The 53,287-nt window shown below is 37.0% G+C and overlaps 9 non-coding genes across 9 annotated transcripts; 1 reads left to right on the forward strand and 8 right to left on the reverse strand.

The window, feature by feature from the left end:
• Positions 1-499: 499 nt before the first annotated feature.
• On the reverse strand, positions 500-606 carry LOC145997887 (U6 spliceosomal RNA). Its single transcript, XR_014443273.1, has one exon. It is a non-coding gene; the product is annotated as a U6 spliceosomal RNA (small nuclear RNA).
• Positions 607-3,703: 3,097 nt separating this feature from the next.
• LOC145997899 (U6 spliceosomal RNA) lies at positions 3,704-3,810 on the reverse strand. Its single transcript, XR_014443285.1, has one exon. It is a non-coding gene; the product is annotated as a U6 spliceosomal RNA (small nuclear RNA).
• A 3,098-nt stretch (positions 3,811-6,908) lies between these two features.
• On the reverse strand, positions 6,909-7,015 carry LOC145997888 (U6 spliceosomal RNA). Its single transcript, XR_014443274.1, has one exon. It is a non-coding gene; the product is annotated as a U6 spliceosomal RNA (small nuclear RNA).
• Positions 7,016-10,391: 3,376 nt separating this feature from the next.
• Positions 10,392-10,498, reverse strand: LOC145997889 (U6 spliceosomal RNA). Its single transcript, XR_014443275.1, has one exon. It is a non-coding gene; the product is annotated as a U6 spliceosomal RNA (small nuclear RNA).
• Positions 10,499-13,595: 3,097 nt separating this feature from the next.
• LOC145997890 (U6 spliceosomal RNA) lies at positions 13,596-13,702 on the reverse strand. The gene has a single exon (XR_014443276.1). It is a non-coding gene; the product is annotated as a U6 spliceosomal RNA (small nuclear RNA).
• Positions 13,703-16,797: 3,095 nt separating this feature from the next.
• On the reverse strand, positions 16,798-16,904 carry LOC145997892 (U6 spliceosomal RNA). Its single transcript, XR_014443278.1, has one exon. It is a non-coding gene; the product is annotated as a U6 spliceosomal RNA (small nuclear RNA).
• Positions 16,905-19,999: 3,095 nt separating this feature from the next.
• LOC145997893 (U6 spliceosomal RNA) lies at positions 20,000-20,106 on the reverse strand. The gene has a single exon (XR_014443279.1). It is a non-coding gene; the product is annotated as a U6 spliceosomal RNA (small nuclear RNA).
• A 3,096-nt stretch (positions 20,107-23,202) lies between these two features.
• LOC145997895 (U6 spliceosomal RNA) lies at positions 23,203-23,309 on the reverse strand. Its single transcript, XR_014443281.1, has one exon. It is a non-coding gene; the product is annotated as a U6 spliceosomal RNA (small nuclear RNA).
• A 23,495-nt stretch (positions 23,310-46,804) lies between these two features.
• On the forward strand, positions 46,805-46,877 carry TRNAT-CGU (transfer RNA threonine (anticodon CGU)). Its single transcript has one exon. It is a non-coding gene; the product is annotated as a tRNA-Thr (tRNA).
• The last annotated feature ends 6,410 nt before the right edge of the window (positions 46,878-53,287 follow it).

Consider the following 53,287-nt stretch of genomic DNA (forward strand, 5'->3'; position numbering starts at 1 on the left):
GTAACGTAAACCTTTTGCAGAATGTCAATGGAGACACAATGTCTTTTCAGCTTGACATGTGTCTTAATTTCGTGCAAAAACTGCACCTAGGAAGCAAACAAACGGAACTTTTTGTGCACGACCTCGTGAACAGTGGACCTTGGAATTCCAAGCTGCCTGGTCCACTGTATTGATTTCCATAAGCTACGCCTGCTTTTTCCGACACCGAAGCAATTTTTGTTTGAGCGACAGAACACGTGGAGGGAGATTGAATCCTGGCTAGACATTCTCAATGCAACAAATAGAACCCATGGAGAGCTATAATGAGCTGTATGTGCTTCCAATAAAACTCTTTGAGTTTGCCTTCAAAATGTATGTTTTTGTTTCTAGCTACACCTTACCGTATTAAAATAACACACACACTTTTAAAAACTGTCAATCTCATTCCGGACACCCTCTTTGGGGAAGTGGGGTTCCGAAGGAAGTTTTTCAATTAATATTTCAATACCTGGGTGTGGAAAAAAATGTGGAACGCTTCACGATTTTGCGTGTCATCCTTGCGCAGGGGCCATGCTAATCTTCTCTGTATCGTTCCAATTTTAGTATATGTACCGCCGAAGCGAGTACGTCGAACTCATCACTGAGTTTCATATATATAGTCAGGATACATATCAAAGTATCTACTGCGAGAGTTAGAAATACAATTACACATTACTGCGAGAATAAACATCATACTACTGGAATATCATATCAAAGAAATGTACAACTTAATTTAAAACCCTTTAGCTAGTGTCATCTATTCTCATATCGATAAATAAATTGATTGTGCTTCACAAAATGTGACCGACATCAATTTCGTAGTTTTCACGTAAGCGTGAAAATGAAATTCCACAAAATAGAAATGTAATGCGTGTGTTAAAATTTACTGTGGAATCCAGGACGTATTCGGCGGGGGTTCAGGTACTAAATTTGCGAATCAAAATATACTTGTCCAAAGCATTTGTTGTGTAATCATGTTTTATTTATTTCTGCCGAAGATTCCATTGCGATCATATCATACGGCTTTGAAGGAATTTATGCACGCTACTAATTATGATAATATTCTTAAAATATTAATCAAAAACTTTCCGGCATGGGTTTACAATACCGGACCACTCTCAAATTTCTATAAAATTTCGCCTACTTACTAATTTCGGTGTCCTGATGACGTATATGTAGTTCATATTTGGCGGTCACTTGTTACAATTGTACATTTACGTGTAAAACTTGTAAAATAACCTTGCGATTTACCACGGTCATTGTCCATACACAGCAATTCGGAACCATCTTTCTTTCGCAATTTATTAATGGTCTTCCTTTACGCACAACAATCTTGCTACCTTGAATATTGAAGTTAGACGAGGAATTCCTACGAGGTTAGGTTAGGCCTTTTAGGTTAGGTTCCATTATCATAAATACAAAGAAAAATTAATATTTTGGCTTGTCTTGCCTAACATGAAAAAGCTTTCTCCCGTGACGTCAGAACACTATGTTGCTAAAGTGTTGTGCGATAAGTAACACCCATTCGGGGAAAATGGCGTGTTCCGTGGAGCTACTGTTCTTATGGTAGGGTTACGTTACGTTAAGAAATCTTAGTTTCTTCGTTTTTGTTTTTTTCTTACTCGACCGCCAATTATTACATGCAGATACGTGATTAGGAGTTCACAATTAGTGAGCAGGCGAAATTTCATAGAAATTAGAGAGTGGTCTGGTATTGTAAACTCGTTCCAACTTTTCTTCTCGTCAACTGGATTCCGCATAGTTTTTTGATATTTAATAATTATTCAATTCTTTATCGATTTCACATTACTTTCCTTGCCAGGAAAGTTGTCGTCCGGGTCAATCGGAAACAAAAGAACATCAAGAAAGTGCTCGAAACCGTATCAAACATAACAGTGCAGAATTCAAGTAAATATGGTCCTTTCTCCTCCGAAAATAGAAATTGTAGCACAAATGGAGCAAAAATTAGCACATGTGAGGAAGACAAGAGAAACAGCTTTCTGCTCTGTAAGGGCGAATTGAAATGTCGCCGCCTCCGGCAAGGCCTAGTAGCTAGGATACCTGGCTCTCACCCAGGAGGCCCGGGTTCGATTCTCGGTGCAGGAATAAAACTAGCTTCTGCACGTAATAGATGTATGTAAGTTTTAATTTTGTAAATTAGGAAAATTTAGAACACCGTCTTTCGTTTTCAAGATAACATTTTTTACAATTATGAAAGAAGATATCATTGTTTTGAGTTATGTCCTAGAATCTGACTACTTGAAGTTTTAACCTGATTCTTGCATTTTACACTTCATTTATCCATCTCGTGCAATTTTTATTTTTGCTCTTGTGTTGGAATACGAATTAACGAAACTTTGTTTCTAATATCGGCTTTCACAATATAGTCTCTTTTCCCTTCTTTATTTCGATGTTTGAAATTGTTGATAAAAAATTAGGGGGATGGAGGGGAGGCGACTGACCGGTTTGACCATCTAGCGAAGCTCATGGACCTGCCCGATTCCCAGTTTGTGCTATCTCCTCAGTTTTAGCAAAAATAAAATAAAAAATTATGTCAAAATTGCAAAAATATATTAAAAGCAGATCACAAAAGGAATTTAGTTTCCTGAAAACTTAATCCTCCGGCACGTCACTGATGAATAGACACAGATATGAAATTTTCGATGTCTTAAAATTCATCTACAGTCTACACTTTAAAATGAAGAAAACACATCACCTGATAAGTATTTTGTATGTTTCGATGTAACATATACCTGAATTTCAAAAATGTATAATTCAAATATCTCTTCAGGTGACTTATTACTAACACGTATTTTTTTTCAACTTTACACACAGTCGCGTATCTAAAAATATAGGGTGTCCGGAATGGGATTGACAGTTTTTAAAAGTGCGTTTGTTTAATACGGTAACGAGTAGCTAGAAACAAAAACATACATTTTGAAGGCAAACTTAAAGAGTTTTATTGTAAGCAATTACAGTTCATTATAACTCAGTATAGCTCCCCATGAGCTCCGTTTGTAGCATGGACAATGTTTACCCTGTATTCGATCACCCTCCACGTGTCTTGTAGCATCTGAGGGGTTACAGAGGCAGGAGGTTTCCGAATACTGTCCAACAGTTCTTGTAGTTCATTTATCTTTTGGCCAGAATACACCTATGTAACCCCAAAGTAAGAAGTCTAGAGGGGTAACGTAAATCTTTTGCAGAATGTCAATGGAGAATCAATGTCTTTTCAGCTTGACATGTGGCTTAATTTCGTGCAAAAACTGCACCTAGGAAGCAAGCAAACGGAAATTTTTGTGCACGACCTCGTGAACAGTGGACCTTGGAATTCCAAGCTGCCTGGTCCAGCGGAATTGATTTCCATAAGCTACGCCTGCTTTTTCCTGCACCGAAGCAATTTTTGTTTGAGCGACAGAACACGTGGGGGGAGATTGAATACTGGCTAGACATTCTCAATGCAACAAACAGAGCCCATGGAGAGCTATAATGAGCTGTATGTGCTTCCAATAAAACTCTTTGAGTTTGCCTTCAAAATGTATGTTTTTGTTTCTAGCTACACCTTACCGTATTAAAATAACACACACACTTTTAAAAACTGTCAATCTCATTCCGGACACCCTCTTTGGGGAAGTGGGGTTCCGAAGGTAGTTTTTCAATTAATATTTCAATACCTGGGTGTGGAAAAAATGTGGAACGCTTCACGATTTTGCGTGTCATTCTTGCGCAGGGGCCATGCTAATCTTCTCTGTATCGTTCCAATTTTAGTATATGTACCGCCGAAGCGAGTACGTCGAACTCATCACGGAGTCTCATATATATAGTCAGGATACATATCAAAGTATCTACTGCGAGAGTTAGAAATACAATTACACATTACTGCGAGAATAAACATCATACTACTGGAATATCATATCAAAGAAATGTACAACTTAATTTAAAACCCTTTAGCTAGTGTCATCTATTCTCATATCGATAAATAAATTGATTGTGCTTCACAAAATGTGACCGACATCAATTTCGTAGTTTTCACGTAAGCGTGAAAATGAAATTCCACAAAATAGAAATGTAATGTGTGTGTTAAAATTTACTGTGGAATCCAGGACGTATTCGGCGGGGGTCCAGGTACTAAATTTGCGAATCAAAATATACTTGTCCAAAGCATTTGTTGTGTAATCATGTTTTATTTATTTCTGCCGAAGATTCCATTGCGATCATATCATACGGCTTTGAAGGAATTTATGCACGCTACTAATTATGATAATATTCTTAAAATATTAATCAAAAACTTTCCGGCATGGGTTTACAATACCGGACCACTCTCAAATTTCTATAAAATTTCGCCTACTTACTAATTTCGGTGTCCTGATGACGTATATGTAGTTCATATTTGGCGGTCACTTGTTACAATTGTACATTTACGTGTAAAACTTGTAAAATAACCTTGCGATTTACCACGGTCATTGTCCATACACAGCAATTCGGAACCATCTTTCTTTCGCAATTTATTAATGGTCTTCCTTTACGCACAAAAATCTTGCTACCTTGAATATTGAAGATAGACGAGGAATTCCTACGAGGTTAGGTTAGGCCTTTTAGGTTAGGTTCCATTATCATAAATACAAAGAAAAATTAATATTTTGGCTTGTCTTGCCTAACATGAAAAAGCTTTCTCCCGTGACGTCAGAACACTATGTTGCTAAAGTGTTGTGCGATAAGTAACACCCATTCGGGGAAAATGGCGTGTTCCGTGGAGCTACTGTTCTTATGGTAGGGTTACGTTACGTTAAGAAATCTTAGTTTCTTCGTTTTTGTTTTTTTCTTACTCGACCGCCAATTATTACATGCAGATACGTGATTAGGAGTTCACAATTAGTGAGCAGGCGAAATTTCATAGAAATTAGAGAGTGGTCTGGTATTGTAAACTCGTTCCAACTTTTCTTCTCGTCAACTGGATTCCGCATAGTTTTTTGATATTTAATAATTATTCAATTCTTTATCGATTTCACATTACTTTCCTTGCCAGGAAAGTTGTCGTCCGGGTCAATCGGAAACAAAAGAACATCAAGAAAGTGCTCGAAACCGTATCAAACATAACAGTGCAGAATTCAAGTAAATATGGTCCTTTCTCCTCCGAAAATAGAAACTGTAGCACAAATGGAGCAAAAATTAGCACATGTGAGGAAGACAAGAGAAACAGCTTTCTGCTCTGTAAGGGCGAATTGAAATGTCGCCGCCTCCGGCAAGGCCTAGTAGCTAGGATACCTGGCTCTCACCCAGGAGGCCCGGGTTCGATTCTCGGTGCAGGAATAAGACTAGCTTCTGCACGTAATAGATGTATGTAAGTTTTAATTTTGTAAATTAGGAAAATTTAGAACACCGTCTTTCGTTTTCAAGATAACATTTTTTACAATTATGAAAGAAGATATCATTGTTTTGAGTTATGTCCTAGAATCTGACTACTTGAAGTTTTAACCTGATTCTTGCATTTTACACTTCATTTATCCATCTCGTGCAATTTTTATTTTTGCTCTTGTGTTGGAATACGAATTAACGGAACTTTGTTTCTAATATCGGGTTTCACAATATAGTCTCTTTTTCCCTTCTTTATTTCGATGTTTGAAATTGTTGATAAAAAATTAGGGGGATGGAGGGGAGGCGACTGACCGGTTTGACCATCTAGCGAAGCTCATGGACCTGCCGGATTCCCAGTTTGTGCTATCTCCTCAGTTTTAGCAAAAATAAAATAAAAAATTATGTCAAAATTGCAAAAATATATTAAAAGCAGATCACAAAAGGAATTTAGTTTCCTGAAAACTTAATCCTCCGGCACGTCACTGATGAATAGACACAGATATGAAATTTTCGATGTCTTAAAAGTCATTTACAGTCTACACTTCAAAATGAAGAAAACACATCATCTGGTAAGTATTTTGTATGTTTCGATGTAACATAAACCTGAATTTCAAAAATGTATAATTCAAATATCTCTTCAGGTGACTTATTACTAACACGTATATTTTTTCACCTTTACACACAGTCGCGTATCTAAAAATATAGGGTGTCCGGAATGGGATTGACAGTTTTTAAAAGTGCGTTTGTTTAATACGGTAACGAGAAGCTAGAAACAAAAACATACATTTTGAAGGCAAACTTAAAGAGTTTTATTGTAAGCAATTACAGTTCATTATAGCTCAGTATAGCTCCCCATGAGCTCCGTTTGTAGCATGGACAATGTTTACCCTGTATTCGATCACCCTCCACGTGTCTTGTAGCATCTGAGGGGTTACAGAGGCAGGAGGTTTCCGAATACTGTCCAACAGTTCTTGTAGTTCATTTATCTTTTGGCCAGAATACACCTATGTAACCCCAAAGTAAGAAGTCTAGAGGGGTAACGTAAATCTTTTGCAGAATGTCAATGGAGAATCAATGTCTTTTCAGCTTGACATGTGGCTTAATTTCGTGCAAAAACTGCACCTAGGAAGCAAGCAAACGGAAATTTTTGTGCACGACGTCGTGAACAGTGGACCTTGGAATTCCAAGCTGCCTGGTCCAGCGGAATTGATTTCCATAAGCTACGCCTGCTTTTTCCTGCACCGAAGCAATTTTTGTTTGAGCGACAGAACACGTGGGGGGAGATTGAATACTGGCTAGACATTCTCAATGCAACAAACAGAGCCCATGGAGAGCTATAATGAGCTGTATGTGCTTCCAATAAAACTCTTTGAGTTTGCCTTCAAAATGTATGTTTTTGTTTCTAGCTACACCTTACCGTATTAAAATAACACACACACTTTTAAAAACTGTCAATCTCATTCCGGACACCCTCTTTGGGGAAGTGGGGTTCCGAAGGAAGTTTTTCAATTAATATTTCAATACCTGGGTGTGGAAAAAATGTGGAACGCTTCACGATTTTGCGTGTCATCCTTGCGCAGGGGCCATGCTAATCTTCTCTGTATCGTTCCAATTTTAGTATATGTACCGCCGAAGCGAGTACGTCGAACTCATCACGGAGTTTCATATATATAGTCAGGATACATATCAAAGTATCTACTGCGAGAGTTAGAAATACAATTACACATTACTGCGAGAATAAACATCATACTACTGGAATATCATATCAAAGAAATGTACAACTTAATTTAAAACCCTTTAGCTAGTGTCATCTATTCTCATATCGATAAATAAATTGATTGTGCTTCACAAAATGTGACCGACATCAATTTCGTAGTTTTCACGTAAGCGTGAAAATGAAATTCTACAAAATAGAAATGTAATGTGTGTGTTAAAATTTACTGTGGAATCCAGGACGTATTCGGCGGGGGTCCAGGTACTAAATTTGCGAAACAAAATACACTTGTCCAAAGCATTTGTTGTGTAATCATGTTTTATTTATTTCTGCCGAAGATTCCATTGCGATCATATCATACGGCTTTGAAGGAACTTATGCACGCTACTAATTATGATAATATTCTTAAAATATTAATCAAAAACTTTCCGGCATGGGTTTACAATACCGGACCACTCTCAAATTTCTATAAAATTTCGCCTACTTACTAATTTCGGTGTCCTGATGACGTATATGTAGTTCATATTTGGCGGTCACTTGTTACAATTGTACATTTACGTGTAAAACTTGTAAAATAACCTTGCGATTTACCACGGTCATTGTCCATACACAGCAATTCGGAACCATCTTTCTTTCGCAATTTATTAATGGTCTTTCTTTACGCACAACAATCTTGATACCTTGAATATTGATGTTAGACGAGGAATTCCTACGAGGTTAGGTTAGGCCTTTTAGGTTATGTTCCATTATCATAAATACAAAGAAAAATTAATATTTTGGCTTGTCTTGCCTAACATGAAAAAGCTTTCTCCCGTGACGTCAGAACACTATGTTGCTAAAGTGTTGTGCGATAAGTAACACCCATTCGGGGAAAATGGCGTGTTCCGTGGAGCTACTGTTCTTATGGTAGGGTTACGTTACGTTAAGAAATCTTAGTTTCTTCGGTTTTGTTTTTTTCTTACTCGACCGCCAATTATTACATGCAGATTCGTGATTAGGAGTTCACAATTAGTGAGCAGGCGAAATTTCATAGAAATTAGAGAGTGGTCCGGTATTTTAAACTCGTTCCAACTTTTCTTCTCGTCAACTGGATTCCGCATCGTTTTTTGATATTTAATAATTATTCAATTCTTTATCGATTTCACATTACTTTCCTTGCCAGGAAAGTTGTCGTCCGGGTCAATCGGAAACAAAAGAACATCAAGAAAGTGCTCGAAACCGTATCAAACATACCAGTGCAGAATTCAAGTAAATATGGTCCTTTCTCCTCCGAAAATAGAAATTGTAGCACAAATGGAGCAAAAATTAGCACATGTGAGGAAGACAAGAGAAACAGCTTTCTGCTCTGTAAGGGCGAATTGAAATGTCGCCGCCTCCGGCAAGGCCTAGTAGCTAGGATACCTGGCTCTCACCCAGGAGGCCCGGGTTCGATTCTCGGTGCAGGAATAAGACTAGCTTCTGCACGTAATAGATGTATGTAAGTTTGAATTTTGTAAATTAAGAAAATTTAGAACACCGTCTTTAGTTTTCAAGATAACATTTTTTACATATTACGAAAGAAGATATCATTGTTTTGAGTTATGTCCTAGAATCTGACTACTTGAAGTTTTAACCTGATTCTTGCATTTTACACTTCATTTATCCATCTCGTGCAATTTTTATTTTTGCTCTTGTGTTGGAATACGAATTAACGAAACTTTGTTTCTAATATCGGCTTTCACAATATAGTCTCTTTTCCCTTCTTTATTTCGATGTTTGAAATTGTTGATAAAAAATTAGGGGGATGGAGGGGAGGCGACTGACCGGTTTGACCATCTAGCGAAGCTCATGGACCTGCCCGATTCCCACTTTGTGCTATCTCCTCAGTTTTAGCAAAAATAAAATAAAAAATTATGTCAAAATTGCAAAAATATATTAAAAGCAGATCACAAAAGGAATTTAGTTTCCTGAAAACTTAATCCTCCGGCACGTCACTGATGAATAGACACAGATATGAAATTTTCGATGTCTTAAAAGTCATCTACAGTCTACACTTTAAAATGAAGAAAACACATCATCTGATATTTATTTTGTATTTTTCGATGTAACATACACCTGAATTTCAAAAATGTATAATTCAAATATCTCTTCAGGTGACTTATTACTAACACGTATATTTTTTCACCTTTACACACAGTCGCGTATCTAAAAATATAGGGTGTCCGGAATGGGATTGAAAGTTTTTAAAAGTGCGTTTGTTTAATACGGTAACGAGTAGCTAGAAACAAAAACATACATTTTGAAGGCAAACTTAAAGAGTTTTATTGTAAGCAATTACAGTTCATTATAGCTCAGTATAGCTCCCCATGAGTTATAACACCATTAAGCCTTGTTTCCATTATTATGAAAAAATATAAATATGCTGACCAAGGCAGTAATATATTTTTTTATTAAAAACATAAACTAAACGTAACGTTTCAACCTTCTAGCAAGATCTTCATCAGACTCTGTATCAAGTACAAAAGTTGTTTTTTGTACTTGATACAGAGTCTGATGAAGACCTTGCTAGAAGGTTGAAACGTTACGTTTAGTTTATGTTTTTAATAAAAAAAAAAATTACTGCCTTGGTCAGCATATTTATATTTCTCCCCATGAGCTCCGTTTGTTGCATGGACAATGTTTACCTTGTATTCGATCACCCTCCACGTGTCTTGTAGCATCTGAGGGGTTACAGAGGCAGGAGCTTTCCGAATACTGTCCTACAGTTCTTGTAGTTCATTTATCTTATGGCCAGAATACACCTATGTAAACCCAAAGTAAGAAATCTAGAGGGGTAACGTAAATCTTTTGCAGAATGTCAATGGAGAATCAATGTCTCTTCAGCTTGACATGTGGCTTAATTTCGTGCAAAAACTACACCTAGGAAGCAAACAAACGGAAATTTTTGTGCACGTGAACAGTGGACCTTGGAATTCCAAGCTGCCTGGTCCACTGTATTGATTTCCATAAGCTACGCCTGCTTTTTCCGACACCGAAGCAATTTTTGTTTGAGCGACAGAACACGTGGAGGGAGATTGAATACTGGCTAGACATTCTCAATGCAACAAACAGAGCCCATGGAGAGCTATAATGAGCTGTATGTGCTTCCAATAAAACTCTTTGAGTTTGCCTTCAAAATGTATGTTTTTGTTTCTAGCTACACCTTACCGTGTTAAAATAACACACACACTTTTAAAAACTGTCAATCTCATTCCGGACACCCTCTTTGGGGAAGTGGGGTTCCGAAGGAAGTTTTTCAATTAATATTTCAATACCTGGGTGTGGAAAAAATGTGGAACGCTTCACGATTTTGCGTGTCATCCTTGCGCAGGGGCCATGCTAATCTTCTCTGTATCGTTCCAATTTTAGTATATGTACCGCCGAAGCGAGTACGTCGAACTCATCACGGATTTTCATATATATAGTCAGGATACATATCAAAGTATCTACTGCGAGAGTTAGAAATACAATTACACATTACTGCGAGAATAAACATCATACTACTGGAATATCATATCAAAGAAATGTACAACTTAATTTAAAACCCTTTAGCTAGTGTCATCTATTCTCATATCGATAAATAAATTGATTGTGCTTCACAAAATGTGACCGACATCAATTTCGTAGTTTTCACGTAAGCGTGAAAATGAAATTCCACAAAATAGAAATGTAATGTGTGTGTTAAAATTTACTGTGGAATCCAGGACGTATTCGGCGGGGGTCCAGGTACTAAATTTGCGAATCAAAATATACTTGTCCAAAGCATTTGTTGTGTAATCATGTTTTATTTATTTCTGCCGAAGATTCCATTGCGATCACATCATACGGCTTTGAAGGAATTTATGCACGCTACTAATTATGATAATATTCTTAAAATATTAATCAAAAACTTTCCGGCATGGGTTTACAATACCGGACCACTCTCAAATTTCTATAAAATTTCGCCTACTTACTAATTTCGGTGTCCTGATGACGTATATGTAGTTCATATTTGGCGGTCACTTGTTACAATTGTACATTTACGTGTAAAACTTGTAAAATAACCTTGCGATTTACCACGGTCATTGTCCATACACAGCAATTCGGAACCATCTTTCTTTCGCAATTTATTAATGGTCTTCCTTTACGCACAACAATCTTGCTACCTCGAATATTGATGTTAGACGAGGAATTCCTACGAGGTTAGGTTAGGCCTTTTAGGTTAGGTTCCATTATCATAAATACAAAGAAAAATTAATATTTTGGCTTGTCTTGCCTAACATGAAAAAGCTTTCTCCCGTGACGTCAGAACACTATGTTGCTAAAGTGTTGTGCGATAAGTAACACCCATTCGGGGAAAATGGCGTGTTCCGTGGAGCTACTGTTCTTATGGTAGGGTTACGTTACGTTAAGAAATCTTAGTTTCTTCGTTTTTGTTTTTTTCTTACTCGACCGCCAATTATTACAAGCAGATTCGTGATTAGGAGTTCACAATTAGTGAGCAGGCGAAATTTCATAGAAATTAGAGAGTGGTCCGGTATTGTAAACTCGTTCCAACTTTTCTTCTCGTCAACTGGATTTCGCATCGTTTTTTGATATTTAATAATTATTCAATTCTTTATCGATTTCACATTACTTTCCTTGCCAGGAAAGTTGTCGTCCGGGTCAATCGGAAACCAAAGAACATCAAGAAAGTGCTCGAAACCGTATCAAACATACCAGTGCAGAATTCAAGTAAATATGGTCCTTTCTCCTCCGAAAATGGTAATTGTAGCACAAATGGAGCAAAAATTAGCACATGTGAGGAAGACAAGAGAAACAGCTTTCTGCTCTGTAAGGGCGAATTGAAATATCGCCGCCTCCGGCAAGGCCTAGTAGCTAGGATACCTGGCTCTCAACCAGGAGGCCCGGGTTCGATTCTCGGTGCAGGAATAAAACTAGCTTCTGCACGTAATAGATGTATGTAAGTTTGAATTTTGTAAATTAAGAAAATTTAGAACACCGTCTTTCGTTTTCAAGATAACATTTTTACAATTATGAAAGAAGATATCATTGTTTTGAGTTATGTCCTAGAATCTGACTACTTGAAGTTTTAACCTGATTCTTGCATTTTACACTTCATTTATCCATCTCGTGCAATTTTTATTTTTGCTCTTGTGTTGGAATACGAATTAACGGAACTTTATTTCTAATATCGGCTTTCACAATATAGTCTCTTTTCCCTTCTTTATTTCGATGTTTGAAATTGTTGATAAAAATTTAGGGGGATGGAGGGGAGGCGACTGACCGGTTTGACCATCTAGCGAAGCTCATGGACCTGCCCGATTCTCACTTTGTGCTATCTCCTCAGTTTTAGCAAAAATAAAATAAAAAATTATGTCAAAATTGCAAAAATATATTAAAAGCAGATCACAAAAGGAATTTAGTTTCCTGAAAACTTAATCCTCCGGCACCTCACTGATGAATAGACACAGATATGAAATTTTCGATGTCTTAAAAGTCATCTACAGTCTACACTTTAAAATGAAGAAAACACATCATCTGATAAGTATTTTGTATGTTTCGATGTAACATACACCTGAATTTCAAAAATGTATAATTCAAATATCTCTTCAGGTGACTTATTACTAACACGTATATTTTTTCACCTTTACACACAGTCGCGTATCTAAAAAATATAGGATGTCCGGAATGGGATTGACAGTTTTTAAAAGTGCGTTTGTTTAATACGGTAACGAGTAGCTAGAAACAAAAACATACATTTTGAAGGCAAACTTAAAGAGTTTTATTGTAAGCAATTACAGTTCATTATAGCTCAGTATAGATCCCCATGAGCTCCGTTTGTTGCATGGACAATGTTTACCCTGTATTCGATCACCCTCCACGTGTCTTGTAGCATCTGAGGGGTTACAGAGGCAGGAATTTTCCGAATACTGTCCAACAGTTCTTGTAGTTAATTTATCTTTTGGCCAGAATACACCTATGTAACCCCAAAGTAAGAAGTCTAGAGGGGTAACGTAAATCTTTTGCAGAATGTCAATGGAGAATCAATGTCTTTTCAGCTTGACATGTGGCTTAATTTCGTGCAAAAACTGCACCTAGGAAGCAAACAAACGGAACTTTATGTGCACGACCTCGTGAACAGTGGACCTTGGAATTCCAAGCTGCCTGGTCCAACGGAATTGATTTCCATAAGCTACGCCTGCTTTTTCCTGCACCGAAGCAATTTTTGTTTGAGCGACAGAACACGTGGGGGGAGATTGAATACTGGCTAGACATTCTCAATGCAACAAACAGAGCCCATGGAGAGCTATAATGAGCTGTATGTGCTTCCAATAAAACTCTTTGAGTTTGCCTTCAAAATGTATGTTTTTGTTTCTAGCTACACCTTACCGTATTAAAATAACACACACACTTTTAAAAACTGTCAATCTCATTCCGGACACCCTCTTTGGGGAAGTGGGGTTCCGAAGGAAGTTTTTCAATTAATATTTCAATACCTGGGTGTGGAAAAAATGTGGAACGCTTCACGATTTTGCGTGTCATCCTTGCGCAGGGGCCATGCTAATCTTCTCTGTATCGTTCCAATTTTAGTATATGTACCGCCGAAGCGAGTACGTCGAACTCATCACGGAGTTTCATATATATAGTCAGGATACATATCAAAGTATCTACTGCGAGAGTTAGAAATACAATTACACATTACTGCGAGAATAAACATCATACTACTGGAATATCATATCAAAGAAATGTACAACTTAATTTAAAACCCTTTAGCTAGTGTCATCTATTCTCATATCGATAAATAAATTGATTGTGCTTCACAAAATGTGACCGACATCAATTTCGTAGTTTTCACGTAAGCGTGAAAATGAAATTCCACAAAATAGAAATGTAATGTGTGTGTTAAAATTTACTGTGGAATCCAGGACGTATTCGGCGGGGGTCCAGGTACTAAATTTGCGAATCAAAATATACTTGTCCAAAGCATTTGTTGTGTAATCATGTTTTATTTATTTCTGCCGAAGATTCCATTGCGATCATATCATACGGCTTTGAAGGAATTTATGCACGCTACTAATTATGATAATATTCTTAAAATATTAATCAAAAACTTTCCGGCATGGGTTTACAATACCGGACCACTCTCAAATTTCTATAAAATTTCGCCTACTTACTAATTTCGGTGTCCTGATGACGTATATGTAGTTCATATTTGGCGGTCACTTGTTACAATTGTACATTTACGTGTAAAACTTGTAAAATAACCTTGCGATTTACCACGGTCATTGTCCATACACAGCAATTCGGAACCATCTTTCTTTCGCAATTTATTAATGGTCTTCCTTTACGCACAACAATCTTGCTACCTTGAATATTGATGTTAGACGAGGAATTCCTACGAGGTTAGGTTGGGCCTTTTAGGTTAGGTTCCATTATCATAAATACAAAGAAAAATTAATATTTTGGCTTGTCTTGCCTAACATGAAAAAGCTTTCTCCCGTGACGTCAGAACACTATGTTGCTAAAGTGTTGTGCGATAAGTAACACCCATTCGGGGAAAATGGCGTGTTCCGTGGAGCTACTTTTCTTATGGTAGGGTTACGTTACGTTAAGTAATCTTAGTTTCTTCGTTTTTGTTTTTTTCTTACTCGACCGCCAATTATTACATGCAGATTCGTGATTAGGAGTTCACAATTAGTGAGCAGGCGAAATTTCATAGAAATTAGAGAGTGGTCCGGTATTGTAAACTCGTCCAACTTTTCTTCTCGTCAACTGGATTTCGCATCGTTTTTTGATATTTAATAATTATTCAATTCTTTATCGATTTCACATTACTTTCCTTGCCAGGAAAGTTGTCGTCCGGGTCAATCGGAATCAAAATAACATCATGAAAGTGCTCGAAACCGTATCAAACATACCAGTGCAGAATTCAAGTAAATATGGTCCTTTCTCCTCCGAAAATAGTAATTGTAGCACAAATGGAGCAAAAATTAGCACATGTGAGGAAGACAAGAGAAACAGCTTTCTGCTCTGTAAGGGCGAATTGAAATATCGCCGCCTCCGGCAAGGCCTAGTAGCTAGGATACCTGGCTCTCACCCAGGAGGCCCGGGTTCGATTCTCGGTGCAGGAATAAAACTAGCTTCTGCACGTAATAGATGTATGTAAGTTTGAATTTTGTAAATTAAGAAAATTTAGAACACCGTCTTTCGTTTTCAAGATAACATTTTTACGATTATGAAAGAAGATATCATTGTTTTGAGTTATGTCCTAGAATCTGACTACTTGAAGTTTTAACCTGATTCTTGCATTTTACACTTCATTTATCCATCTCGTGCAATTTTTATTTTTGCTCTTGTGTTGGAATACGAATTAACGGAACTTTATTTCTAATATCGGCTTTCACAATATAGTCTCTTTTCCCTTCTTTATTTCGATGTTTGAAATTATTGATAAAAATTTAGGGGGATGGAGGGGAGGCGACTGACCGGTTTGACCATCTAGCGAAGCTCATGGACCTGCCCGATTCCCACTTTGTGCTATCTGCTCAGTTTTAGCAAAAATAAAATAAAAAATTATGTCAAAATTGCAAAAATATATTAAAAGCAGATCACAAAAGGAATTCAGTTTCCTGAAAACTTAATCCTCCGGCACGTCACTGATGAATAGACACAGATATGAAATTTTCGATGTCTTAAAAGTCATCTACAGTCTACACTTTAAAATGAAGAAAACACATCATCTGATAAGTATTTTGTATGTTTCGATGTAACATACACCTGAATTTCAAAAATGTATAATTCAAATATCTCTTCAGGTGACTTATTACTAACACGTATATTTTTTCACCTTTACACACAGTCGCGTATCTAAAAATATAGGATGTCCGGAATGGGATTGACAGTTTTTAAAAGTGCGTTTGTTTAATACGGTAACGAGTAGCTAGAAACAAAAACATACATTTTGAAGGCAAACTTAAAGAGTTTTATTGTAAGCAATTACAGTTCATTATAGCTCAGTATAGATCCCCATGAGCTCCGTTTGTTGCATGGACAATGTTTACCCTGTATTCGATCACCCTCCACGTGTCTTGTAGCATCTGAGGGGTTACAGAGGCAGGAATTTTCCGAATACTGTCCTACAGTTCTTGTAGTTAATTTATCTTTTGGCCAGAATACACCTATGTAACCCCAAAGTAAGAAGTCTAGAGGGGTAACGTAAATCTTTTGCAGAATGTCAATGGAGAATCAATGTCTTTTCAGCTTGACATGTGGCTTAATTTCGTGCAAAAACTGCACCTAGGAAGCAAACAAACGGAACTTTATGTGCACGACCTCGTGAACAGTGGACCTTGGAATTCCAAGCTGCCTGGTCCAACGGAATTGATTTCCATAAGCTACGCCTGCTTTTTCCTGCACCGAAGCAATTTTTGTTTGAGCGACAGAACACGTGGGGGGAGATTGAATACTGGCTAGACATTCTCAATGCAACAAACAGAGCCCATGGAGAGCTATAATGAGCTGTATGTGCTTCCAATAAAACTCTTTGAGTTTGCCTTCAAAATGTATGTTTTTGTTTCTAGCTACACCTTACCGTATTAAAATAACACACACACTTTTAAAAACTGTCAATCTCATTCCGGACACCCTCTTTGGGGAAGTGGGGTTCCGAAGGAAGTTTTTCAATTAATATTTCAATACCTGGGTGTGGAAAAAATGTGGAACGCTTCACGATTTTGCGTGTCATCCTTGCGCAGGGGCCATGCTAATCTTCTCTGTATCGTTCCAATTTTAGTATATGTACCGCCGAAGCGAGTACGTCGAACTCATCACGGAGTTTCATATATATAGTCAGGATACATATCAAAGTATCTACTGCGAGAGTTAGAAATACAATTACACATTACTGCGAGAATAAACATCATACTACTGGAATATCATATCAAAGAAATGTACAACTTAATTTAAAACCCTTTAGCTAGTGTCATCTATTCTCATATCGATAAATAAATTGATTGTGCTTCACAAAATGTGACCGACATCAATTTCGTAGTTTTCACGTAAGCGTGAAAATGAAATTCCACAAAATAGAAATGTAATGTGTGTGTTAAAATTTACTGTGGAATCCAGGACGTATTCGGCGGGGGTCCAGGTACTAAATTTGCGAATCAAAATATACTTGTCCAAAGCATATGTTGTGTAATCATGTTTTATTTATTTCTGCCGAAGATTCCATTGCGATCATATCATACGGCTTTGAAGGAATTTATGCACGCTACTAATTATGATAATATTCTTAAAATATTAATCAAAAACTTTCCGGCATGGGTTTACAATACCGGACCACTCTCAAATTTCTATAAAATTTCGCCTACTTACTAATTTCGGTGTCCTGATGACGTATATGTAGTTCATATTTGGCGGTCACTTGTTACAATTGTACATTTACGTGTAAAACTTGTAAAATAACCTTGCGATTTACCACGGTCATTGTCCATACACAGCAATTCGGAACCATCTTTCTTTCGCAATTTATTAATGGTCTTCCTTTACGCACAACAATCTTGCTACCTTGAATATTGATGTTAGACGAGGAATTCCTACGAGGTTAGGTTGGGCCTTTTAGGTTAGGTTCCATTATCATAAATACAAAGAAAAATTAATATTTTGGCTTGTCTTGCCTAACATGAAAAAGCTTTCTCCCGTGACGTCAGAACACTATGTTGCTAAAGTGTTGTGCGATAAGTAACACCCATTCGGGGAAAATGGCGTGTTCCGTGGAGCTACTTTTCTTATGGTAGGGTTACGTTACGTTAAGTAATCTTAGTTTCTTCGGTTTTGTTTTTTTCTTACTCGACCGCCAATTATTACATGCAGATTCGTGATTAGGAGTTCACAATTAGTGAGCAGGCGAAATTTCATAGAATTAGAGAGTGGTCCGGTATTGTAAACTCGTTCCAACTTTTCTTCTCGTCAACTGGATTTCGCATCGTTTTTTGATATTTAATAATTATTCAATTCTTTATCGATTTCACATTACTTTCCTTGCCAGGAAAGTTGTCGTCCGGGTCAATCGGAATCAAAATAACATCAAGAAAGTGCTCGAAACCGTATCAAACATACCAGTGCAGAATTCAAGTAAATATGGTCCTTTCTCCTCCGAAAATAGTAATTGTAGCACAAATGGAGCAAAAATTAGCACATGTGAGGAAGACAAGAGAAACAGCTTTCTGCTCTGTAAGGGCGAATTGAAATATCGCCGCCTCCGGCAAGGCCTAGTAGCTAGGATACCTGGCTCTCACCCAGGAGGCCCGGGTTCGATTCTCGGTGCAGGAATAAAACTAGCTTCTGCACGTAATAGATGTATGTAAGTTTGAATTTTGTAAATTAAGAAAATTTAGAACACCGTCTTTCGTTTTCAAGATAACATTTTTACAATTATGAAAGAAGATATCATTGTTTTGAGTTATGTCCTAGAATCTGACTACTTGAAGTTTTAACCTGATTCTTGCATTTTACACTTCATTTATCCATCTCGTGCAATTTTTATTTTTGCTCTTGTGTTGGAATACGAATTAACGGAACTTTATTTCTAATATCGGCTTTCACAATATAGTCTCTTTTCCCTTCTTTATTTCGATGTTTGAAATTATTGATAAAAATTTAGGGGGATGGAGGGGAGGCGACTGACCGGTTTGACCATCTAGCGAAGCTCATGGACCTGCCCGATTCCCACTTTGTGCTATCTGCTCAGTTTTAGCAAAAATAAAATAAAAAATTATGTCAAAATTGCAAAAATATATTAAAAGCAGATCACAAAAGGAATTCAGTTTCCTGAAAACTTAATCCTCCGGCACGTCACTGATGAATAGACACAGATATGAAATTTTCGATGTCTTAAAAGTCATCTACAGTCTACACTTTAAAATGAAGAAAACACATCATCTGATAAGTATTTTGTATGTTTCGATGTAACATACACCTGAATTTCAAAAATGTATAATTCAAATATCTCTTCAGGTGACTTATTACTAACACGTATATTTTTTCACCTTTACACACAGTCGCGTATCTAAAAATATAGGATGTCCGGAATGGGATTGACAGTTTTTAAAAGTGCGTTTGTTTAATACGGTAACGAGTAGCTAGAAACAAAAACATACATTTTGAAGGCAAACTTAAAGAGTTTTATTGTAAGCAATTACAGTTCATTATAGCTCAGTATAGCTCCCCATGAGCTCCGTTTGTTGCATGGACAATGTTTACCCTGTATTCGATCACCCTCCACGTGTCTTGTAGCATCTGAGGGGTTACAGAGGCAGGAATTTTCCGAATACTGTCCAACAGTTCTTGTAGTTAATTTATCTTTTGGCCAGAATACACCTATGTAACCCCAAAGTAAGAAGTCTAGAGGGGTAACGTAAATCTTTTGCAGAATGTCAATGGAGAATCAATGTCTTTTCAGCTTGACATGTGGCTTAATTTCGTGCAAAAACTGCACCTAGGAAGCAAACAAACGGAACTTTATGTGCACGACCTCGTGAACAGTGGACCTTGGAATTCCAAGCTGCCTGGTCCAACGGAATTGATTTCCATAAGCTACGCCTGCTTTTTCCTGCACCGAAGCAATTTTTGTTTGAGCGACAGAACACGTGGGGGGAGATTGAATACTGGCTAGACATTCTCAATGCAACAAACAGAGCCCATGGAGAGCTATAATGAGCTGTATGTGCTTCCAATAAAACTCTTTGAGTTTGCCTTCAAAATGTATGTTTTTGTTTCTAGCTACACCTTACCGTATTAAAATAACACACACACTTTTAAAAACTGTCAATCTCATTCCGGACACCCTCTTTGGGGAAGTGGGGTTCCGAAGGAAGTTTTTCAATTAATATTTCAATACCTGGGTGTGGAAAAAATGTGGAACGCTTCACGATTTTGCGTGTCATCCTTGCGCAGGGGCCATGCTAATCTTCTCTGTATCGTTCCAATTTTAGTATATGTACCGCCGAAGCGAGTACGTCGAACTCATCACGGAGTTTCATATATATAGTCAGGATACATATCAAAGTATCTACTGCGAGAGTTAGAAATACAATTACACATTACTGCGAGAATAAACATCATACTACTGGAATATCATATCAAAGAAATGTACAACTTAATTTAAAACCCTTTAGCTAGTGTCATCTATTCTCATATCGATAAATAAATTGATTGTGCTTCACAAAATGTGACCGACATCAATTTCGTAGTTTTCACGTAAGCGTGAAAATGAAATTCCACAAAATAGAAATGTAATGTGTGTGTTAAAATTTACTGTGGAATCCAGGACGTATTCGGCGGGGGTCCAGGTACTAAATTTGCGAATCAAAATATACTTGTCCAAAGCATATGTTGTGTAATCATGTTTTATTTATTTCTGCCGAAGATTCCATTGCGATCATATCATACGGCTTTGAAGGAATTTATGCACGCTACTAATTATGATAATATTCTTAAAATATTAATCAAAAACTTTCCGGCATGGGTTTACAATACCGGACCACTCTCAAATTTCTATAAAATTTCGCCTACTTACTAATTTCGGTGTCCTGATGACGTATATGTAGTTCATATTTGGCGGTCACTTGTTACAATTGTACATTTACGTGTAAAACTTGTAAAATAACCTTGCGATTTACCACGGTCATTGTCCATACACAGCAATTCGGAACCATCTTTCTTTCGCAATTTATTAATGGTCTTCCTTTACGCACAACAATCTTGCTACCTTGAATATTGATGTTAGACGAGGAATTCCTACGAGGTTAGGTTGGGCCTTTTAGGTTAGGTTCCATTATCATAAATACAAAGAAAAATTAATATTTTGGCTTGTCTTGCCTAACATGAAAAAGCTTTCTCCCGTGACGTCAGAACACTATGTTGCTAAAGTGTTGTGCGATAAGTAACACCCATTCGGGGAAAATGGCGTGTTCCGTGGAGCTACTTTTCTTATGGTAGGGTTACGTTACGTTAAGTAATCTTAGTTTCTTCGTTTTTGTTTTTTTCTTACTCGACCGCCAATTATTACATGCAGATTCGTGATTAGGAGTTCACAATTAGTGAGCAGGCGAAATTTCATAGAAATTAGAGAGTGGTCCGGTATTGTAAACTCGTTCCAACTTTTCTTCTCGTCAACTGGATTTCGCATCGTTTTTTGATATTTAATAATTATTCAATTCTTTATCGATTTCACATTACTTTCCTTGCCAGGAAAGTTGTCGTCCGGGTCAATCGGAATCAAAATAACATCAAGAAAGTGCTCGAAACCGTATCAAACATACCAGTGCAGAATTCAAGTAAATATGGTCCTTTCTCCTCCGAAAATAGTAATTGTAGCACAAATGGAGCAAAAATTAGCACATGTGAGGAAGACAAGAGAAACAGCTTTCTGCTCTGTAAGGGCGAATTGAAATATCGCCGCCTCCGGCAAGGCCTAGTAGCTAGGATACCTGGCTCTCACCCAGGAGGCCCGGGTTCGATTCTCGGTGCAGGAATAAAACTAGCTTCTGCACGTAATAGATGTATGTAAGTTTGAATTTTGTAAATTAAGAAAATTTAGAACACCGTCTTTCGTTTTCAAGATAACATTTTTACAATTATGAAAGAAGATATCATTGTTTTGAGTTATGTCCTAGAATCTGACTACTTGAAGTTTTAACCTGATTCTTGCATTTTACACTTCATTTATCCATCTCGTGCAATTTTTATTTTTGCTCTTGTGTTGGAATACGAATTAACGGAACTTTATTTCTAATATCGGCTTTCACAATATAGTCTCTTTTCCCTTCTTTATTTCGATGTTTGAAATTGTTGATAAAAATTTAGGGGGATGGAGGGGAGGCGACTGACCGGTTTGACCATCTAGCGAAGCTCATGGACCTGCCCGATTCCCACTTTGTGCTATCTCCTCAGTTTTAGCAAAAATAAAATAAAAAATTATGTCAAAATTGCAAAAATATATTAAAAGCAGATCACAAAAGGAATTCAGTTTCCTGAAAACTTAATCCTCCGGCACGTCACTGATGAATAGACACAGATATGAAATTTTCGATGTCTTAAAAGTCATCTACAGTCTACACTTTAAAATGAAGAAAACACATCATCTGATAAGTATTTTGTATGTTTCGATGTAACATACACCTGAATTTCAAAAATGTATAATTCAAATATCTCTTCAGGTGACTTATTACTAACACGTATATTTTTTCACCTTTACACACAGTCGCGTATCTAAAAATATAGGATGTCCGGAATGGGATTGACAGTTTTTAAAAGTGCGTTTGTTTAATACGGTAACGAGTAGCTAGAAACAAAAACATACATTTTGAAGGCAAACTTAAAGAGTTTTATTGTAAGCAATTACAGTTCATTATAGCTCAGTATAGATCCCCATGAGCTCCGTTTGTTGCATGGACAATGTTTACCCTGTATTCCATCACCATCCACGTGTCTTGTAGCATCTGAAGTTTTACAGAGGCAGGAGTTTTCCGAATACTGTCCAACAGTTCTTGTAGTTAATTTATCTTTTGGCCAGAATACACCTATGTAACCCCAAAGTAAGAAGTCTAGAGGGGTAACGTAAATCTTTTGCAGAATGTCAATGGAGACTCAATGTCTTTTCAGCTTGACATGTGGCTTAATTTCGTGCAAAAACTGCACCTAGGAAGCAAACAAACGGAACTTTTTGTGCACGACCTCGTGAACAGTGGACCTTGGAATTCCAAGCTGCCTGGTCCAGCGGAATTGATTTCCATAAGCTACGCCTGCTTTTTCCTGCACCGAAGCAATTTTTGTTTGAGCGACAGAACACGTGGGGGGAGATTGAATACTGGCTAGACATTCTCAATGCAACAAACAGAGCCCATGGAGAGCTATAATGAGCTGTATGTGCTTCCAATAAAACTCTTTGAGTTTGCCTTCAAAATGTATGTTTTTGTTTCTAGCTACACCTTACCGTATTAAAATAACACACACACATTTAAAAACTGTCAATCTCATTCCGGACACCCTCTTTGGGGAAGTGGGGTTCCGAAGGAAGTTTTTCAATTAATATTTCAATACCTGGGTGTGGAAAAAATGTGGAACGCTTCACGATTTTGCGTGTCATCCTTGCGCAGGGGCCATGCTAATCTTCTCTGTATCGTTCCAATTTTAGTACATGTACCGCCGAAGCGAGTACGTCGAACTCATCACGGAGTTTCATATATATAGTCAGGATACATATCAAAGTATCTACTGCGAGAGTTAGAAATACAATTACACATTACTGCGAGAATAAACATCATACTACTGGAATATCATATCAAAGAAATGTACAACTTAATTTAAAACCCTTTAGCTAGTGTCATCTATTCTCATATCGATAAATAAATTGATTGTGCTTCACAAAATGTGACCGACATCAATTTCGTAGTTTTCACGTAAGCGTGAAAATGAAATTCCACAAAATAGAAATGTAATGTGTGTGTTAAAATTTACTGTGGAATCCAGGACGTATTCGGCGGGGGTCCAGGTACTAAATTTGCGAATCAAAATATACTTGTCCAAAGCATTTGTTGTGTAATCATGTTTTATTTATTTCTGCCGAAGATTCCATTGCGATCATATCATACGGCTTTGAAGGAATTTATGCACGCTACTAATTATGATAATATTCTTAAAATATTAATCAAAAACTTTTCTTCTCGTCAACTGGATAACGCATCTTTTTTGATATTTATTAGTTATTTAATTCTTTATCGATTTGACATTTCTCTCCTTGCCAGGACAGTCGTCGTCCGGGTTAATCGGAAATTGAAGAACATCAAGAAAGTGCTCGAAACCGTATCAAACATAGCAGTGCAGAATTCAAGTAAATATGGTCCTTTCTCCTCCGAAATTAGTTATTTTAACACAAATGGAGCAAAAATTAGCACATGTCAGGAAGGGAAGAGAAACACTGTTCAAGTTTCTGTGTGCACGATGTGTTATCAACTAGCAAAATATTACCTGTTCTGAAGTAACAGATTTAATGTAACAATAGAGTTCTAAGAGTTAAGAGTACAAAATTTGAATACTTAAGTGTAACTTTAATATGTGAATTTATTTTTACAAAATGAATGTACAATTGATGTTATACCTTTCTGATGATAAATATTTGAATAATAAGATTTGTTTTAAAAAAATCATGAAGTTCAAATATTATTATTATTATTTTTTGGTACGTAGCATATAAATATCATCCTAAAAAAGAACATGTTGGTGAAACTTTGATGTCTGTCTAAGATTATCTACGCTGGGAATAGTAATTCTACAACAGCCAATTTCTCTGACAGTGATGCGATATGTAAAGTTTACATTTCAACTAATTTTTCCACTTTTATTTATTTATTACACAATTGCAACTTACCCAAGAAACCTGGAAAATCCTTTTTTTAACTTGCCAGAATTTGGGATTGAAAATAAATGTCACTCTTTCTTGAACTAACTTCTTGATGGAAGATATTCTACACCAGGGGTTCCCAAACTTTTTCGTCTCAAGATTTTTCCGCGGCACTCAAGTCATTATGTATGCCTATCTAACACTTGCGACGCTTAGGTAGTGCGGTTAGGTTGCTTGCCTGAAGTTAAAAAAGCAAACACACACGAGGTGTGGCAATAAAGTTTCCGGACTCATGCTGTAACTCTTTAATTAAAAAAAATCAGACAATCGAAATTTTGTACCCTTCAATGTATTCCCCTCCTCGATCCCTACTCCGCTTCACGCGGATCTTCCACTGTTAGAAGCAGTGTTGCAGGTCATTTTCTGATATGCTGTTCAAGAGTTGTGTCGCTTTGGCTTTCACCGCATCCACAGACTCGAACTGGGTTCCTTTTAGTGCGGACTTGACTTTCGGGAAGAGAAAAAAATCACATGGGGCTATGTCCAGCGAGTACGGTGGATATTCCACCACTTGAATGTTGTGTTTTACCAGAATCTTCTTCACAGATAGCTCGTTGGGAATTGCCACTGTGTCCTGATGAAGAACCAATAAGCCATTCTTCCACATGCTTGATCTCCTTCTTCTCACCCGTTCACGAAGGGCACCCAAAAGATTATTAAAATACAACTGATTGACAGTTTGACCTTCAGGCACCCAATCAACGGCTAATTTTATCAACCTTCTCGATACTGACTTGAGTTTTCGAAGAGCAAGGGCCATCTGATCGTGGATCGTCACCAACGCCTTCTCTACCCTCTTTAAACTACTCGAAAACTCGTGTGCGAAATAAACACTGATGGCCACAAATTTCTTTCAACTAATTGTAAGTTTCTGTGGTGGATTTCCTAAGTTTTGTAGCATTAACACGTTGTTCCACTTTCGACCTTAACATGATTCCGACGGTGCTCAGATGCACGGTCCGCTTCTATCAAATGCTACAACCAGAGTGCTCCACGCATATGCGTAAAAGTTTGTGTGCTGGCAGGGGATAGTCCACAGGTCAGTATCCTAACCAGCTGCTTGTTATCGACGTGACCTGAAATGAATTTGAAAATTAATCCGGAAACTTTATTGTCTCCTCGTATTTCAAATTCAGAATCATTTTACATGTAAAAAGTACTAAATGAGCAAATATTTGGAATAAGTGTCATTTCAGTGAAGATATTGGAACATTTTGCGATGCCCCTGTAAGCCAGCCAAGGTGCGGCAGGGTCCTGCAGTGCACACTTTGGGAACCACTGTTCTACACAATAGTACTAACGAACTAATTCTCTAGCCTTCTTAAAGCTCATGGCTGCAGCAACACAGGCCTTCCATCTGTCCCTATCCTGAGCAAGATCTATATACTCTTTTCCATCCCTACCGATTTCCCTTAGGTCTATCTCAACATTTACCCTCCATCTTCGTCTTGGCCTTCCTACAGGTCTTTTACCATCAGCTTTCCCGACAAGAATCTTGTAAACTATTCTTTCCTCTCCCATTCGTGCCACATGGCCTGCCCACCTAAGTCTTCTTGATTTAATCATTCTAATAATATCTGGACATGAATACAAATTATGTAATTCTAAATTATGTAACCTTCTCCACTCACCTGTCTCCTCATCCCTTTTAGGTCCAAAGATTTTCCTAAGGATCTTATTATCAAATACTCTCAATTTATGTTTTTCTTTCAATGTAAGGGACCAAGTTTCGCATCCATATAAAAATACAGGCAAAATTACTGTTTTGTATATTTTAACTTTGTATCTTAGATATTAAACGAGAAGACAAAAGTTTATGAAGAGAAAAGTAACATGCATTACCTGAATTAAGCCTGCATTTTATTTCTTCTATAATATAATTTTCATTTGTTAGTATTATTCCTAAGTACTTGAATTTGGAAACTGGTTCAAACGACTTGTTATCAATAATTAGATTTTGATTATTACCTAACTCTTGGTTTTGTCCTGTAAGCATATATTTAGTTTTCTTTTTGCTAACTTCCAAACCTATCTCTTTAGCAGTTTTAAAAAATATTTTAGCATTATTCTTAATTGTATTTATTATCATCCCCTAATAGGTCTACATCATCTGCATATGCTAACAACTGAGTCACACCGCTTAATTTTAGTCCTTCGTTAGTTTCTTTTACCTTCCTAACAGCATATTCTAAGGCAAAATTAAAGAGCAATGGAGATACTGCATCTCCTTGTTTTAACCCATCATGAATTGTAAATTTGTCAGACACATTAATACACACACGAATTTTACTTTCTGTTTCACTGGTGCATATTTTTATCATACCAACAAGCTTCTTAGGTATTCCAAACTCTACTAATATATTATATAATTTATCTTTTTTGACCGAATCATACGCTTTTTTTAAATCAATGAATAGCTGATGGACACTTTGATTATATTCCCACTTTTTCTCAAGTGTCTGTCTGATGTATAAAAATTGATTTGTAGTTGATCTGTTACGTTTAAATCCACATTGATAATCACCTATAATTTCATTAGCATATGAGGTTGGTCTTGTTAAAATAATGTTAGATAATATTTTATATGTAATGGAGAGTAGAGAAATTCCATGGTAATTATTGAAGTTAATTTTATCACCGTTTTTAAACACACGAACAATTATGGTTTCTTTCCACTGTTGAGGGATTTCTTCTTCATTCCATATTAAACAAATTAATTTATGAATTTGAGATATTAACGAATTTCCACCATATTTAATTAACTCAGCTGGTATTAAATCAATGCCAGGTGCTTTGTTATTCTTTAGCCTTTTAATAGCATCTTTAACTTCAGTCAAGTTAGGTTCTGGAACTAAAGGTTCTGCTGTGTGAACTTCATTTACTTCTGATTTATCTATTACATCAACATTTAAGAGGTCATTAAAGTAGTTCTTCCATCTATTAAAAATATCACTTGGATCAGCCAAGAAATCACCGTCTTCATCTTTTATCAAGTTTACTTTAGGTTGCCACCCCTTTCTAAATTAATTTACACCTTTATATAAATCTCTGATATATATATTTTTTGCTGTTTGTTTCTATTTCACTAATTTTGCTTTTCAAGTAATACCTTTTTTTTCCTTCAAAACGTGCGGTTAACTTCTTGCTTTATTCTATTATAATTGCTTAGATTTGTATCATCAGAGTTATTTAACCACCTAAGACTAGCCTGATTTCTTATTTCTATTAGATTATGACATTCGTTATCAAACCATGGCTTACTTTTTCTTGGTTTATCGTATCCTATACTTTCTTTAGCTGCTGCTTCCATTCCATTACGTATTTGCTCCCAATTCTTATTTACATTTGTTTCATTTATATTTTCATCATTTAAATCCTGCAAAACATCAAATCTATTTGACAGTTTAATTTGGTAATCTTTCTTAATTCTTTCATCAGCAAATTTTCCTGTATTAAATATTAGAACTTTTAGATTTTGTTGCTTATGATTTATCACTGCGAGTCTTTTTCTTAATTTAGCAATTACTAAATAATGGTCACTGGCACAGTCAGCACCTCTGTGTGAACTAACGTCAATTATACTAGTATGCCTTCACTTATCAATGAAAATATGATCTATCTGGTTATAAGTTTTACCATCTGGAGAAGACCAGGTATATTTATAGATATCTTTATGTTTAAAATTGGTACTTTTCACAATTAAATTATTTGAGGTTGCAAAAGTAATTAATCTTATACCATTATCATTACTTAATGCATGAAGACTTTCTTTACCAATTGTGGGTTTAAATGTCTCTTCCTTACCAATCTGTGCATTACAGTCACCTAACAGAATTTTCATATCATACTGAGAACATTTATTAAAGACCTGTTCTAACTGCATAAAAAATCATCTTAAATGTTACTTAAATACTTACACAATAGTACTCATATTGTTTTCAATTCTCCGTTTACATTGAACTATGTTGAAATAAACTTTATTTTCTTGAAATTGAATTGGAGTTTGAAACTTAAAATTTGGTTATTAACATGTTTAAGCATCACCAAATGGTTATGAAATTTATTTTTAAAATTTCCTCGAAAACCTGGAAAAATGGGGCTTTTCTTGTTTCCAAAAATATTAGTGGGAACCCTGAATTAGTAGGTTATATTCCTGAAAGATAAATATCTAAAAAGTATATTTGCAGCAGTAGGCAGAGCCACAAGAAAAGAACCAAAGATAAAAGTATTACACAAACTTTTGTATATGTGTGTGTGTAACACACTTGCAGGTTGCATACATATGTATCCATAATATTTTGTAACGATCTTGAGAATAACTAATGGAATTAAATCTTGGCTCACATCATATGCCAACATCATAATATTGTAAAAGACACTCGCCTATTCGTACCGTGAGTACCTTTTATAATACTACCATAGATTTAGCAGGAGGCTTGAACATCTCATGCGCTCTTGTGGAGGCTAACAAACACTCCCATGTGAAGAGGATTTCTCACCCTCCACTGGCACCCAAGGGCAAGCAAGCAGCAAAGCAGGAGTGTGAAAGCCGCTTGTGTTGAGAGGTAAAAAAAAAATACTGTGGGGAAAGGTGCCCTCTTTTTCATGAAACCACCACCTGTTTCTTGTCCCATGATTATTTATTATTACTGTATTATTATTATTGAACTATAATTTTAGTGTTACTGAAATCTATTCTATGGCCCTCGTTGATGGAATGTTTGACTAGTCCCAACTTCTCCGGATGGAAATTCTTGATCTACTTTGGTGTTCTCTGCAGCAGTGTTCAATTTTCCTGCCCATTTGTCTGATGTATGCTTTACCACATTTGCAGACAATATGGTAAACACCAGGCGTTTTAAGACCTAAACTTTCCTTGGGGTTGAAAGTAGGCTGCTGATCTTTGGCTGTGGTTTGTAAATGTTTTTTATGTCATGTTTAGCAATAATGCGACTGATAATTCTGGAGAGGTTTCCAGTATATGGTAGGATGGGTATCTTCTGGTCCTCTGCTTTGTCTGGGTTTCTTGGAGTGCCTGCATTCCCTGGTGTGTCCAGATTTCCTGATGCATCCGTGTTTTCTGCTGTGCTGTCTTCTTGGACAGTACTCGTTTTAATGTTTTGTTGGTGTGTTCCTAGTATCCGTTCTACCTGAAACACATGCAAACATGCTGTTTCTGTTCCAATGGATGCTCTGCGTCTCTGATGGAGATGGCCTGGTGGAACAAGGTGGAGAGAGTACTGTAGCTTGTTAAAACGGGGTGAAAATGAGATAGGTCGTTGAGAGTCAGTTTCCAGTATACACTGTGTCCCAAAGATCTGTCTGGCTTGTGTTTGATGAGAATGTCCAACAATGGAAGGCTGTTATTCTTCTTGGTCTCCATGGTGAACTTGATGTTTGGGTGCTGCTTGTTTAGGTTGTAACGTTTCAGAATATTACATATTCGCAAACTTTACACAAGGAAAAATCGAACTCTAATAATGTTTCAAGAAGGTCAATTTTCGGCCTTCAGATGGCGTCCCCACCTGATAGCTCTCTTTGTGCTGCCTCTAGTAGCAACCTTTCGTACTAGTCGGCTTGCAGTAAAACCGGCAAACATTCTGCCACACTTCATCGGCAGGAATCGAGGAGTATACGACACGTTTGCAGCTTCTCCAACTCTTCCTCGTTCAGCGGAGTGACGTGCCTTGCCATTGTCCGGACGACTTAAACAAAAAGAAGGCGGCCATTTGCCTTCCACGTGCAATGGGACATTGCTGAATGGGAAGGGACCATAAAGTCGAGCATAGTGTTTTGGTTTATAACATAAAACTTTACACGAGGTACGTAATTCTCTGCTATGGCATTAGGAATGCAAATAAATTGAGTGTCGGGCAATTGCTGCACATATATCCTGTTCTCGCTGCATTAACGTGGCTGTCCATTTTTGGCTATCCTTTGCCTAACGAACAAATTGAATCAATAATAGTTTCTGCCTAAATCAAATCGCGTAAATAGTACAAAGTGAACTAAAATCTAAATCACGTTTATGATCCTTTATGCAATACATATTCTCGTTAGAAGCTAGATGCACGTGGTTAAACAATTGCTAGCACGAGGAGGTGAAATTAACGGACACGCTGGTCGTGTTCAAGAATCAAATAGTGCCGCGATTGCGCGATAATTGAACCCTTACTTTGTGACAAATCGGGCAACTTGAAAATAACTGATAATTTTTGAGGAAATCTTTGACTAGAATTTTTGTAGAATCGTTGACCCCCCCCGTTACCCCCTAACAGTAGCATTACAAACGCTAGAATCAGTATAAAGAATTATTGTACATTTAAATGTTTCTTGCCAAACAAAAGGCAGACGGTATGTAGATGTGTCGTATAGTGAAGAGCATAGAAAGTTTTCATGGTTTACGTAGTAGTAACAGTTAACGTCGTTGTTAAATATATATTTTTTTCTGATCTGGGATTTTGGTACAATTTATTTATGAATGTTTGCGTATGAATACACGCTGGACGTGTGGCTAATTAAAGGGCTTGTTTGACGCATGGAGCGTTTGCCGCATTCTGTATACATAGACTTAATTGTTAATCTTCGCATGTCTTACGATATATTCTGTTGATGATTATGCAATAAATTGCACGTTGATTGATAAAATTGACATTTTTGAAGTAACATCTTTTTGCAATCCTTGCCTTGTCAACCATATGTAGATTGTAAGAAACATACACTGAATAGTGAACAGCTTGTGTTTCTTGAACTAAAAGGGTGACAACCTAAATGTCACGTGGACGACCACTTGGGTTAATCGTGACGGTTTGACGGTGGATGGTGACCTAAAACAGTGCAAAAACTAGTGTGATTAATTTATAAGTTTTTTTTAAAAAAATTATACACAGTGGGCAGCAAGTTTAAATCTAAAGTTGTCGTTGTATATTGCAGCGGTGCTTCTACAGAGGAAAAACGTTAATTTAACTAGCTAAACAATGATCGCGATGGAGAAAGCATAAAAGTGCCATTCATTGCCGGACCCTTTGATATACATATGAAAGTGTGATTATTTTACAGGGCCTTTGCCTCGTGCTTCTCGCTGACTTTGCCCGTAAACTCCCGCTCTATTAAGAGAGAAGTACGACGCAAATTAATAATAATTTGTAATCTCTAGACGGGTTCTTATTTACTTCTAGTTGCAGTTGCCAGTAGCATGCTTCCAATTTAAATATTGTTGGCAACCGCAACCGACCCCAGTATAGCGTTACAAGGTGATCCAGGAACGACTGAAGAGTTTCTTTACCATGCGGCCAGATGATGAAGGTCTCGTTGATGTATCTGTAGAAAGTGGCAGGTTTCAATGGAGCAGTGGTTCGTGCTCAAAGTTTTCCATGAAGAAATTGGATATGACAGTCGAGAGAGGAACCCATTGCCTGTTTATAGTATTGCTCCCTTAGCTGAAGTACGTCAACGTTGGTCTATGTTTGAATAGACTGATGATTTCCAATGTGAAGTGGCATTCTAATAATTCCAGGAAATCTTGAAGTGGCGCTTTGGTGAAGAGGGCTCCCTGGTGATATTCTGATGTGCTGCACCTTCTTGAATTCTGTGGAGTTTTTTCAGATGGTGTTCACATTTCCCTATAAGTGGTTGCAACTGGGCTGTCAGGAATTTGACGAGTCTGTATGTTAGGCATCCAAAGTAATGATTGGTCTTTTCAGATGGGGTGACCACTACCACCACTCCTACTCTGGCCAATTCTGCACATAAACATGGCCCTTGACCAAGAAGGTGTTTGAGTTTAGTGCGATGAGTCACGCCCATCTTTGAGTAGGATGTATGAGATAAGTATTACAAAGCCATTACCATGTTTCTTCTCTTTGTTTTATGCAATGGAAGCTTCAAGAATTAAAGGAAATTGGAAAAAAGGTGATAGCAACATCTGCACCAGTGTAGGTAAAAATCCATTCTTTAAAAATGCTCAAGATGCAAGAGAAAATGGAATTAAAATGGTCATGACAATTTTCCATCAATACTTGTACATCCCTTCAAATGATGACAATCCGCGTACTGTTTCTTTTGTTGTTACATGTACACAGTTGGTTGAGCATCTGGCTACCATGCAGAAGACCCAGGTTTGAATCCCAGGCACGTAATTTGGACCAAGAAGCTTTCCAGTCATATCCCAGTTTCTGAATGGCTTTGAGGCCCATCCAGCCTCGTGTAAATGGGTACCTGGGGGGCAACCCAAGGGCGTAAAGACTGTTGGGCATGATGCTGATCACATTATCCCAACTATGCCCGAGATCAATAATATGTGGAGGTTAATACCTCTACACCACCCTATATGCCTTCATGGCATCAGTGCGCATGTACAGAGGTACACTGTACATTTACCTTCACCTTCCTATTTTTTGCTTTATTCTATGTGTTTTTATGGAAAGAATTGTACTTGTACCTGTCTTAACATTTCCTTACCATCCTCAGATGTCTCAAATATTGCTGAAATAAGGAAAAGTCTAGATTGAAGGAAGAACTTTAAGGGCATGCGATACAGTCTCCACGGGACTCTTCCCAAGCTCTTCCGTCCTTGGCAGTGTGCCTACTTAGCTCTCTTGGAGCCAGATGTGGCTATTTTGTGCACTCGTTCGGCTGTGAACTGGGACACTCACCCCCATGCCCAACTATGATGACATCACTGGTTCCGGCCCACATAGACCAACTTTTGTCATAATTATACATTTTGCACGTGACGTGATATTGTTATATTGGCTGCGTCACCCCACTCCCTCTTATCTCCCCAGCTACTTCTTTATAGCGCTGTGTTTAATGTGAAATTGACATAATATTGTTAGCAGGGAATTCTTTCTTTCGATTTCATACGATCATCGGTGGATTATTCAGATGGGCGATGCCGCCGGATCTAGATGTTGAAAACTAAGAATAAATTGTCATCAATTTTGAGTTAACGATAATAGCAGTGCCCCCACCCCTTTGACAACTAGCATTACTCTAGGAGGCACTTTATCCAGCCTTCGGAAATCTAGCTCCATGAAAGTCAGTTTTAACTCCATTTAAGGTGAATTTTTAGTTCTTTTATACACATCAGGTTTGGAGACACTACCAGGAGGCAAGGAGAAAAGCATTTATCATTGGAGTGTGATTTGATTCGTTCTCTTAGGCATATAAAACATCCCATGGAATAGAAAAAGATATCAACGGGAAGAGGACAGTTTGAAGATGCATTTCACCAGCGGAAAAGTCGAAACTTCCATTTGATTAGCCCTAACTTGATGTCTAAGTTGATTCCCATAAGGAATACATGGGATTCCGAAAATTTTTATTCATCATATTTTTCAAACATACTGTGCAGCTTAATAATCAACATAAAAAACGCTTCCACTTGCAACATGGAGAGAAATTCATACTCTTGGATTAGTGGCGTGCCCAAGTGAAGGGGGTTGCTGAGGGTTTTGGCCCAGTACTCCAAAAAAAGAGAAGAACGTAAAAGGTAGGAAAAGTAGTCAAAATAAGGGCTGACTACCACAAAAAGTGTACTTAACCTCTCCCTTTCGAAAATCCTGGGCACGCCACTGTCTTGGACACACCCAGGTTTTTTTTAGTAGCAGTGTCCATTCTGGCGATTTTGAAATAAATGCACAATTGGTGCCTAACTGTACCTCCTCACCTTAACAAGTAATCCCTTTTTACATATGCCTGCACGACTCTTGTTTGAAAGTGTTATGGTGACTGTTCTAATCCAATCCTCAACGATATATAATCAGGGTGCGAAATCCTGGGGGATTCCCCCCCCCCCAACCAACAATCTTGTCCTTAAAAATTTAAGGGGGGAGAGTTTTTGTTATAACAAACAAAAGATAAGCAATTACTTTTAAGTTTAAATATACTTTACTAAGAATAATATCGAAAACGCACACAAATTAGTGTAGTTGTGAGTATTGAATGCATTCTCTCTCAAGATATCATTAACAAATCTACATCAATACGCACAATAGAAGTAAAACAAGAATTCAGGAAAATAATAACTATGAAATCTAATTAATTTATATTAACATAAAGCAAAAATTAAGTAAAAACTTAACATAATGAAACCACTTGAACAATTTCAAAACTTATTAACATCTTTACCAGTTAGTAAAGGCATTAGATACTTGCTTTGCAATATCTGGTATGTATAAAAGTAACATATTAATTTACTTTATTTAATTAATAATAATAATAATATATTTTCATTGAGTAATTTATTTTTACTTTTAATAACACTACAAATATGTATATCGTATTATGTACACATATGTTTGTGGGGGAGGGAGTTTGTAGTTGAAGAACTTTCTCCTAACCACCAGTTTTCAATGATTTCGCACACAATTTATTATATTTCAAAAGTTTTAAAACATCTACAATATTTTCTTCAAAAAAGTTGCTAATCACTAGAAATGATTAATTATCACTGTTTACGGAACTTGGATCGATTGACTGAATTAGGTTATTTTACGTCCCTTCAACTTTTGGCTAATCGCGAATATGGGGGGTGAATGTTGATAAGATGGAAGACACAACATTAGCTGGCTGGGAGTGCAGACGCCAGAGCGTTGATAGTCTGCAAATGGAGTCCAGGGTATATTACGTGGAAGAGAAGTTGACGTACAGATGTCTTCAGAAAGGGTTGGTTATTCCTTACATCCCGTGAGTTAAGTTGAAAACTTGCTGTTGTAACTTCTGTCACCACTCACCATTTGCAGAGTCCTACCATTGTTGGCACAGATAAAGAGAAATCCCCGGAAAATACAATATCCATAACGTCTCTTTCTTACTTATCTCTCTGTCTCTTTCCCCCTCTCGTTCTATGCAGTAGCATCCCCCTCCCCCAGAAGTAAAATTTTGGGATGCCCCTTACTGAAAGAAATTATGAGACTACTATAGTCTTCCACACAGAAAATAATACTGGTCACACATAATTCATATAGGGTAGGTACCGTATGCGACAGAAGATACATGTAGAGTACACGATTTATTATCAGGCACTGAGTGCAAGGGAAAACTTGACTCCTGGGCCCCACCTGCTACCGCATTTTGGGGGCCCTTTGAAATGCATTACAGTTAGAAGAGAAGTAAACTATCTTGTTATACTGTAGCTAAAAATCGAGAATAACATTAACACATGAGAGGTGTGTACAATGTGGGAAATATATCTTAGCTGTTATTTGAATATAAAAGAAGATTTCAAAACCCCCAGGTCTTGTGCGAGGGGCTGCTTCGCCATTAGTTTTTTTCTCTTTCTCTTTGCCCATTCTCTTTTTATCTCTCTTTGTCTTTCCCCCTCTTTCTCTTTTGCCTGTGACAAGATGAGCATTTTGATGTGTGTGAATGAGAAAAATTGTTTTTTATCTTTTTAGTGTGTTAATTACTGAAATATTTAGAAGTGAAAATGTAATGGAATTCGTATGTTATAGTAGTAATTGTATTTTGTTTGTTTTATTGTAGTAGATTTTGCGGGTTAAGTGGTAGAGCAGCCACAGGCTGAACTTCGCCCATGAATAAAGAAATTCTAAAATTCTAAAGAAATTCTAAATTCTAAATTCTAAATTTTCTCAATCTTCCTCTCTCTTTTATAACTTTCTCCTGTCTCCCTCCCCTCTCTCTCTGCTTATCTCTATCTTGTGTTCCTTTCTTCCTAATTCCATCTCTGTCTCTTTTCTCTATCTATTTCTTCTGTTCTTCCAGAGTTGGTTACCCTCCGCAGGGCGACCCTCGCAGACCTCATCCTCACGCTCTGAAGACATGTGAGGGTGAGGCTCAGGGAGAGACTGAGAGTGAGGGAAGTTGAACGACGGCACTCTTTCCCTCATCTCTCATTCTCTTCCTCTTTTTATCTCTCTGTCTCTTCTCCTCTCTCTGTCTCCGTCTATCTGTTTCTTTCCCTTATCTCTCCGATGACGTAGTAATAACGTCGTCGCTTTCGGTTTCGAAACCCGCTGAGAGTTCATAGTGATTCGGATTCCACTTTAAACTATAGGTACAGTCCCGATTAGCCATTCTGTGCATAAAGTGGACTTAGAAAACATAAACAAACAGCGTTTGAAGAAACCGTAGGTTCATCCAGGATGACAGCTATTCTATTGTTGCGTAACGTGCCGCATTGTTGACAGTGCCCGTTGTTGCGATTGCCAATCAACTGCTCGCACTGGATACGGAAAACAAGCACGATGGCTGCAAACGACAATCAAGAGCAACCTTACAACCCCCTCCCCGAGGGTGAAGAGTGAAGACGCCAACCCCTTCTTTATCTTTTTCGCGGAGGTGAGGAAGGAGAATCCCGGGATATCTGCGAAGGTCACCTCGAAGGCGGCCAGCCGTCGCTGGAAGAAAACGAACGAGGGCCAGAAGAGGCCTTACCTGGAACTGGCCAATGAGGTGCGAGCAGAGCGCGCCAAGAAAGAAAACCCCTTAGAGTAAATGGAATTTAAAACATTATGAGAATACCATATCTTAACTATGGAACACACACAATTTTTCAAAAAAATCTTTCGTGTCCAGTCGTCAGAGATTTCTTAAGTACTGAATTGAATTGAATTGAAATGTATTTATTTAAGTGTTGTTAACAGTTTAGACTTTATGCAACACTGTGGTTTAACACACATGCATAAAACTATTTTACAAAATAAGGTTAGAATACATAAAAGAGGGTTGCAATAATATACATTCAATACATACATCAGAATTTAAAAATAATATAGTATATAAGAGACACAATTATTCTTAAAATAGCTTACATTTTTGTCGAATTTAATTTCCATAGATTGGGACATTCACCTGTGCTAACCATACTAATTTGTCCATCCAAGTGTTGGATTTAAAAACTGTAGTTGCAATTACATTATGATGTCTTCTGATGTTATAATTAGGCACTTTCACGCATAATTTTTCCAGATTTGTTTAACTATCATTACACCTGCTAAAATATTGTCTAAAAACTGATGACAGAATATATTCCTTCTACTTTCAAGGTAACGTAATTTAAGTTTTTTTTTACTTAGATTACTGTATTCATAATAGACATGATACATTTTAAAATTATTATACATAAAACTACAAAACGTGCGTTGAACATTTTCAATTAGCGATGTATCACTTTTGAAATTTAACGGATGCCATATTTGACAAGCATATTCTAAGGACGGCCTAACCATGATGGAATACATGAAGATGAAAAGTTCCAAATTACCGCTTGCTTTCCACTTTCGTATCAGGTTTCCCATAATAGATCTTGCTTTGTTCACAATCATATTTATGTGTGGCTTAAATGTAAGCTTAGTATCATATAAAACACCTAGGTTTTTGATATTGTCTACATTCTGTACTGGTACATTGTTAACCTTGTAATTATAGACTGTATATTGCGTTTTCCTGGTATACATTACAAATTTAGTTTTATTTACATTTAGTTGCAATTGATTGTTGCAGTCTCGTGTATTAAAGAAGGATACCATTTTGCAATTGATCAACCTCACCGAGCCGAGACATCAGCAGGCTGTTTTCCACTTGGCAGTGCTGATATTTTACATGTATTAAAAGTTCACAAGAGACTTGTACAGTCTTGGACAATGCTGGGTTGAAGAAGCACTGAAGCAAGCCCTCGGTGTCTGACCACCAAGCGCCTTGTGAGTAGACAACCCAAACAGCATTGCAATTCTGCGGCTTGTATACCAGTCACGGGTATACATCACTGTAAATTGAGTAGTGATGCCTAAGAGAAATACGAGATGAAGATTGTTGGAAGTAATGTCTCGTGTTCTCGACATGGAATAATTCTCGGTCCAAGTTACGTTCCATTATTTAATGTTGTTTGGTAACGAACCTGACGGACTGGGTTTATATTTTCACCCCTTGCAATACACTAAGTTCTATATTTTACAGTTATATTAATGTTTTGAACGAAAATAATACCTAGAACAACATCCAACACACGTTCACACCACTCTTGTCACACACATGCACGTGAAAACGCACACACAAAGCTAAGTTTTAACTTCCAAGTGAATGTCCAAATGACAGTAAACGGAGAAGCATGATGTGCGAAGCATGTGATATTTCACAGAATGAATGCGTCTATTTTTGACACACGTGGTTTCTATTAATAGAGAATGAGACAATTATCAGAAATAAAGATGCATTTACTTTTTCATGTGCTGAGGAAGGAAACAGACTGACTGGAAAAAAGAAAATGTAGTGCTATTGATAGTGTGTTGGTTAGCGTGCAGAGCTTTCATCAGCGAGGCCTGGGTTCGATCCCCACCATGGGCAATTTTTTTTATTGTTTTCTTGCAGTGAACAAGTTTATTATTTTGTTTTCTAGGCATTTTAACGAAAGGATACACATCAAATTTAATATTTTAATCTGTCCTTTCATTCTTCTAATACGTTCTCTATCACAAGGGATATAGAGATTCTCTATCTTGGCCAAGGATAGTTTCTCAATAGTTCCGTAGCTACGATTCTCCAGTCCCTTCCACCCATTTATTTATTTACTTTCTTCATATCTACTCACGAAATACTATGAATGTAGCGAAAACACACAGATATAGTTAGAACAAGAAACACACCTCGCATCGAAGGTTCCAGGTTTGAGTTCTGGATTTATTGCGAGGGTGGATTATAACTGTGTGTTTATTTTTCATCTTCGTCTAAAAAACATTCCTCACTATTCCAGTGATTAACTTAGGGAGAGACCAAAGCTACTCAAATAGCAAAAGTACAGAAAACGCATGCCACACCTGGCTACGCATGTTATACCTTGGGAATTAGCAATCTGAAAATAAACTTTCGTTTTGGTGGACTACTTGCAAAATCGTTTCGTTTGGAGTGTTGGCTAGCGTGTTGGCTAGCCTGTCGGGCCCACCAGAAGGTAACTTTTTGGCTAATTTCAGCCAACCTTATTTATAAAAATTGAGTTTTCTTCAAAACCTTTTGAATTACATGCCACTTCGTATGTTAGTAATCTGCAAGCAGAAAAATGAACATTTCTTGTTCCGAAGCGACTATGTATTTGTGTATACGTTGAAAAAAACATATTTATTTATTAGCGGAAAGCATGCAGCCACGTTATAATTGAGATCCCTTCCTAGTTGTCAGTGCTAATATGGCAGTAGCTACATTCTGTCAACACACCGACTTTAACGTTCCCCGTAAAATTATTTCCTTTCCACGTTTCAAAATCGTGAGTGCTGTCTAAAGTAAATACTTTGATACTTGCATTTGCATGTTCGAATCCAAAGTAATACGATTTTCTTTCCCAGCAAATGACATTGAAACTATTAATAACTGTTTTGGCAATGTGATATTGATATCATATATTGAAAGATTAAAAATGGAGAATTTCTCATAAACCAACTTATAAATACCACTGTTGTGAAGCGTGAGATGCACGATCAGAAAGCCTGAATGTTGCATTGAAAACTGCAGAGAACAATGACTGACTTATGAACAGCGAAAAGGGATTTTAGATATTACTATAAATAAACAAGGGAGAAGAACACAGGTTGATTTGATGAACTAATTTGTAAACTAAAAGTTTTAATTAAAGAAATAAAATACGTTCACGATTTAATATGTTCAATTTCAGGCACATTACACCAACTGAAAGAGTATTTTCAAAATTAATAATATTTGGATAACCGACAAATCCGAACTTGACGTTGAGCCCGTAACGCACTTGATAATTACAGAAATATACGTAATTTTACTTGAGCATGCCCTTAATTTTGTGTCTTGATTGTGGAAATAATGTGTTGCAACGAGCAGTAGTATGTTTTAGAGAGTGTTTATAATCTCTTGTGTACTGCATAAGAATATTGAAGTCATTCTTAGTTTCCTAATCAAATAAAAATTATTTATTGTAATCTTTAACAAGGAAAGCTTTTGTTTCTTTGCAGCTGTTAATGATAGAAATTCAATTGCAAACAAGTTACCAAATTAACAAATATTTATCTTACATATTTGTGCTATGTGCCCGTATGCTTTATACAGGATGAGGAAGGAAGCAGATTGTTGTTGGGTAACCTGTCCTGCTTTTGTCAGAAAACCTGATCAGCATACTGAACCAAGCCGTCACACGAGATACGACTTCAATAATAAGATCAGTTTCTATGGCCAACTTACTCCAAAAAGGGTAATAAAATTGTCAGTTTGAGGAGACTGAGAAATAATTGCCTCCCATATTACATTATACTCTGTATGCCTAGTGTGGTTTGCCTGTCCCTAAAGAATAAGCAGAAGACAAACCTCTGTCGATTGTAACGCGTGTAAAGTCTGTTCCAGCTTACAAATCACATGCAATACCTTCGCTCGCTTCAGTGTGCTGCACAAGGTCATGTTCTACTGATAAGCAGACACCACGTGACTCCACGGCCAACCGACAGCACCCCAGAGAACCTTCTGTAACTTTGCGAGGTTCCTTCGCATCCCTGATGAAGCGCATGCGTGTAGTCCAGGCACATTTTGCATAATTGGGTAACTAGCAGTGAGTTTGGATTCTGGATATTTTTTGAACTCTGAGAAAAGTAATGATGTGCAGAAAAAAACATTTTTTCTGTATATTTCGATTGTGTGCTCAAATGTTGCAGTAAACATATCTCCGTGACACACAACAACAATTACATTAGCCAGTCACTCCCGAGAAAAAAGCCCTTCAATGTTTAGAAACTTAGCAAGCGTTACTCACGAGACAAATATATTGTCCGTCTGTCAGAAAGCCCGGTGGTGTGGTGGTAGCGTGTTAGTTTGACACGCAGAAGGTACTTGGTTCGATCCCGTTTGATTGCCTCCACTTTTTTTCTCAACTCAAGCAACTAATTATTTCATTTTATTTATTGCATACATTCTTATTTTATTTGCTGTGCGAATTGTTGAATTTCGAATTGAATTTTGTTTTCCAAACTTTTACGATAATTACTTGCGAATAGAATTATATTTATTCCTGGTTCATTTTCTCGAAAGAAATGTATACTTTTCACCAGGTATAACATTTTTTGAATAAAACACGTGGACAATTTAATATGTAAATGTTTGTAAAATGATGAGAAAAGTGGAAAACTATCTTAAAAAAATATTTCCATAAATAAAATTGAAAACGGTAAAAATAGAGATTTCCACCCAAAAATAAAGTAAAAATATATTTCACCTTTATTTCAATAAATTATTAAATAAAATGCAAACATTTGTTGCTCGAGTTATTAAAATAAAATTGGGCAGTAGAACGGGAATCGAACCCATAACCTTCGGGACGTGATACTTATTCGCTACTATGGGGCTAACTGGTCACTTTAAAATCATACAATAGTATCTCCTCATCAAGGCACTTGGAAATTATCGAAACCTTCAAGCGTTTTTCCTCGGATTTTTTCTTCCTTTAAGTCCACTTTATGCACAGTAAGAAAGCTTATACCGGACTGGACCTACAGTTTAAAGTGGGATCCCAACCACTCGCGTATAAACCGGGTATCAAACTTTTCCTCGGAAATTGCTGGCTAACGTGCGTTATTATCAATACTCTTTTCGGGCATGGATGTTTGTGTGTGTCCCAATGAGAATAAACAGAACATAGAGAAAATTGACATGTATGACAACTGAGAAAAATATGAAGAACTGGGGATACTGACAAGTAGGTGTATTCCCTTAATTCAATAATCATAAAAAAATAACTGCAGAGTACCGTACCACTATAGAAAGTCCCGTCCCAAACCGTAGCATCTCCTTCTTAGATGAAATCAACAGATATTCGCAGTTTGTGACTTTTGTGCTTTTTCCTGAGAAACTTAGATATTTTTTTTAGTTTACAATTTTAGTTCATCATTAGTTCTTCTCTCTTGTTTATTTATATTAATAACTAAATTCCTATTATAGTACGAAAATAAATTTCACTATTGATAAGTCATGCATTGTAAACTGTTAAAAAATAATGCATTGTTCTCTGCAGTTTTGTGTAGTAAGTGCAGTTTATGTAATTACATTAAACGTGACAGATCAACTACAGATCAATTTTTTACATCGGATAGACACTTAAGAAAAATTGGGAATATAATCAAAATGTCCATCAGCTATTCATTGATTTCAAAAAAGCATATGATTCGGTCAAAAGAGATAAATTATAAATAATATATTAGTCGAGTTTGGAATACCTAAGAAGCTTGTTAATATGATAAAAGTATGCACCAGTGAAACAGAAATTAAAATTCGTGTGGGTATAATGTGTCTGACAAATTTACAATTCATGATGGATTAAAACAAAGAGATGCATTATCTCCATTGCTCTTTAATTTTGCCTTAAAATATGCTGTTAGGAAGGTAAAAGAAACTAACGAAGGACTAAATTAAATGGTGTGAATCAGTTGTTATCATATGCAGATGATTTAAACTTATTAGGGGATGATATAAATAGAATTAAGAATAATGCTAAAATATTTTTCAAAACTGCTAAAGAGATAGGTTTGGAAGTTAACAAAGAGAAAACTAAATATATGCTTACAGGCGGAAACCAAGTGTTAGGTAATAATCAAAATCTAATTATTGATAACAACTCGTTTGAACTAGTTTCCAAATGCAAATACTTACTAGTAATATTAACAAGTGAAAATGATATTAAAGAGGAAATAAAAAGTAGGCTTAATTCAGGAAATGCACGTTACTTTTCTCTTCATAAACTTTTGTCTTCTCGTTTAATATCTAAGAAACTAAAAGTTAAAATATACAAAACAGTAATTTTGCCTGTAGTATTATATGGATGTGGAACTTGGTCCCTTACATTGAAAGAGGAACATAAATTGAGAGTATTTGAAAATAAGATCCTTAGGAAAATAATTGGACCTAAAAGGGATGAGGAGACAAATGTGTGTGGAAGGTTACATAATTTGTATTCATGTCCAGATATTATTAGAATAATTAAATCAAGAAGACTTAGGTGGGCAGGCCTTGTGGCGCGAATGGGAGAGGAAAGAGGAGTTCACAGGATTCTTGTTGGGACACCTGATGGTAAGCTGTAGGAAGGCCAAGACGAAGATGGAGGGACTCCGTTGAGTTGGACCTAAAGGAAATCCGTATGGATGGAAAAGAGTATATAGATCTTGCTCAGGATAGGGACAGGTGGAAGGCCTGTGTTGCTGCAGCCTTGAACCTTCTGGTTTAAGAAGGCTAGAGAGTGAGTTAGTTAGTTAGTTCTCTGCAGTTTTGAATGCAACATTCAGGCATCTGATCGTGCATCTTACATCAGCATATGATCATTTATAAGTTGATCTAAGCGAAATTCTTCATTTTTAGTATTTCAATATATGATATCAATATCACATTGCAAAAACCGTTATTAATGGTTTCATTGTCATTTTCTGGGAATAATTAAAAAATCGTATTACTTTTCATCTTTTCTGCTTTTGAAATTGCCAACATACGAAGTGGCATGTAATTCAAAAGGTTTTAAAGAAACCTGAGTTTTATAAATAAGGTTGGCTGAAATTAGATAAAGAAAAGTTACCTTCTCGTGGGCTCGAACTCAGGTTGCCCGCACGCTAGTCCGACACGCTAGCCAACACTCCAAACGAAACGATTTTGCAAGTAGTCTACCAAAACAAAAGTTTATTTTCAGATTGCTAATTCCCAAGGTATAACATGCGTAGCCAGGTGTGGCATGCGTTTTCTGTACTTTTGCTATTTGAGTAGCTTTGGTCTCTCCCTAAGTTAATCACTGGAATAGTGAGGAATGTTTTTTAGACGAAGATGAAAAATAGACACACAGTTATAATCCACCCTCGCAATAAATCCAGAACTCAAACCTGGAACCTTCGATGCGAGGTGTGTTTCTTGTTCTAACTATATCTGTGTGTTTTCGCTACATTCATAGTATTTCGTGAGTAGATATGAAGAAAGTAAATAAATAAATGGGTGGAAGGGACTGGAGAATCGTAGCTACGGAACTATTGAGAAACTATCCTTGGCCAAGATAGAGAATCTCTATATCCCTTGTGATAGAGAACGTATTAGAAGAATGAAAGGACAGATTAAAATATTAAATTTGATGTGTATCCTTTCGTTAAAATGCCTAGAAAACAAAATAATAAACTTGTTCACTGCAAGAAAACAATAAAAAAAATTGCCCATGGTGGGGATCGAACCCAGGCCTCGCTGATGAAAGCTCTGCACGCTAACCAACACACTATCAATAGCACTACATTTTCTTTTTTCCAGTCAGTCTGTTTCCTTCCTCAGCACATGAAAAAGTAAATGCATCTTTATTTCTGATAATTGTCTCATTCTCTATTAATAGAAACCACGTGTGTCAAAAATAGACGCATTCATTCTGTGAAATATCACATGCTTCGCACATCATGCTTCTCCGTTTACTGTCATTTGGACATTCACTTGGAAGTTAAAACTTAGCTTTGTGTGTGCGTTTTCACGTGCATGTGTGTGACAAGAGTGGTGTGAACGTGTGTTGGATGTTGTTCTAGGTATTATTTTCGTTCAAAACATTAATATAACTGTAAAATATAGAACTTAGTGTATTGCAAGGGGTGAAAATATAAACCCAGTCCGTCAGGTTCGTTACCAAACAACATTAAATAATGGAACGTAACTTGGACCGAGAATTATTCCATGTCGAGAACACGAGACATTACTTCCAACAATCTTCATCTCGTATTTCTCTTAGGCATCACTACTCAATTTACAGTGATGTATACCCGTGACTGGTATACAAGCCGCAGAATTGCAATGCTGTTTGGGTTGTCTACTCACAAGGCGCTTGGTGGTCAGACACCGAGGGCTTGCTTCAGTGCTTCTTCAATAGGGTCGTTACAACCCAGCATTGTCCAAGACTGTAGGTTGGATGGACTAAGTTTGAACTTGGCAATAGAAATGTGGTCAAGTGTTCGGTGACACTAGTTCGATAGCTCTCTTTGTATATGAGGGTTTCTTTAGAATGTAAATATACTGTTTCTAAATTACGTGTAAACTAGAGTGCTGTTCGCTAGTTCGCTACTAGTTCGCACGAATGACGCTAGATGGCTTACGGAATGGCTCAAGCAAATCAAGCTCGAACGTGGGAGATTCGATTGAGTTTGAGCGAGCGAAAGTGGTCCAATGCAGTACTCTAGTGTAAACGTTATCATTAATGACCTAATAATAAATAATATTCTAAGATACTTAGAGCGGCAATACAGCAGTTTACTTTACTGACTGGTAAGTGGTAACATATACAAATTTGTAAGGCCCCCAAAAAAATATTTTCCGAGACGAAATCACAAATACGATACTGAGTTACTCCCGCTCCACAAAAAAAGAATCTTAATTCATATAGTGCCTTAGAGAATGATGTATTGTCTTTCCGCAGATGAGATGTGTGTGGCCCAAAGCTTTTCTGCAGGCAGCGGAAAGTAAAAAGTCATAGCAATTTTAAAATCGAGCACTGCACATTTGAAAGAGAAACAGAAACAGGACTATATTCGCGAGTGATGAAACACTCAAAATATCTTATATGGTTTGTAAAAGCTTTTGCATAAATTTGAAACGAATTCACGATCTTACCGTTGCACGTCACATTATAGATTTTACCTTCGTAAAACTAATATAGCAAGATTTACAAGAAGGAGCATTTCTGGACATTTACTGAAAATTGAAGCCAGTTCGAAATAATAACATGGATGCAGAGAAGATTTTGTTAAAAAGGAACGTTTAGGCTATATGTAGTACACACAGTGGCGGTGATTAGAGCTCCCCGGTTTTGGAACCCAATCGCCGCCACTGGTACACATATACCCCAAATGGCCTAATGATATATTTTGATCTTTCGAACCAAGAAATGTACAGAAATTGGAAAGAAAATACAACAATGTTCCTTTTATAGGTAGATAAGTATATTGACACACACAGATTTTATTTACATAATGCACATGCATAATGAGATGCTATGTTTTTAAGTGAAAATATAGTATAATATTCAAAAAATGTCTTCTGTGATATAGTCACTATCAGTGAGTTTTTCCAAATAAACGCGAATATACGTCCGCTTTCCGAATCTAGTCTTCATTTGTTTCTGTATGAAGCTTTCCGGATTTCACCGAATTTCACCTTATTTTTGGTTCATCAGTCTGATGCACGCTGGCGAATTCTCTAAAGCCCAGTTGGGCAACTGAGATAAACTTTCTTGCCACTTTGAATGACCGCTTAGTTCCAAACATGTAGCAACGCTGATTGCTTGTCTCATAGCCTCCTTGGCTCAGTGGTTAGAGCACTGGTCTCGTAAACCAGGCGTCGTGAGTTCGAACCTCACATGAGGCATACTAAGTTTTATTATTATCCTTATTATCGAACTTTCTTGTTCTTTGTCCAGCGACTGGGTGCAAAAAACAGGGAAGAATAGAATAGTCAACTTTCTTTATAACTTTCAAATGAGAAAATTAGACTTTTGTTTCAATGTTTAACTCCATGGTGTTTGAGGAGTTCCCATTTCATCATTTTTAGTAAAGATTTCATGCATTCTAATACATTTATTAAGGGATATAACTAGGCTTTTGGGGGGTGCACAATTAGTGTGCAATTTTGTTTACATGTATTAATAAATAATATTATAAATGTAGGTGAACCAAAGTTGGTCATAGTTAATCTTCTATGATAATTCACAAACCTCTAATATCACATAAATTTCTGAATGAAAAAGCAACTTGTAACTAATTAACAATATGTACTACAAGTGGATACTTTGTAAAATTGCTTGCAACTTTAAAAAAGGAATTAAAAATATATATATAAAACCGTTACATATTGGGTCCCAAAGGTGTCCCAATGCTTACAAAAGTTTCTTGTTCTCAAGAGAACATATTTATTCATTGAAGATTAGGCACACACAGGAGATGTACTAAGTAGAAATTTTCAGCAAAAAATGCAGGCTTGACCAGGACTAGAACCCGGGTTTCTGAAGATGGAGCAATAAAAATAAAAGCAATGCTACGGTATACCAGAGACCGGGTTCGAGTCCTGGTCGATCCTTCATTTTTTTTCGCTGAAAATTTTTATATTTATTCATGTTTTTACAATTTATTAGAGAAAATTCATAGTCTCAACCTGTTGATTGTTGACATTAGACGAATAGGTTAAAAAATGAAAGTTTTAAAACAATGAAATCGAACCAAAAATGGATATGGTTCGATCAGTCTGATTGCTGGAGGAAAGTGTACAAGTGCAAATAGCTGCTGTCACGCGAATAGATAATGGAGGAAAAGGAGAGAAACAGAAGGCAAGGAAGATTGGTAGCCATGACCAAAGCAGAACCACCGAAAACCGAAAACTATTCCGTTTAACCTTGATCCCACTCAAATGAAATTCGGGTTCGAATCGGACATGGATGTTTGTGTTTGTCCCAATGGGAATACGGAGAATATAGAGAATATTGATATTTGAGAAAATAAAGAAAAAAACGAGGGAAAGCTACTATCGCTTAGGTGCATTCCTTTAGTTTAGAAAAAGTCGTTGGACTGTCAAGCCAATGGCCTCTGCCCGCGTGGGTTCGAATCCCATCCTCGTCGATTCTTATTGTTCGACTTCGATATATATATTACAGCAAGATCAGAAAGTAAGAATGAAGTATTCAAGGTGAACTTAAAATTACTTTCCTTTGTTGAGTGATTAAACAGGATGGGTGCAGGCTCAAATATTTGCGTTGAATTTCAATTCTCCACTTCGGTCTTAAAATATTCAGGGGTCCAATTTGAAGACATATCCCATAAAATTTTACACCTTTCAAATCCTGGATTATTATATATAACTAGACTGAGGATCGAGGGGCAAGAATGACTCTGAAAATAGGCAGGCAAAAAAAAATGGATCCGAAACAAAATACATAATAGACAATACAATTTATGGATATTAACAGAGTTTTCATCATTTTCCATATTAGGCACTCAAAAATTACCTTGGAAATTGGCACTTATGAGTGAAATAGGCAAAAAGTAGGTGCTGTAAAACAACTCATGTATTCTCTTCAGACATTTAAACAAACTATCTAATGAATCAGAGCTTCGTTCTTTCCTTCATTTGATATGTAGACCTATGTAATGCAATCAGTTGTTACAGGCGTATATTCCTCCAACTACGGTGCACTCTGATTGGCTATCACTAAGAGGTGCACAATTTATGCACCAAGTGACAAAACTGAGAAGGAAATGAAACTCGAACCAAACAGAATATATCGATATCCACTTGGCTTTAGTAATTTTTCTGATTTTAAGCACTCAAAAGAGTAGTTATCTTCTAAATGGGCATATATGCATAAACAAGCACTATACAACCATGAACGTCCGCAGGATTTTTTCCAAGGAGGGGTAAGCAAGGTATTTTTTCCAGGGCGGGGCAAAGGAGGCATATTTTCCCTCATAATAGTGATGCCCCCTCAAAAAACTCCATTTCAATCTGAAATTATCATGTTCCTTCAACGTTAATAAAATAATTAACATAAATTACTGTGGCTAAAATGAAATTATGTGTGAAATATATAATTTTCAGGTGGACATTCATCTTACAGGGAGGGGCGCAACCCCCCCCCCCCTTGCCCACTCCTCCGGACGTCCATGTATACAACTCGTGTATTTCTATCAGGAATGGCCTGAAACGTAAAAGTTTATACTTTATGGTCAAGGAACAAAAAAAGGCATCTTAGATCAATTCCTCAGCCTAATCATAACTATTCGTACTAATTGAAATTGCCTGGGTTTCTTTTAATAAATATATTTTAAATATTTGACTGTGTAACCAAAAGTTTTAATTAATTATTTTCCCTTTATACATTTTCACATTTTTGATGCCACTCTTGGCTTTTAACGAGGATGAGAATGGATAGTGCTTTCGGTGAATTCCTGAAAGGGAGATACTCATAGATAAACACCTATGCCCACACAGGCAGTGCCTCTGGTGGCGAGATCATGAATCGAGCACTCAACGGGATTTCTAATTTTTAAAACTTCTTTTTTCATATCTTAGTTTTCATGCCCTTTTTATTTATTAACTCTCTTCAACAGGACAGACAACCACAAATATCCATATCTGACCCTGGATTCACACCAGGGATTTTTGGCATCGAAAACAGCCTGGCTATCTTGGCAATATCTAATCTATTACCAGTTTAATCTATGACTGTTATCAGCATAATTGTTGACTACATAATGTGGCGATGAGGCGAAATTTTACAAGAATGGAATTTTGGGAATATGTGCCTACTACCTTGTGGCGAAGGAACAAGAGTACAGTGGTATATGGATCCCTTCAATTTGTAAGAGGGGGGGGGGGTAGTCCCCCTCGGTAAAGCCATCAGCCCACATTATATCAACTGAAAATGTGTCGGACAAGTGCAAATAGTTACAGTTGGTGGAACTAGAGTTGGTAACATACAATTTCTAACAGGAAAAAGATATTCATCATCAGAAAAATGTGGCATTTTTTCAGTGTAGAGATATTTGTGTGAGAAGATTCAAGAAATCTTAATTTCCGAAAGGCGAAGCTAGATGCGAAGCTCATTTGAAAGATAAAGAAATGGAAAAGTCAAATGAACATGCTATCTATTTTACCTTCAATTTGTTCCCAGGTTGTTATATCGGTGTTTGGAAAATATCAATATTCAAAATGTGCATAGATTTTGCTAGTGGAAGCACACATATACCGCAAATTTAATAAAAATTTGAAAGCTCAATAATGCGTCAATTCTCCATTATTATTTCCCAACCCCCTAATCTAAAGTGTATCTGCGCAACTGTTACTACCTCTGCTATCATTTAACTAGCAACAAATTAGTTGAAAATGAAAGCAAAAGATACTCGACGAGGATGGAATTCGAACCCACGCGGGCAGAGCCCATTGGATTAGCAGTCCAACGCCTTAACCACTTTTTTTAATTTTTTTTATTATTTTTATAAAAGGAAAGCCCCTATGCGGAAGCTTCCCCCATCACACTTCATTCACTCATATCATTTCATTTATATTTCAATCTCAGGACATTTCAGGACAGACAATCACAAACATCCATGTCCGAGCCAGGATTCGAACCCGGGATCCCCGGCGTCGTAGCGCGATGTGCTAACCACTCCGCCACGGGGGCCGACTATTCTCGGCCACCTCGTCCGATGGCGCTGTGTTGGACAAAAGAATTTCACTTGCATGAAAGGCTTAGCATTAAAAGAAACCTAATGTAGGACCAAGAAGTGTGTGTGGGGGAGGCCCAAACCCCCCAACAGCCGCCACTTCATGTAAGCATTCTTGCTTGGTTGGAAAAGTACTTAGTCAGTTTGAAAGTTGAAATAGAATAATTACGATTCCCCCCAAGTTATGTCATATGTCCCCCAAATCATGTCATTCGTCCCCTCAAACCATGTCATATATAATTCCCATAAAGTATTTAATTACGACAACGTGTCTACTGAAAGTAACTTTTTGTTAGCTTTACTGAACACCATACTTGATCTGCCCCTCCTCCCTAAACAGAGGTGCCCATCACCCCAACACCGTGAATGCATTAACCCCCCCAAATAGTTTAGATGAATAGATAATAATTTATGTATATTTCAATACCATAACATGTTAAATTGTACATATTTTTTTAATCGTTCAATTTTCGAAATAACGGAAAGCAAACACATTCATTGCTACTAGGCTATCCTAGGCTATATCAGATTCGGGGGAGGGGGGGTACAAAAATGAGACGCTGAAGTGAGAAGGACCATAGGTTATATTTAAATTCCTTAAATTTGTAATAATAATAAACTAAAACAACATTGCAAGCCCTTTACTTGTTTTTTCATGACAGAAGGTAGGAGAAAGGAGTTTCTAGCGTTTAAATAACTTCTTCCATCATAACTCTATTTTCAGTACTGCATTTTAACCCATACAATTCTAAAATCAAGTCAAATTCTTAATCAGCTATATTTTAAAGTTTAAAAGTGTTATTAAAACAGAGCAAGCAATTAATGTAAATTAAGATAATAATATTGATGATGATGATAATAATAATAATAATAATAATAATAATAATAATAATAATAATAATAATAATGACGGCAGGGTCCAACACAAAGCACAGCCTAGGGCCTACAGTTTTATAAATCCTTCCCCCACTGAATAGTTGCCGTAACTATCCACCATGGGTACTGATCGGAACATGAAATATATAGCATATCGTTTACAGGTTATTTACGAACTTAATAATGAGGATAATACCATAATAAATTAAAAACTAATATATGTTTCTTTATTAATTTTACCTTCCTAGTTCAATAATAGTTCAATTTAGATAATAAATGTTCCACGAAATTGTTATGTTATTGGTATTTTCATAAAGGACTTTTAGTTCTCTGAGAAAGGACAGGATTAGGACACTTTGATGCCGTTTGCAGGCGAGCAATCAAGCACCTTGTCACCGGGACAAAGACAGCCCCCTTTTTCTTCTAGTTATACGTATATCCCCATCACAGGCACAGGACAATATTTCTGGATGGATCCGAACCAAGTGTTGCACACAGTGGCGGCGATTAGGGGGGCGAGGGGCAGTTGCCCCCCACTTTTAGCCACTTTTGCACCTGCACTATGCTGAACCTTGTCTACAAAGGCAAATATACTCTCTTTGCCCCCCAGTTTTGGCAACTTGCCCCCCCAGAATTTGGAACCCAATTGCCGCCACTGGTCTCACATGTGATATAATAATGATGATAATAAAGTTTATAATTAATAGGTTGATGAGATCTAATAAACCAATTAAGTTTTTATATAAGAGTTGTAACCAATTTACTTCGCACATTTTTGGATTTCTTCTTGAAATAGTCAAAAGTGTTCCAGTTTTCATCTCTCCATTCTCCTTTCATAACCCTGAGCTCAACAATATCCACCCACAATAATTCACTGCTATATAGCCTAGTATATAGCAGTGAATTATGTTGGGTATATCCTGAACAAGTCCTCCTCCGTAGTCGAGCGGGTTAAGGCGTTCACTCGTCTTGAGATCGTTCGCTGCGGGACGGCGTAGGTTCGAATCCGGCTCTGGTCGGAATTTATTCGGCCTACGTATACGGCCGGTGGCAACCCACCATCGTGAGGAAATTGGGAAGCTCCGAGTGAGTGAGCGTAACCCGGTCGAGAAGACCTACAGTAAAACGGCTGGGGGTTCGTCGGGCTGATCACCCGTCACCCCTTTACTGGTCTAAGAACTCCACGCTCCAACAAGGTGACGGCGGAACAGTGTGGGAGGGAGACCAGCAGTCGGTAGGTAAGCCAAGGCCCTTCAAGGTGCTGTAGAGCTGTGGGTTATTATATCCTGAACAAAGACGACCAATTCGTTTTCTCATTCCTTTCTATTGTTTCTTTCGAATGCAAGTGAAAGCCAAAAACATTCCAAATTTTGGCGCCTCAGAAGTTCATAAGGTTAGGTAACGGATACATCAACAAGATGCCGACAATGAAAAGAAAGTGAAAAGTAGCTTACATTCGTTTTGGCAGACGAAGGCACATACCTACTTATTTCTCAATGCACTGAGTCGCTCATGAACAGGAGGACTACAGTATTCCCATGCTTCTTCCTCTATTCTTGCACATACCATGCGTTTTCCTTAATTAACTGTGTATTTGGAAAAATAAGTACTGAGATAGAATAGAACGACCATTTCAGAGTAGAATCGTGCGTAATTTCCCACCGAGTTCACAAATAATTTATGAAA

Source organism: Lepisma saccharinum, chromosome 13 (genome assembly GCF_977018435.1).
Source record: "Lepisma saccharinum chromosome 13, izLepSacc3.1, whole genome shotgun sequence".
NCBI classification, from domain to species: Eukaryota; Metazoa; Arthropoda; class Insecta; order Zygentoma; family Lepismatidae; genus Lepisma; species Lepisma saccharinum.